General features: G+C 37.8%; 4 protein-coding genes and 1 non-coding gene across 5 annotated transcripts; 2 read left to right on the top strand and 3 right to left on the bottom strand.

The window, feature by feature from the left end:
- Nucleotides 1-3,051: 3,051 nt before the first annotated feature.
- Nucleotides 3,052-5,597, bottom strand: LOC126668296 (uncharacterized). Its single transcript, XM_050361499.1, has 5 exons — nucleotides 5,575-5,597; nucleotides 4,538-5,527; nucleotides 4,191-4,455; nucleotides 3,549-4,061; nucleotides 3,052-3,171 (listed from the first exon to the last, which is right to left on the bottom strand). Exons 1-5 carry the CDS (start codon nucleotides 5,595-5,597, stop codon nucleotides 3,052-3,054), a joined length of 1,911 nt encoding a protein of 636 aa, XP_050217456.1.
- A 3,906-nt stretch (nucleotides 5,598-9,503) lies between these two features.
- LOC126668295 (uncharacterized) lies at nucleotides 9,504-10,898 on the bottom strand. The gene has a single exon (XM_050361498.1). It carries the CDS (start codon nucleotides 10,896-10,898, stop codon nucleotides 9,504-9,506), a length of 1,395 nt encoding a protein of 464 aa, XP_050217455.1.
- Nucleotides 10,899-22,238: 11,340 nt separating this feature from the next.
- LOC126668294 (uncharacterized) lies at nucleotides 22,239-22,724 on the top strand. Its single transcript, XM_050361496.1, has one exon. It carries the CDS (start codon nucleotides 22,239-22,241, stop codon nucleotides 22,722-22,724), a length of 486 nt encoding a protein of 161 aa, XP_050217453.1.
- Nucleotides 22,725-36,069: 13,345 nt separating this feature from the next.
- On the top strand, nucleotides 36,070-36,171 carry LOC126670832 (small nucleolar RNA R71). The gene has a single exon (XR_007638827.1). It is a non-coding gene; the product is annotated as a small nucleolar RNA R71 (small nucleolar RNA).
- A 12,158-nt stretch (nucleotides 36,172-48,329) lies between these two features.
- LOC126667617 (phosphoenolpyruvate carboxylase, housekeeping isozyme) lies at nucleotides 48,330-54,896 on the bottom strand. The gene is made up of 11 exons (XM_050360623.2): nucleotides 54,793-54,896; nucleotides 54,348-54,525; nucleotides 53,549-53,940; nucleotides 53,350-53,434; nucleotides 52,963-53,185; nucleotides 52,770-52,873; nucleotides 52,057-52,144; nucleotides 51,297-51,451; nucleotides 49,926-50,924; nucleotides 49,448-49,834; nucleotides 48,330-48,895 (listed from the first exon to the last, which is right to left on the bottom strand). The coding sequence occupies exons 2-11, from the start codon at nucleotides 54,513-54,515 to the stop codon at nucleotides 48,599-48,601; spliced, it is 2,898 nt and encodes a 965-aa protein (XP_050216580.1). The 5' UTR covers nucleotides 54,516-54,525; nucleotides 54,793-54,896; the 3' UTR covers nucleotides 48,330-48,598.
- Between the last annotated feature and the right edge of the window lie 17,193 nt (nucleotides 54,897-72,089).

Below are 72,089 nucleotides of genomic sequence, written 5' to 3'. Positions count from 1 at the left end.
TTTCCTAGGAATTGATACTTGTTTTTCCTTCTGCGTTTATGTAATGTTTGAGAGTTTATTTCGTTTCCCAGAATTCATTGTTTTTCATGTTTCGTGGCCTTTGCTCACTGTGATTTTATTATTTTTGTTGTTCCTGTGTGGTTTTGTTTGGGGTCTGGATTTCCAGATTTGGAAATTCAGGGTTGTGTCCTTTGTTTGGGGAGTGAATCTCCAGAAATCTGGAGATTCCGTTTGATGTTCTTCATGTTCTGATGATTTCACCCTCTAGGAATCCTTTGTTGATCCACGATTTTTGTTTTTCTTTTGTTCACTTTGTTTATTTAGTGAGACTTGCCTCATCCGAGCTTGTTTTCTTGTTCTTAGGTATGTCGGGTGAATCATCAGAACGTGAGGAGGGGAGGGGTTACGACGATGATGATCAAGGGACGGCTGAGGCGTCTGTCGAATTTCACGTAGTTCGGTCTAGCCGAGCTAATTTCTTGGAGGCGGAGGAGGCGGGGACCTCCCGACCTCGAGTCTCGAAGAAAGCAAAGGGAAAAAGCACAACCGCGGATGTCGGTGGCCAGCCCGATGACCGGGACATTAAAGTGTCATGGTGCACCGCTGGTTTTTTGGATGCTGCGCGGGCAACTTTTGGTATCCCGGAGGAGTATCAACTATCCGTAATCCCGGAGGGGAAAAGATTAAACGACGCGCCTCCTAAGGATACGATCATGCTGACCTTGGAGCAGAACAAACGGTTAAGTAATTACTTTGAAGTGCCGCTGTCTCAGATCCATCCGAACGGAGTTCGGCATTATTCTTGCTTCTTGCGGTTGTGTCAGCAGAACGGTGTGGTGGATTCTATGCGACTTTTTTGTTGTTTGTATCTTATGTCGCTAAAAGACCGGAATCATTTCGCGTACATCCGGTCTCGAGGGGAGAGGAAGGAGGTAGCGGGAGGTTTGGTTACTGGGATAACTGACTCCTTGAGGGACTTCAAAGAGGATTACTTCCAGATCACCCATCCGACTGCCTTTGAGGGGATGGTGACTACTTGGCGGGACAAGTGTTATAAACCGGACAAGTGGTTCCATGTCCCTGCCCCTTTGGAATCGGCCGATATTGTCAAGCTCCGGGATGCAGCTCCCGCGGGGGACAAAGCTCATGCTGATGATCTTTGTCCCAAGATGTTTTTCGAATATTGGAAGAGCTCGGCTCCTGGTGCCTGTTTTCTTTGTTGTTTTTTTTTGTTTTAACTTGCTTGTCTTTATTTTGACCGTTATTGGTTGTTTTCTGCAGTGAATAGCATTGATGTGGCCAAGCTTGCTGGTAAGAAACGCAAAAGACCGGTGAGCCGAGCTACTACCCCGGCACCTGCTCCTACTGCTAAAACTCCCGCAGCTCCCGCAGCTCCCGCAGCTCCCGGCATGTCGAGGCCCGAGGTTGCGGAGAACGCTGTCCCCGAGGTGGGCCTGAACCCCGTGCCTCTTCGGGTTCAGTTGCCGGGTGGGATAGAGATTCCCCCTACCGCGGAGCCCGTGGGGACCATCCCCTTTGTAAACTTAGATTCAACCGAGACCGTAGATGGTCCGGTCCAGAAAAAAGCTGATCCCCGAGGGGTTGCTCCTGGGGCGACTGGCCCGAGCTCTATAGCCCCCCGTGCTTCCCTGGCTGATCTGCCGGATGTATCTTCAGACTCTAGCACGGCGGCCTCGGGTCCACAGACGATAACTCGGGCTAGCTTCGCCGAGTGGGTAAGTCGTCACAATGATGGTGCCCGAGCTACCTTGAACGAGCTTCCTATTGCAGGTGATGTGGCCCGGGTAACCACTTTGCCTATCGACTTGGCCCACTATAAAACTCACAAGCCGGAGGATTTATTGGCTGTTGTCTCCTCTCTCTGTCTCCAGGTATTTTTACATTTTACTTAGTAATTTTTCGTGTTGTGTTTTTTGCCCTGTACTTATAGAGTATTTGATTTCTGATTTCAGGCAGCTCAAGTATCCTACTTGGCAGACCAGAATGCCAATAAGAATGAGGTCGACCTTTTGCTGGCCAAGAACCTTCTTCTGTCTGAGCAGGCTAAGGTTCGAAATGCTGAGAAAAGAGCTACTGAGGCTGAACAAAAGGCTTCTGCCGGGGCGAACTTAGTTGCCAAGTTGGAGAAGCAACTCAAAGACTCCGAGGATCGGAGGTCGGAGGATTTGGAGATGCTAGAAAAGTTGAGGAGCGACGTCGGTCATCTGGAGACTGAGAAATCTGCTGAGAAGGAGGATTTCTCGAAGCAGCTTGCTGATGTTACCCGTCGCAACGACCTGGCTTCCAAGGGACTCCGGGATTCTGTGGAAGATCTTAAGAAGAAGTTGGCGGGAGCTGTCGATCGAGTCGAGAAAGCCGAGGCCCAAGTTGCCGAGAGTGCCACCCGAGAGGAGGACTTGTATGAAGATTTTCGCAGGATGCTGCACGTCGGCGAGATTCAAGTTGGCGAGTTTGTGAGGGGCCGGTTTGGGGCTGACACCGACGTGTCTGATTTTAAACTGGATGTCTTTGAGCTACACCGCCGGGCTAAAGAGTTGCCCGAGGATTATGATATGCCGGCAGACATTGAGGATTACCTGGCTGACAATCAGGATCTGGGTCCTAATTAGATCTGTAAATTTGAACAGTTTGTCTTTGTTTTTACAATTTGTAACTTTTGAATGCTGAGCTCCGGGCTCTTTTTTTTTTGCAAGGCTTGAACATTTTCCCTAGTTGTTATATATAACCCGTTTTTTGCTTGTCGGCATGCCTATGTTTTCTTGTTATGTCAGTGTTGTTTCTTTGAGTGAATTTCTGCCCTGTTTTGTATCTTTGAAGATTTTGTCTATGTATGTGATAACATGTTTTCGTGACCAACTCGGTTCGGTTTCCGAGCTGGTTTTGGTAGTGTGAATTTTCTAGTTTTCTTCATGGATTCTTGACTCAGATTTGGGAGAAAAATGCTAGTATAGGTTCTTTGTTATTCCGTGATCAAGTTAAGACAAGTTGGTCGGTGTTAGTAATCTGCGGACTCTCGATAGCTCGGGGTTATCATTGCTCGGGATTACGAATGGTCCGTAGGTGGCACTTGGCCTGTTGATGGCGCGTAGCCCGCTGGTGGCACATAGCCCGTAGATGGTGGCAAATAGCTCGTGGATGGCACATAGCCCGCTGGTGGCACATAGCCCGTAGATGGCACATAGCCCGTGGATGGCACATAGCCCGCTGGTGGCACATAGCCCGTAGATGGCACATAGCTCGTGGATGGCATATAGCCCGCTGGTGGCATATAGCCCGCTGGTGGCACATAGCCCGTGGATGACACATAGCCCGTGGATTTTTTACCGAGTAGATTGCTCGGGTTTTGAAAGAAGGACATGAATTCTTTTTAATCTTTTTTATTCATTGAGGGAAAAAACTTATGTTTGAGTTTTACAAAAGCCTAACTCAAACATAAGTGAAAAAACCCCTAGGTACCTCAAAATAAAAACGAGTGGCTACTGATAGTATTTCCGAAGAACCTGGGAGTTCCACGTTCTCGGGAGCACTCTGCCCGACATGTGTGCTATCTTGTAAGCTCCTACTCGTCCGACCTCTGTGACCCGATATGGGCCTTCCCAGTTGGGTTCGAGCTTTCCCACACCAGCATTACCCTTAGCAATATCTGCCCGTCGCAAGACCAGATCTCCAACTTGAAAACTCAGAGGTTTGACTCTCTTGTTATGATACTTAGCCATTCTTTGCTTGTATGCTTCGATTCTCAGCGCTGCCTGCTCTCTTCGTTCCTCCAACAGGTCTAGGCATAACTTCTGCTCTTCCTCGTTCTTGGCCTCATCAAAGAACTGGACTCTCAGGGTTGGCATCCCGATCTCCACTGGTATCATTGCCTCACACCCGTATGTTAGAGAAAACGGGGTGTCTCCTGTCCCGGCCCTCGGAGTAGTTCGGTAAGCCCAGATGACCTTAGGTAGCTCTTCCAGCCATTGCTTATCATACTGTCCCAGCCTGGCCTTAAGCCCTTTTAGAATTGTTCGGTTGGTTACCTCGGTCATCCCATTGCTCTGCGGATGAACAACCGAAGTGAAGCGCAAGTCGATGTGCAAGTCGTTGCAAAACTCTTTAAAAGCTCGGCAGTTGAATTGCTTCCCGTTGTCAGTTACCAACGCTCAGGGTATCCCGAATCGACATACAATTTGCCTCCAGAAGAAATCCTGAATCCGAGCTTCCGTGATGGTGCTCACCGCTTCTACCTCGATCCACTTCGTAAAGTGATCTACTGCCACTATCAAGAACTTTTTCTGCCCCGTGGTTGGCGTGAAAGGTCCCAGGATGTCGATCCCCCATGTTGCAAATGGCCAAGGACTGGTGATAGGACACTGCTCTGTGGTTGGAGCATGTCGGATGTTCTGATGCCTCTGACAGTTCTCACACTTTTTTACTATCTCCTCTGCCTGCCTGACCATCAGGGGCCAGTATTATCCTTGCAAAACTGCTTTCTTTGCCAACATGCGAGGAGCTATGTGTGCCCCACAGATACCTTCGTGTATTTCCCTCAGAACATATTCCCCCTCCTCTACTGTTAGGCATCTCGACCACGGGTGGGTGAATGACTTCCTGTACAAGACTCCGTCGAGGAAAGCGTAGTACAGGGCTTGTCGCAAGATTTTTGTATTCTTTGTCTCTGTTCTGTGGCAGAGTTCCGTCCATCAGGTAGTGGGCTATGCCTTGCATCCAATTTTCCAAAGGCTGAGTCAGAAAGATGGTTTCGTGGTTGTCGATGCTGGAATGCTTTTGAACAGAGAAATGGACCCCCGGTATCTTTTCATTCACTGTTGCTGCTTTGGCCAGTACGTCGGCTTCTTGATTTTCCAAATGGGGAACTTGTTCTATCACCCATTTTCCTCCGAGCTCCTGAATCTTGTTCAATAAGAACTTGACTCTGTCAACGTATCTTCTCATTTCTGGATCCCGAGCTTCGAAAGTACCCAGGATCTGACAAACGACCAACTGAGAATCGCTCTTTATCGTTACATGCTCGGCTTTGACCACGTTTACCATTCTCAATCCGATCAACAGAGCCTCGTATTCCGCGGCATTGTCGGATGCCGGGAAATCGAATCTCACCGAGCTTCGGAGTGTAACTCCGTGAGGGCCTTTCAAGACTACGCCTGCCCCAGATCCTTCCAGATTTGATGCCCCATCGACTTCTAAGACCCACTGTAGAAGTTGTTCATCAGCCTCCTCAGGTTGGTCACTCGCTGTGGTCTCGGCTATGAAATCAGCCAACACTTGCGCTTTCAGAGCCGGTCTCGGTTCATACCGGATGTCGTATCCTCCCAACTGGACCGACCAGCTGACCAGCCATCCTGACATTTCTGGCCTCTGCAACGCCTTTCTCAGAGGTTGGTTCGTCCGTACTACGATGATGTGGGCTTCGAAATATCTCCTTAGTTTTTCCGCTGCCACTTTCAATGCCAAAGCAAATTTCTCAATTTTTGGATATCTGACCTCCGGGTCTTTCAGGACCCTGCTGAGATAGTCAACTGGGGTCTGCAGACCTTTATCTTCCTTCACCAAGACTGCCGCTGCTGTCTCATCATTCACCGAGAGATACAGGTATAAGATTTTGTCACGACCCAAATTATTGAGCCGAGACCGGCGCTAGGGAATGGGAGTGGTAGCTCCGAAACCCGTAGCAAGCCTAAAACTACTCTAACTTTTTCGCGGAAACGCAAACACAACTATCCTATAAACGTGTAATAAGAAAGACACGTTTACAATCATAACATAGCATCATATATAAACACATCATCGATACAATCATAGTGGGCATTTCACTTCCGTAACTGGTACGTACTAGCCCATCTATCGATCAATACAAAAACTGACAACCAAAAGACGTCACATCAAACAAACATTAAACACGTACACAACCTATAAGACCTAACTATACTAGGCTAAGACTCGTCACACGTATACTACTGCAGCACCAAGGGGTCTTGTACCCAGCACACCAAAGACGGTCTGTCTGATCCGACTCTATACACCTGGAAAACATCAATGTGAGGGGTCAGTATTTGGGGAAATACTGAGTGAGATAACACATTACTAAGGTATTATAGAAAATAACATCGCATTTAAAACAAAACACATATATACAAACATATTATACTTCAAGCATTTGATCCGATCGAAACCCTAGTCTCTTAGCATGCATACTGTACACCATCACAACATTTAACGATCGATCGATATGAGTCCGGGATAATTCCACCAGTCAACTCGCAGATACAGGCCCCGGGATAGTTCAACCAAGTAGGCCTTGTATCGCATGCACAAACAAGTATGATAAACAATCAATGCAATCTCTATCTATGACTTACCCGGACGCTGGTAATCACACAGCCTATTGACACCCAATAGGTAGCTTGTTTCCCCCGGATCATATACTAGTTTTCACAATCTATATATATTCGATAATACGATGCACAAATTCATTTCTATCGATAAAATACTATAGCATGCGATGTAGTTTAATATTATATTTATAATATAAAAACTATCTATTGCGTAATAATACTCAAAGTAAAGTTTAACTCACAACGATCGCTATTCCTTATATCCAAACGTAAGCTCCACACGTCATTCACTCTTTTAACTATTCCAGCTCGTCGATCTCGTACCTCGTCGATGTATCCACTTCCTATTCAAATCATACGTACGTTTAATTCATAAACGTAGGCTTAATATCAAAACTCTAAGTTATAAACTTAGGTTAATACGATCGTATTCCCAATACGACTCTTAGCTTTGGTCGTGTTCTGACACTTAGTCGAGATACTTGTTATATCTCTTTTTATTATATCGGAGTCCTCAATCGTTTTTAAGATCTAATATTAAAAAATATCAAAATCCCATTTCCTTAAGACTAAAAGTCCATTTTAGTTCCTCGGGCAAAAAGTCAACTTTGGTCCCCGCGGACCCACTGTGCGCTCGCACAGGGTGATGTGCGTCCGCACACCATGGGTGTGCGTCCGCACACCATCACTGGTGTGCGTCCGCACACCGCTGGTGTGCGTTCGCACACCATCACAGGTGTGCGTTCGCACACCACGGGTGTGCGATCGCACACCACGTGCGACCTGAACGCAGCCCCTGGAAACGTCGTTTCCGGGCTTTCCGTCGTGCTATCTTCCGCCATACACGTATAAAACCTCATTTCCTTCAAAACCCGCAACTTCGTTTTTCCAAAAACGTTAAAAACGATCCAAAATCATTAAATTCCTAATTATAATCAAAACGGCTATATACTCGAATTTTCCACCAAATTATCAGATTATTACCTTAAAACGATGCTTGATATCGATAGAGAATTCGATTCTAAAGAAATTGCCGCTTGAATCACTTGAATCGGACGTCGAACGGCGAAACGGCGGCGAAACGACGGTGATCGTCATTTTCTCTCTTCTCTGGATCATTCCTTCTGATCCTTTCCTCATTTCCTTATGCTTAAGGAATTCTTATATATATCTTGGTTAATGTACTCTTTTAATCCTTCATTTCTTTAACTTAAACCATTTCTCTTTTAAACTTTCAATTTTAACTAAACGGTTATTTATTCATTTAAACTCGAATATCTACGTATTATTTATATCCCAATAAATAATACTACTCCAAATATAACTATTCTCGTCGATAATCTTCCGATTGCTATTCTCGAGGCTAAATTGGTTAATTTGCACTTTGATCCTTGAATTCTTCAAAACTGACAATTTAGCCCAAAATGAATCCGCGTCCAAATTTTAAAAGGTCTCCGATTGACCTGAAACTTTTACCACCAATAATATAAAACATTTCGCGGACCTTGGCGAAATAATTCCATTTTCGGACTTAACTGGTTAAATTACCACTTTAGTCCCTGAACTCTAGTTTGTGACTTTTCTTGATATTTTTTCTTATTTTCTTATTCCAATCCATAAACAATTACGTCCTACTCCATATTATCCTTTTCTTTTATATCCAATATCTTTATTTCTGTAACTCCGGTCCTTCTCTACCGGACACGTTGCACTAAACTGCACCTGAACTTACAGGGTATTACAGATTTCTCCTGGCTCGGGTCTACCTAGCACTGGGGGTGTGCTAAGGTAAACCTTCAGCTCTTCAAAAGCTGTATTGCACTCCTCTGTCCACTTGAAATTCTTTGTATTCTTCAGGATTTTGAAAAATGGCAAACATCGTTTGGCCGAACAACTCATGAACCTTCCCAGTGCCGTGACTCTTCCATTCAACTTTTGCACTTCTCTTACCGAGCTTGGGGCTTTCATGTTCATTACTGCCTCGATTTTCTCCGGGTTCGCCTCGATGCCTTTCTCCGAGATGAGGTGCCCAAGAAATTTCCCAGACCGGACTGCAAAGACACACTTCTCCGGGTTCAGCTTGAGGTTGAAACCCTTCAGCTTTTCAAAAGTTTCTGCCAGGTCCCCTGCGTGATACTCAATACCTCTGGATTTCACGACTACGTCGTCTACATAAACCTCGACGTTCTTGCCCAGTTGATCTTTGAAGACGTGATTCATGAGTCTTTGATAGGTTGCCCCGACATTTTTCAAACCGAAAGGCATCTTCTTGTAGCAATATGTCCCCAGATCCGTGGTGAATGCTGTCTTTTCTTCATCGTCTTTGTTCATCGGGATCTGGTGATATCCCTGCGAGGCATCTAAGAATGCATAGACTGCGAATCCACACGTTGCGTCCACCAGTTGGTCAATGTTCGGCAGAGGGAAACTGTCTTTCGGGCAGGCATTGTTTAGATCAGTGAAATCTATACAAAGCCTCCATCTACTGTTAGACTTCTTGATCAAGACCACATTGGCCAGCCACTCAGGATAATCCACTTTCCTGATGAACCCGGCTTTCAAAAGCTTCTCAACTTCGTCTCGGATAGCAATCTGTTTCTCTAGAGAGAAAGTTCTTTTCTTTTGCTTGACAGGCTTGCACTTAGCATCCACGTTTAACTTGTGCGAGATTATCTTCGGGTCTACCCCCCCCCCCCCCCCCCCGATGTCCTCTGGCTTGTTGGTAAACTCCTCCACATACTGTTTTATCCGAGCTATGATAGCTTCCCGGTGCTCGGTTGGCCAATCTACCCCCAGCTTCATACACATCTCGGATCCCTCTGTAAGTTCGATCGTTTCTAAGTTTTCACGGGGTTTCTGAGCCTTTTTCTCTCAGAGGAGCAGCTCCGGTGTATTGATGTTCATTGTTTCCACCGTGCTGCCCATAGTTGCCATGTAACACTGTCTAGACAGGGTTTGATTTCCCCTAACAGTTATGACCTCGTTTCCCACTGGGATTTTCATCATTAAGTAACGAATACTAGTCACTGCACCTGTGCTATACAACATAGGTCTACCAAGAATACCATTATATGCTAGAAGCATGTCAACTATCATGAAAAGTGAACGTACCTTCCGTGTTGGTTCCGCCAGAATGCCCTCTGTTCAATCCTCCTGGGGTATCTCGATTCCGAGTTCCAAGTCTAGCTCAACCATGCCTTCTGCGATGACCGGAGCTCCTCCCAGCCCCAGGAGGGGAATGTTCACTGGTTTAAGATCATTCTTGGATCCTCCCATCGTCAAAAAGACTGACAGAGTCAATAAGTTAACTGAGCTACCATCGTCGACCAGCAATCGTTTTACCCATTTCGATCCGATGATAGCAGAGACAATCAATGCGTCCTCATGAGGAAATTCTACTCCTTTCGCATCCTCTGGCCCGAAAACAATGTTAGGCCATGGCGATCCAGTAGACACTGACATGACCATCTTTTTATTTTTCTTTCTGCGTCTCCGACCATACTCGGATTCCAAAGTTCCTCCCGAGATTGTGTTGATCACCCCTGTGACTTGTATTTTCTTTGATGGGGATTGGGCTTCACGGCTCCCCCCGGGTTCCGACCTGACCGAATTGACCTTTGTATTTCCTCGGTCATGGCCCTCCTTGGCCACCACGAAATGTTGTAATCGCCCCTGGAAAACCAGCTTGTCTATCTCACTCCGCAAACGCCCACATTCCTCTGTTTCATGACCATAGCCATCATGGAATTCACAGAACTTGGATCGGTCTCCATCCTTTACCAGCCTCGGGGGATAACGAATCTCTTCATTATTGTGCTTGATCCAAGATAGAATCTGATCACTCGGGGTGTTAAGTTGTACATATTGTGTGGGTATCCCTGCTCGGTCCACGTATCCTTCCGTTCCTCCCCCAATACTGAAACTCGGCTTCGTACCAGGCCCCGTGCTAGGCGGACTGGGTTGAGCATTGAACGGCTTGTTGCCCCTGTACCCCGAAGTCTCATTCAGAGGTCGGTACCGATCTTGGCTACGGTTAGATCCCTGAGTCATCTGCGCTTTATTGGGAACCGGGCTAGTCATCCCATAAGCCTTCCTTTGTCTCTCCTCATCCAGGTTGATATAATTCCAAGCCCTGTCCATCAACTCCGTGTAAGTATCAACCGGGTTGGTGATCAGGCTATCTCGGAAGACTTGCATGCTGGTGTTGTCTTTCATAGCGTCAATGGCCGTATCATCGTTCAAATATTCTATCATGATAGCCTCAGCATTGAACCGAGCAGTGTAAGTTTTCAAACTTTCTCCCTGCTTTTGAAAACATTTCTTCAAATCACTGGATCTTTTTGTTCGTTCGATGCTCGGAGCAAAGTGAGTTTTAAAGGCCATAGCGAGCTCCCTGAAGCTAGTAATAGAGCCCTCCTTGAGGTTCTGGTACCATTTTTGCGCGGCATCACTTAGCGTTGAAGGGAACACCTTGCACACCGTGGCGTCTGAGACACTTTGGACTCCCATGGCAACCTGAAAGCAACTTAAATGAGTCATCGGGTCGGATTTACCGTTATATCTATCAATGGGCGGATATTTAAACTTATCTGGGAATGGGTCATCCCATATAGCCTTTGACAAGGGGCTAGCAATGCCACAGGTAGTGAAAGGTCGAGATTCTGCCTTGTGCCCTTTATGCTTATCCAGCTCGGGCTGGACAATACGAGTGACTTCATCACATAGAGTTTTCTGATGCTGTGACGCTGCACCCGAGCTGTGAACATTTTCAGCCCCGTTTCTCCTGACCGGTGGAACTTCTGCTCACGCGGTCCACAGAGGATCTGCCTCCGGGTGTGGGTCTCCCCTTCCCAAGCCAGCGTCTCCGCGCTGTGTCCCCGGTGGTAGATTATCATCTTGCACCCCCTCCCTACGAGGAGGAGGAGGATCATTCCGACCTTCGTCTCTCGGAAAAAGGGCGATCGTGCCGACCTTCGTCTCTCGGCAGATTAGTATCACGGTGATCTTCGCCTCTTGGCGCCTGGTGCTCTGTTGGACCCCTAGGTCTTGGTCGTGGGTGATCGTTCCAACCTTCGTCTCTCGGAGGACGACCATCCCGAAACTCAACAGCTCGGGGTGGAGGGGCCACGGGGGTTGCTGTGGGGTTGTAACCTGGGTAATACTAGGACATGACTGCGAAATGCATCTGCTGGGCCTGATGCAGTTGGCGAGCCATGTATTCTAAATATTCTTGAGCTTGTAAGACCGCCGGAGGTATATCTTGCCCAGAAGTTGTTCCTGTTCCCGTAGTCACCAGCGTAGCGTCCACCGGAAAGTTGAGTTGAGTGGGAGACAAGGTATTGTGGAGGAAACTCTGAGGCACGGTAGTTCCTGGGGTAGATAAGTTGGTGTGGCTTGCATCTGAAGCAAAAGGGTTTGCCCTAGGATAGTTTTCCAATCCATACAGAGGCGCAAAACCGGCTCCACTACCGGAAGCTCTGGATCCTCCAACCTGAGCATTCGCCGGAGGAGTTAAGCCAGTGATCACAGAGGTCCGACCACTAGCAGAAACTCCCCCAACCAAGTTAGTATCGGCAACCATAGTTCCCAGAGGGTCTACCCTTTCCAAAGCAGGATCATCAGCCATTGTTTCTTGTCAAGATCTGATCAGCAACGTTGAAAGAACAAGAACAGAACAGGGGATATCACACGGATTCCCACAGACGGCACCAAGTGATAAATCACCAAACTGGATCCGAGCTTTATCAACCTGCACACCACAAGCAGACAGAGGTCAGAAGGAACTCCGGTGGGGGGTCACCGGACGTTCACTCCGACGCTCAAGTAAGGTTTTGAGGTAGAGAAAGAAGAAGAAAGGAAAAGGAGTATTCAGAGAGTAGAGAAGAGAAAGTTACCTAGGGTTTGTCCTTAAACCCTCTATTTATAGTTAGGGTTTAAGGACAAACCTGCCTTGCTGGCAGGCTGTGAGCCATGCGGTCCCAAAATTCAGTTATGCCGACGTGGCAGAATATCCCTGCGGGAGGCGCGGTTTGTTAGGTGCGTCAGAGGGAACATTCCTCACGTACCTGTCAGAAGATCTTCTGTGGTCCCAGGATTTGGTACACGAGCGTGTGCTCTTGGGCAGGACCTCGGAGCCCGGTCGGACCTTGAAGCTCGGATAACTTGGGGACCAAGTTATCATGGTTCTGGTATTTGAGAATATCTTGAAGCTCGGGTTGCATGATCCGATCTTTCGGGTCTATGAACCCGGAGCTCGGCCCGGGTCTGAGTCGAATATAACTCGGAGCCCGGATAGAATCCTTGGTTTGACCTTATCGGACATGAATGTCTCGGATGATGTTCGGATGCCCATCGATCCGATGACCCCCCAAGTCGTGTGATCTATGATTCTGAGAAGGTCGGACGTTATTATCAGGTCGGTGAAATGCTTGACTTAGGGATGTTCGTTCCTGGCGAGGTTGCTTCGCCCCTACTAGATGTGCTACGTTATCAGTATTATTCTGTTTTTCAGATCTGGGCCTTCTGACTGGCTTTGGTGTTCTTCCGGGGTTAGGATACCCTATGCTGAGATTCTGGGACTTCTCTCGTACTTTGACGCAGAGTCAGGGAGCTGAGTGCAGAGGCCGACTGAACGAGCTGGCATGGACTGATGTGAGTATCGAACTCTATTTTTGAACTACTCTGGGTATCTTTTGCAGTACTGACCATCGTTCTACTGATTGCAGGTGGATGCTTCCTGGAACACTCCTCCTGGAGTTCGTTGGCCTCAGTGGGTACATGGTGCTGTAGCAAGATCGGGATTGTGTTATCTGATGCATGGCCCGAGTTGTAGGTCCTGGTTTCTAGGGGGAGCGCGTTCTCCATTGGTGGGGTGGCCCACGTGTTCGTATGGTCCCGGTTGGACCTCCTTCGTCGATGCTGTGTGGCAGGGATGTGGTATCGCCTGCGCTTTGAGTGGATCTGAGGGGCTATCCTGCTACTGATTTGGTATCTATTCCTCAGCTGAGCTATTTGGATGATTTCGCGAGGCATCGTCTTTTGGGAAGGCTTCCGTTGGACGAAGTACCCGTTGTTCAGGTTCGGCAGGCGGCTGTGAGGCCACAGGTGTGTGTCATTCATCTGGTTTTTTCTGTTTCTGAGTTTTTCCTTCTTCCTAAGTTCTCTCTTCGGTGTTCTCTCAGGGAGGTGCTAGACGTGGGTCTCGTTCGGTCCGTGCTAGGGTAGACGGTCCGGGGTCTCCCAGTTGGGTCCCATGTGGTAGGCAAGCTGGTGCTAATGACATAATCTCTGGTTCTTTGAGTCAGATGCCGGAGAGATCTGCACGTTACGGCGGCGTGCGTGGGCCTGTGCAGGACTCTGTTCCTTTGTGTTACATGACGCATTCTTTCGCGCCTGCTGACTGTACCCATGTGAGTATTTCCTGTTTCTGTTCTTTTGTTCCGAGGGTCTGTTTCCCCTATTAGACTGAGCGTCTTCTATTGGTTTTCAGGTACCGGTGTCTAACGTGGCTCAACTGGCCGATGCTGCTTACTACTGGCGCGATCGCTTGTGCACTGTTTCTGCACAGATGAGGGTAAAAACAAATATGATATATTTCTATCCTATATGTATGCATATATGCAATCCTATAGCTCTACCTGCTCTATGGTTTCTTCTATAGTTGCGCATTGATGATCTGGAGGAGCAGGTGCGTCTGACAGGGCTGGGTCTGGCTGATAGTGACATCTCTCCTGGGTTCCCTGGCGGCGGAAATGGACTTCGTGCCGGTGATCGTGGGCGTGGAGCCCGTGGTAGGCGAGGATCTGACATCCGGGGTGGTCGTGGAGACTTCGCTTCGTCTTCTGGTGGCAAGCAGTCTGGGCGCTATTCTGGTGGCACGCCCTCTGGGAGCCGTTACGGAGACTCACAGACCTTAGAGCAGGATTTGGACTCTGATAGTTAGGCTTGTATTGTATGTTTGTTACGTTTTGAACGTTTTTCTTTTATTGATGATTGTGTAGGTTGTCACAATATTTTGTACATTCAGCGTTCTGGACGCTTTATTTCCATAGTCCTGTTTCTTTTTCCATGTTTGTGTTAGCCTTTTCTAGCCTTTCTATTTCTGCTTCTGGTTTCTGGTTGATGGGGACCTGATGCCCCTGGTTCTCTGACTAGTTTGGAGACTTGACGCCCCCGGTTTTCTGGCTGGCGGAGACTTGATGCCCCCGGTTCTGCTACTGATGGACACCTAATGCCCTCGGTTCTCTGGCTGGTGGAGGCCTGACGGCCCCGGTTCTTCTGCTGATGGAGAACTGATGCCCCCGGTTCTCTGGATGGTGGAGACCTGATGCCCCCGGTTCTTCTGCTGGTGGAGGCCTGACGCCCCTGGTTCTCTGGCTGGTGGAGACCTGACGTCCCTTGTGTTTCTGAGTTTGATGCCCGTAGTTTCGGGGCGATGTAAGGCTAGCACCTGTGGTTTCTGGCTGATGGGAACCTTAAATCTCCCGAATCTCCGGATGAGGAATTCTTCTGTTCCTTTTGTGTGGTTGGGGGAAGTATTTTGCTTCTCTATCGAAGGACTTTGATGCCCCCCTACTATCAGATTTTTGTTTCTGGGTAGCGGAGGCATGTTGCCTGTTCTGTAATTCATCTAGAGGTAGAGGCTTATCGTCTGTTGATCCTTGCAGTTCTGGAGTTTTCTTTTGAGGGTACTGGCCTCAAGGTTGTCATTTCTGGAGCGTATTCCTGCGGATAGAGGTCTGGCGGCTGTCGTTTCTTGAGTTTCTGGAGCTGATTTCTGAAGGTAGCGGTCTAACGGTTGCTGCTTCTTGAGTTGCTGGAGCCCAATTTTCGCAAAATTGGCCCTATTTTCTGCTTGCTTGTAGAAGGGGCTCTGCTCCCTGCGTCGTACTTTGTGTTGCCCCCTCATTGGAGCGTTCAATTTTCTGGTCCGGGAATTTTTGGGTTGAGAGGTTGGAAACCCGTCTTGTCTCTTGGAGGAAGGCCCGACGCCTTTTCTTCATTCTTCTTGAGTAAGGGGCTAGAATCTCGTCTTGTTTTTGGCTAATTCTGATAATAGGGCCACATTGGCTATTCCATTGTGGAAAGCTTGGTGCTTGTTGTGAGGACTTTGATACCCCATCATTCTGGGATGAAGACTGTGATTCCCCATGTCATCTGGGATAAGGGTTCCGATGTCCCCCTTGAGATTTTGGGATTCTGTCTTAGGATTGCGGTGGCATGTCTGCATGAAGCCTATTGAGAGGACTATGACGTCCACTGTCATCCGGATTTCCTCCTCCGGGTAGTAGAGGCGTATTGCATGTTTGCGTCTTTCTAGTAGTAAAGAGACTTTGGAGTCTGCTCTAACGGCCTTGATGCCTCCTGCTATCCGGATGTTCTTCGTAGAACGGTAGAGGCATAGCGCCTAAGTTAAGTATGAGGCTTGTAGCCCGTGATTCTTTAGGTGTATCCTGCTTGTGGGAGCTTCTGGGCATGCTTGGAACGTCCAAATTTGCAAAAATTGGCCCCATTTTTTATTTTCCCGAGCTCGTTTGTTGTAGACTTGGTATTGCCCCCTCATTGAAACATTCAGTTTTTTCGTTAGGGGGGATTGGATGTTTCAATGAAGAGTCTTGCTCTTACTTCGCTCAAATCCGGCTCCTGTAATCTGGCTTTGGATAGATTGATCTATGATTTCCATGACAATTTATGCGCATTTCAACAATTACATGGCGCTACTGGGAAGTGTATTTGATTATTAGTATCATTTCATTATTTTCCATAGTCTCAAAGATTGTGCTTTTGAATTTATGTTCGTTTGTCTGTCCTTTCTAGGTACATGTGCTGGTCAATAATCATGGCATGCATGCTTGATAAGAGATCTATATCGCTAACTCATTGAATAACCGGTACAATTGAGATACATTCTGTTTCAAGGGGCCATACCACTATCGTCAATTAGTCCTTGCGGATTTTCTGGATAGACTATTTTTTATGAGCGTCTTATGCGGCTCGCAGGCGTCCAGAGGAGGTCTTATAGTGCACTCCTTCTTCCACTCTTTAGATCGTCCCGCTCTCGTAGATAGGTGGGCTGCTGCTTGGTGGTGGACTTCTTTGTTGGTGGTGATTCCTATCCGGGCTAGACGTCCGTTCTAACGTGTGCCTCTACTGTTGGACGCCTTTGAGTCGCGTAAGCCTTCCGGTTTGTGGCCAAATCTTTTTATGCCAAGAGACCTGTGAGAGATCTCTTGTTGGTACTACCCCGCAAGCCGCTATCCCTTTAAGATAGCTTTCCGGTTTTTCTCATGATTTAGGAGTAAAGTCTATTACGATAGAATTATCTCTAGAAGTTATTCACTTCTTTGTACCGGTTATTGAATGAGCTAACAACATAGCTCGATCTCATTAATGCATGCATATATGGCTATTGATAATAACATGTCCATCAAGTAAGACATCACATAAATGAGCATAATAGAATTCATCATTGACTCTGGAATTTTAATGAAAAGTTTGAAATAATCAAATGCATGGAAAGCATTGTAAATAGATCTCCTAGAGCCTAAGACTTGGGATTGGTCCCAGCATCTGTCTTGTTGGAGATGCGTTCGATCCGGGCGCTAGTTCCTCTTGCTTTTGATGCTTGGTCTCTTCTTGAGGTCGACGTGGGAAACTGAGTCTGTAGTTGAGGTTTCCCAAAAATTCTGCTGCTTATTCGTCTGTTTGGAAATGGTTGGAAGCCTTTGCTGTTCCATTCGATTGATCTGGAAAGCTAAGACCTCCGTCTCCCGCTTGGTTGTTCTAGGTAGTTGGGATCCATGTTGTCCCGTCTTTTTGTCCTGGATAGAATAAACCCTCGCCGCCTTGCTTCGCTATTGTAGGTTATCAAAACTCCCGCTGTTCCATTCGGTTGTTCTGGAAAGTTGAAATCTATGTTGTTTTATCTGGTTGAAACCTTTGCCGTTCCATTTGACTGTTCTGGGCTACTGATTCTAGAGTTGTGGAAGACTCATTCTAATTTTGTAGGAGGCAGGAAGCCTGATCTGACTTTGTAGGAGGCCGAAAGCCCGTTCTGACTCTGTAGAAGGCCGGAAGCCCGTTCTGATTCTATTGGAGGCCGGAAGCCTATTCTGACTTTGTAGGAGGCCGGAAGCCCATTATGTCTCTGTAAGATGCCGGAAGCCCGTTATGACGCTGCAGGAGGTCGTAAGCCCGTTCTGATTCTGTAGGAGGCCGGAAGCCCGTTCTGACTCTGTAGGAGGCGGGAAGCCCATTCTGATTCTGTAGGAGGCGGGAAGCCCGTTCTGACTGTGTAGGAGGCTGGAAGCCCGTTCTGACTCTGTAGAAGGCCGGAAGTCTGTTCTGGCTCTGTAGAAGGCTGGAAGCCCGTTCTAGTTCTATAGGGGGCCGGAAGTCCGTTCTCATTTTGTAGAAGGCCGAAAGCCCCTTTTGATTCTTTAGGAGGCCGGAAGCCTGCTCTAACTGCATTCTGGAATCATGGGAGGCCTGATAGAAACCTCATTATGCTGTCGGCTGTTTGGGTTGCTGCTTCTGGAATCATAGTAGAGCCGTTTTTCTGGTCCGTTGGATGCCTGGGTTGCCGACGTTCTGGGTCGTGGTAGAACCATTTTCTGGTGTGTTTGACTGATTGCTTGACATTCTGGATGTTGACTGGGTACTGGATAGAGCAGTCAGTAGCATGGCTGCAAGACAAGGGGTTAGTGAATGATGCATGTTGCTGCATCCACAAGGGGTTAGTATGATGGCATTTTATGATACTGGATGCATGAGATGCATGATATGTTATAAAATGCAGGGTTAGTTTTGAACACATAGCACGTAGCAAGTTTAGCACATAGAACAATTTGATATCACAGAGACACGTTGTTCCTTCCAACCTTATTTCTCCCACACACGCGTTCCGGGCGAGGTTTATTCTTAGGTGGTTTGGTCTGGACCCTCACATCGCAATGTAAGAGTCGGCGTTCCTGCAGAAAGAGCTATCTTCTAGCAATTCTAACGCAGATAGACAGTATTTGTTGATGTAATGATTCTAAATCCCTTTCTGGAAGGAGTTTGAAAACACGTAGGGTGGACGTGGAAGTCCGTTTTGAAATCTAGAATTTGATTTAGCTTGGCGGCTGTATCTAGCGAAAGGAGTTTTCACAAGACTGGTTATTGGAGGCTTGATTAAGCGAAGGTGTATCACTTAATCAGATTCGTTTCTTTTTAGACCTGGCCTAACATGAAGTTTTTGAAAATCTGGTTTTGAAACTGGAAAATTTGTTAGGCCGGACCTAAGACTGAGATTGAAATAGTAGTTTTTGAAACATTTGATTTAGAATCATTACATTGACAGTCATGCCTCAAGTACAATCATTATATTAGGTTGATCCTAGAGGGTAGTTTCTAAGCTGGAATGCAAGTGGGCTGAGTCTTGGGTTTTGGTAGTAACCAGTTTAAGGCTCCCACGGACAGATATACCTTTGATAGGTCTCCTCAATCACGAGTGCAAGTGACCGAGGTATTGGGCTGTGAGTAATACTACTCTGCATAAGACGTTCTGGGCAGTGGAGTGCACAACCAGAGCGTGAGAGCGGCTATGAGTATCGGGGCTGGATAGGGACTCCTAGAGAGTAGGTGAGAAGAGAAATTTCTAATGCAATGCAACAAGTGCGAATATGTCTGGAAAGTAAAGCCGGTGATCGATAAGGCGCAAACCGTGCGGTTTAGGTCCATGGCAACCGTTTTTTAAAAAAATTATGAAAATGTTTTTATGTTTATGTTTTAAAAACAGTTGATTTTAATCCCCAGTGGAGTCGCCACTGTGAGCGGAGCAGGATTTGGGGGCCGCTCGCCCAAGGCTTATGGCTGACTTCTCGATCCGAAAATGGTTTGAAAAATGGAGTTGCCACCTAGTTCAACTAGGAAATGCCTTTTAACCGATTGGATAGCCTTACTCGCCTCCGGTAAGACTATCGTGCATCGGACCAAAGACAAGGGTTCGTGGACCTCCCCGAGTCTCATGTGCTTGGCTTATCTGTTACCGGCTTTATTTTCTGGACATATTCGTTTTATATCTCATCTCAACAGTATATGTAGTTCACAGGATATGAAAGATGTAAATAAACAAGTATGAAAGCAGTAAACACGTTTGACGCGCATATGACTCGATCTAGACTGGCATTTGAGGCAAGTAGCAGGTACTCCTAAGCAAACATCTAACCTTAGAGGTTTCTAGCAAATAGCATAAGTTTGGTTGGTCTGGATATTTTACATGCACAAAGCATAAAATCGGATGTATAAGTGTGATTGATTGATTTTATTAGGTGATCTTGAAAAACCTATACAACCGTTACTACTTTTTCATGTTAGTCCTACGATGTCTAAATGATGGGCTGGATTTGCATTAATAGGCCAATTTTGAGTGATTAGTCCTTTAACCGGTTATTACTGGATTTGGATGTTTTTGGATAGCAGTAAACAGTGCTAGCATGCTCCTGGGCAGTTGGATATACATACAAGGTTAGAGATACTTTTAGACCTCGTTGACTTTGAGTGCCTGGCACTCGCGCGGGTTTTGACCATCGGTCAGATTAGAATTGACCTTCGGTCAGATCACGAGAGTTGTGCCTCTCGTCGATCCGGTTCTAGTGGTTTAATCCGGAGTCGATTCTGAGTTCGGCTTAGCCCGGAATTGGCTCTGGAAGTTGCTGGTTCGCTGGGCCTCGGACTCGTGGGCCCGGTTGGCTGGGCAGATTACAATAGTGGGCTTCGAGGCTCTAAAACATCGGGTTAAGCCCATTTACTATTACAAACAGGTCCTACAACTAAAATAATATTTCTGGAATCAAACTGAGCCTAATTCAGAGTCCGGATGAGCCCGAAAACGCGTCTGGAAGTTTGGATCAAAGTCTGGAAGATCTGGGAAGCAATCCTGGGGGAGCTTAGGGAGGAAGAACACGGCGCCGGTTCATGGTGCCGGTGCCGGAAGTATGATGTGGCGGCGCCGCCGGCTTCAGCGGCGACGGCGGTTCGTCGGCAGTTTCTGGGTCGTTTTTGTTTTTATTCGTTCTCACTCGTTTTAACTCCATTTTTCATGCAAAAGTAGTCAAAACAGCATAAAATAGAACAAGGAATCCAAAAAACACATAATCGAAGTGTTTAAAGCTCATCTAAGCAAATTATTTTCTGGGCAGCAAATACGATTTTAGGGTTTTCATGGCAAAACTAGCTAAAATCTCCTAGAAACATGCATTCTAAGAGTTTTAAATTGATTGTTTTCTGGTTTTGAACATTAAAAACAAATAATTACAGTGATTAACATACAAATTCATGGAAAATCAAAGGAACAATATTGAGGGTCCTCAGAAATACCGTTCTGAGTCCTTGGCTCGTTTGTTGGCGAACTGGATGCGAAATCCAGCTTTGAATCTGTGTAGGGCTTGTGTTCTTGGAGAATCAAAGCGTATTAGGTGTTTCCAGGACTGGATTTTGTGTGTGTGTGTGTGTGTGTGATTTTCGGATTGCCTATTCTAGGGTGGTGGCCGAATTTTCTGTCTGTCTGTCTATGGTTTTTGTGCCACCTTTTGCTAGGCTGGCTTAAGGCTGTATTTATATTCTTTAATTAGGTCTAGGGTTAGCTTATGTGTATTTACAGGTTCGTCCTAGCTAGAGTTTGGTTAAGGGTTGAAGAAGTGTTAAGTGATAAGTCTAGATGTATTTATGATTAGGTTTTAATTATTTAATTAGGATTTTATTTATTTAATTCATATTTACACTTGGTGGCTAAGTAAAAAGGTTCTAAAAGTCTATTTTGGTGCGTAAACATATCAAAAAAGGCTACTAAGGTCCTATGGGTTTGGTCAGGATCAATTCCAGTCCGTCAAACTTGCAAATTGGCCCATAAACTTCTAAGATATGGCAATTAGTCCAATTTCTAGACTTAGATTACAATCTCTTTGGATTTTTATGGGCTATTCACGCCAAATTACGTTTTAATCCTCCAAGTTTACATCTGTGCACAGATTACGCATGCTTAGATTCCAGCAAGCAAATCAAAAGCTCGCCACCCAGATAGATTTCTCTGGAAATCATCATCGGACGCTTCAGTTCCTTATCACTTTTTACCTGTCCAAAAAATAGGTGTCTACACATGGTTATCCATTTTAAGAAGCTTTTGAAGTGGGAGGAAAGCTATTACAAATAAAAATCAAAAGTTCAGTGGATTGAGCCAGGGGACCAAAACACAAAGTTTTTTCATAAAAACCTCAAACAAAGACACTCTAGTAATAAGATCAACCACTTAAAAGTAGATAATGTGATTATTACTGACCATAATACCATTGCGAAGAACATTGTTCATTATTACAAAAGTTTACTTGGGAGCTGCAAAGAGAGAACCAAGAATGTTAGTAATCCTATTATGGCTAGTGGTAATGTTAGTAATCCTATTAAGACTGCAATGTTCAGCATTCATAGTGACAAGGCTCATGTCCTGATGGCTATAGTAGTCTGTTTTTCAAGAGGAGCTGGGGTATTATTGGGAAAGATATAAGTGAAGCTGTTATAGATTTTTTTGAGAATGGTATTCTGCTTAAACAGCTAAATGCAACCATTATCACCATTATTCCAAAAGTTGAAAATGCATAAGCCTTGACTCATTTTAGACCAATCTCATGCTGCAATGTGTTGTCCAAATGTATAACAAAGATCATCATCACTAGACTTAGTAGGTTTCTGGGATACCTAGTGGATAAAGCAAAGCTTGCTTTTGTTCTAGGAAGGAATATTGCAGATAACATCCTCCTAGCTCATGAGTTGGTCCATAATTATTATAGAAGTGTATGAAAGGGTGATTGTGATATGAAGATTAACATCAGGAAGGCATAGGCTTCTATGAGCTGGGACTACATTGAAGAAATCTTGCTAAGTCTTAGATTACCTGAGAAGTTCATTAAGTGGGTTATGACTTATGTGAGAACCCCTGTATACTCCATTATGATCAATGGCAATCCTGAGGGATTCTTCAAAGGTGCTTGTGGGATCAGACAGGGAGTCCCAATGTCCTCTTTGATGTTTGTTTTAGTGATGGAGTATCCCTCAAGATCTCTGAAGCAGGTGGAGGATAAGGAGTTTGACTTCCATTCAGGTTGCAAGAAGTTGAGGATTAATCACATGTGCTTTGCAGATGGTCTTTTCATCATCTGCAAGGCAAACCTGAAGAGTGTGAATATAATTGCTATTATTCTTGGGGATTTTCATAAAGCTTCTTGTCTTGGTGTCAACACCAATAAAAGCTGTGTCTACTTCTATGGGGTTAGCATAGAGAACAGGGATCAATTGTTGAATGTCTGGGATTCTCTGAAGGTGTCCTACCTATAAGATATCTTGGTGTTCCTATGGTTAGCAAGAGATTGACAAAGGAGGACTGCACCTCTCTAATTGATAAAATCACTAAAAGAGTCTCTCATTGGACAACTAAGCACCTAACATATGTTGGGAGGCTTCAGTTGATAAATTTTGTGCTTTTCAGTATGTAGGTCTTTTGGTGAATTACTTTTGTGCTCCCTGTTGATTTCATGAATGGAGTGGACAGAATCTACAACAATTTCTTGTGGAAAGGTTCTGCAGATTATAAGTATGGCACCCTGGTAGCTTAGACTGATGTTTACAAACTAAAGAGTGAAGGAGAACTGGGTGTTAAAAACATGAGACAGTGGAACAACTGTGCAATTATTAGACATGTGTGGGATCTCTTGGTGATGAAGGAATCCCTTTGGGCTACCTGGATAACAAAGAACAAGCTAAAGAAGTTGAGCTTATGGGGTATCACCAAACCCCTTGATGCCAGCTCGAATTGGAGGAATCTTATCAAGTTAAAACAGTCTATCAAAAGCGGTTTCAACTATGAGTTGGGGAAGGGCCATTGTTCATGACAATTTGATCCTGGGGTGTGTGGTGAGGCAATATGTGATGCTTACCTTGAAATCTCCTTGAGAGATGCTGATGTCCCTAAGAATGCCTGTGTGAAGGATTTTTGGAGGAGAGGAGTTTGGAATTTGCCTGAACCTATTGATGAGCAGGTTGTTTTGATGTGGAGTAGAATGCAGGAGAATTTTGCTATAAATGATGGAACAGAATATAAAATCTCTTGGAACTTTAGTAAATCTGGTAGTTTCACAATCAAATTTGCTTGGGAGCACTTGAGGACTAAACATCCTAAGTTGTCATGGTGGGAAGTCATATGGAGTCCAGGCTGTATCCTAAGGCACAGCTTCATAGCTTGGCTTGCCATCAAGAGAAGTCTAAAAACCAGGGAGAAGCTAAAGAGGTGGGGTTGCATTGAGAATGAGAACTGTGTTTTTTGCAAACAATGCTCCTGAATCAGTGGAGCATTTGTTCTTTGAGTGTCTTGAGTTAAATGTTGTTATTAAAGCTGTCATTAAAGCTTGTTTGATTAACATAGAATAGATAAATTGGAGAACAGAATGGTCCTGGTATGGTTAGAAGACAAATGGGAAGACCTTGTTAGCAAAAACCAGAAGATTAGCCTTCATGAGTTCCATATACAATGTTTGGAAAGGGATGAATCTCATTATCTTTGAGAAGGAGAGGATAACAGCTGCTGCTATCAAGTCCTGGATCAGAAACGATATGCTGCTGAAAATGTTTTCTAGGAGGAACAATTCTGAGATGTTTTTGAGATTATATCAGAACTAGATTAGTCTTGTATAGGCTTTGTTTTGCTCTGTTGATGGCCAGCTGTTCTGATAGCTTCGCTCTTGGTTGTAAATCATTTTTTAGCATTAATATATCTTTTGGGTGTAAATGGTTGAAATTCAAAGTTCAAGGATCATTTTAGTATTTTTTTCAAAATTTATAATTTTTTAGAAAGAAGGGCTGAACTGAGATCCAAGAATATTAATTGAGTACTTTGAATGATTTTAAAAAGAAAAAATATAACGAAGGTTGAAATTGTAAAGTTTTGAAAGTTTAGGGAGTTTTTGGTATTTTTACCAAAATCCTAAAATTTTAGCTGAAGGCGGCTGACTTGGTAATTTGTATGCACGATAATATTTGAACAATGTCAACGGATAAATAAAAAAATAGGAAAATGAAGAGATTGGATTTATGCGATTTTTAAGGTTTATATCGGTTCATGCTCTATTAAAGAAAATTTGTTGTTTTCAGTATTTCAATTAATGAAAAGTATTGTGAAATGTGTAAAGTGATTTCTACCGTTATGGAATAAAACCCAGGTTTGGAAAGGAAACCTCATTTACAGGATATGAAATTCGAAAATGAAAATGATATCATCGAGCATTGAGTGGTGCACTCGGCCGACGAAGTACGGGAAGATTTTACTTGAAATGAAAGGAAATGTATTTTTGAACTTGTTATTTTAAAAAACGTTTTATCGTGAAAAAATGTTTTTACTGAACTAAACTCAATAATTATTTCAAATAAGAAGAGGCGGCAAAGTCTATATTTCATTCTAGGGTTAAAATAGGAGTATATACGTTATGTACGAATTGTACGTAATTCGTTTGTGTTTGTTAGATTCGCTGTATTTCGAGGCATCAGGATCCGAACCTTTGTGAATCGTATTGCCGAGAGGTGGCGCATGAACTATGATGTAATAACCCAGAAATTAATAAGATACTAGATTGTGCCACATGTCCTAAATTACGAAATTTAGGTCAAGTAGGTCAGATATGAGAAGTAAGTTAAGAAACATAGTCGAAATGAGTTTGTTAAGCGGATGGCAAAATAATAATTTTTATTTGGAAATTATTATTCAATAAATTAATTATTAGTGGGACAAAAAAAAATATAATAAAGATAAAATATAAAATATAAATCTTGAGCTAATAAATTTCACGTCAACGTTCGTGAAATATAATAAAGAATTGATCAGAAAAGGTTTATCGAGATTGTTTTAAAAGTTAAGCACGACGGTTAATTGAGTGAGTTAAAGTATAATTAACCAAGTCAAAGTGGAACTTTAACCCTTGATGACATCATAAACTTAATGATTAAGGGATTTCATACTTCATTTTTGCTAAGATACCAAAACAAAAATCAAAACCGTCACTCTTCTTCTCACCATTGCCGAACCACCACCACCACACCTAGCTTCATCAATTCTTCACCAAATTTCATAATTTTTATTGCAAATCAATCATAAACTCAAAGGTAATCAAGGTGAGCTCATTAATTTATGGGTTGCTTGGTTAATTTTGGTGTATTGATGAAAAGAAAAGGCTAGGGTTTATAGGTTCTATGGTGTTTGTGCATATTTTATAGTTGTAGTGAGTTTGTGAGGTGCGTTTGAGAGTTGTGATGGTGAATTGTTGTATGTATGATTCGTAGGTACCGGAAGGGACTCCGGCCATCCATGCCCTGCTCGGAGATGTCACGACCCAAAATCTCGAGTCGCGACTGGCGCTAGGGAATGGGAATGATAGTTTTGAAACCCGTAGCAAGCCTTAAAAACGAGTATAATTTTTTTCGTAAAACCATCACAAAACATTTTGTTAAAAACTTTTCAAACTTTACGTATGCAAACGTAATTCCAAAATTCTTTAATCCATATCAACTTACACAAATCATAATCATAACCAATTTCATTCATAGGTAATTGGTGGAGAATTCAAACGGTTAAAATATAGTTTTATAAACTATGAAAATACATATACAATATATCAGAGTTTGCACAACATCTTTAAAACCGTTTGACCGACAATCCATACTATCTAGACTAGGACTCGACAACTGCAACACTACTGAGTGACTCATCTTCCTGTGTATACGGACTTTTGGAACAAGGGTAGAAGTCCATTTTGTCAAAGACAGAGCACCTGCAACATATAATGTTTGGGGGTCAGTTGTCACTGAGTGAGTTCGTTAGTTTATAGATGAGTAATACTTTAAGCATTCATGCATAACTAGCCACTTACATAACCGGATGAAACCCCTATGTTCGTTATGTTTTGACTCCCAACTTTTCTTATTCTGTATATATCCACATCACCTTTGTCCTTTCAAACCTTAGTTATTAGTCCCAAGTCACGAGATGGCTCAAGTGAGTTAACTGGGGAGATACAGATCCCGAGATGACTTTACCGAGTTAACCTTGTATCTCGATTAATGCAGTCCCGAGATAATTTTATCCTCACTGAGTTTAACTAGCATTAATCATTTCCTGATGCAGTCCCGAGATAGCTCTACTGAGTTAAACTAGCATCAGTCTTTACTTAAGGGAGTTTTTGTATGATTCCATAATTTGTTGGACACTGTTTGTACTCTATGTTATGACTGGTTTCATCGGATCTATATTGGTTACAAGACTTATAAAACATGCATTTTAATCAAAGAAATTCACTTCATAAATGATGATATGCATTTAGTAATAAATGCCATGTGATTCGTGTCAAACAATAGCATGTAAAGGAAGGCAATGTAAATACTTCAAATGTAAACATTCCACATAACAAACTCACTGCTTGCTATCCAAAATCTTCTATAACTATAACGCCCATCATGTTTCCCGAGCTCTTGTCTGCTAGTAGATTGCCTTGTCGAACCTAGGACATGTATCAAAAAAATCTCGAGTGATATTCAAATTTGATAGACAATTTAGACTCGAGACTAAATCGCGCACATTTAACCCTTTATGTTATCGCGTCTAACTCGTTACCTTTCTATTTACGCTTATCTAAGATAGTCTGATCCTTAATAAAACTTGACATTCTTAAAGTTGGGAATGTTGTATACGACTTTAGTCTAGGTCTCGGACTAAAACTATCACCCGAAAGTGTCGCAAACTAGCCTGGAAGTTAAAAACTTGGGCTGTCCTAAAATTCAGAACTGTTACACGTGACATAATATTCTGATTTATTTGAGCGACTTAGAGGTCGAATATGCAGAAATCTATACTTAGAAATATTTAAATAACACTCTCAAGTCTCTGTGCCAACAAATGAAACTTAATTCGGAGCTACACAGCCCGAGATATGGCCCTCGCAATATGACTGTTCTGCAGCTCAATTTCTGCAATATCGTCCAACTATTTCGCATACACTTGACTCGTAGCTTATAACATGTCGCGACTTAAGAGCCTATCAATATCACACCCTTTTACCAAACATATCCAGCCCTTATATACATCTTTGAACACTCACAAATCATGCATTTGACACAGCCAAACTCATTTAGGCACAAATCCTTACCATGGCCGAACCATAACCAACATATCAATCCAACGTTTCATTCAAAACTCTAACTCAATTTAATTTATATACAGCCCTAAACATTCAAGATCAAAGCATAAACTTCACCATTGATCTTCATATCACCACTTGGACTCAGGGGCCGAAACCCTCATGCCAATACATATTCAAAATCCAAGCAACACATAACCTATAACTCACTTAGTCAATTCATCAAACACAATCAAAGCATGTAATTTCCGAATGCCTACTCCAAATCACCATCCAATTCATCATTCCTGATCTACCAAAATTCTGAAATCCTTTACCTTGAGTGATGATCCATGGCCGAAGGCTCCAACTCCTAAATTCATCACCAAAATCTTCCATTAAAGCTCAATTGACACCTTAGAACATCAATCAACAAAATCCCCAAATTCAACCATGAAATCCATAAATTGCTTACCTTATCTTGTTTACTTTTACATTTGTGATTGATTGCTTCCATTTTCATGAAGTTTCATGAAGAATTGATGGAGCTTGGTGATCATGGGGGTGGGGGTTTGTTCGGCCTTTCTCTCTTTTTGGAGAAGGAGATGGTGTTTTCTCATGCTTTAAGGGAAATGAAATGATATTCCCTTTTAAGATCACTTAATGGCTAAAATCCCATTTTGGCTTAAAGTGGCCAAAGGTCCGCTTTAGCTCAAAACGGTTAATTTTCACTTAAACTCAAATCTTCAATTAATCGTCGTGCTTAATTTCCAATTCATTTCGGAAATCCTTTTCCGGTGAATTCTTATTATTATTTTGTAATACCCCAAAAGATTCTAATTATCTAATTGGACCACGTGTCCAGTTCTGGGTGGCCGGAGTGACGATATCGGAAGGATTTTTGAGAAATTAAAGTGAATACAAATCTAAGTAGGTCGATTTCGAGAAGTTAACGATGAAGTATTTAATATTATATCCTAGCTGGGAAAGTTGGAATTGGAATTAAAAGGAAAAATGTCAAGAAAAGTCTCAAAATGAAGTTCAGGGACTAAAGTGGTAATTTAGCCACTACGTCTCAAAAATGGAAATTTATAAGTTTTGACGGGAAAATATTAATATTGGGATTCGTATTGTTTATCGGATATAAATAATACGTATAAGTTATGATTAAAGAGTTAATTGATTTAGTTATGGACTAAATCGAATAAAAGAAAAGTTTAAAGGACGAATTGTATTAATTAAAGAAAACAAGGATTAAAGAGGCATTTTAGCCAATATATATAAGAAAGTGATATGAAAGAAAGGGATCAGAGGAGAGAAAAAGAAGAACCTAGAAAACCCTTAACATTTCACCGATCATCTTCGTCAAGCCACCGTTTCGCCGTTCGACGTCCGTTTCGGACGATTTTTGCGTTGATTTCTTTGGAATCTAAGCCTCTACCTCCCCCAAGCATCAAAAAAAGGTGAGTTACACGTTTTTACCACGAAAAATGAAAAATAGGGGGCTGTCTTGCAGTTTATATCGTATTTATATTGAGTTCGACGTTTTGGAGCGTTTAGGGTTGATTTCGAAGTGCAAAAGTGTGTATAATGTGTTTGAATGAATTGGTATGAGTTTTGGAGCTCCGGAAATGGTCCAGAGACGCCGGAAAACGTTGCACCTGATTGGTGCACGACGTGCAGCACTTCAGCACGTCGTGCTGGTGCGCGACGTGCGCCACAAGGGTGCACGACGTGCACCACAGGGGTTAACGACGTGCACCAGTGAAGGGCACGTCGTGCCCTTCATGAAAAATGAAGGGCACGATGTGCCAAGCTGGCACGACGTGCCCTACTTTGACGCCGATCTCCGGGGGACTACCGTGAGCGAAAAATGGCATCTGATAGCTTGATTTGGGTATGAAACTCAGTCAAATGTTTTGAAATGGATATAAAACATTATAGAAATGAATGTTAATGTGATAAGTATGAATTCAGTTAAGAAAGTTATATAATTCTCGAGTACGAGGAATAGTACTCGATAAGTCGTAAGTACGACTAAGGATCATCAAGTTTTTGAGCAAACTAGAAGTGGAATCCAATCAACTTAAACTTGGAACTTAAAAGTATTATACATATAAACATGAAAATCCACGTCTAACTATTAAACGTTTTATCAGACACGTCAGCGAGCAGGGGGGTCAGTAGAAGTGGATTCATACGAGCATATCATCATATCGACTTCATTATAGAGTGGATAGCGGTCACAGTGAGTTGCACTTTACTTTCGTGTATTATATATTAAAGTTATTTTATATATATATATATATATATATATATATATATATATACGTATATTGTTTATACGTATCGCATTATATATGATTTGATTAAATGTTATATGTTTCTATCAAGTATATATACGAAGAACTAGTATGTGATCCGAAGAAACTAGCTACCTATTGGGTATCAATAAGATGTGTGATCACCAGTATCGAGTCAGTCTAGTGTGTTTGCATATGATACATGATTGATATATACATGCATGATATGATATGACATGATATGATATGAATATGAATATGAATTTCGAAGTTGGACAATGAATTCGATACGAGTGAGCACTCGGCTACGGTGTAGTTTGGAGTCCCCGTGTCAGACCATTTGGATCTGTATGATATGAATATTTGAAAGTTGTGTCGCATGCTAGGATATTAGTTTCGAACGGGTCAAATACCTGTTTATATATATTAATTTATATTATTGTTTTCTTGAAATGTGATGCTATGTTTTTATATTAATGCCGTTGGTAAATTGCAAACTCACTCAGTATTTTCCCAAATACTGACCCCTCACTTTGATGTCTTTCAGGTGCTTAGCGTCTGGGCCTAGTTAGAAGTCAGTTTTGGGATCCGGAAGTCAGCTACGTATGTATAGTTCTTTGACTTCCGTAGAGTTGCAGTAGTGGTCCAGTGTTGACAGAGTCATAGCCTAAACAGCAGTATATTTTTGACTGTTCATATTACTTGTTGTCTTGTTTATATCTTTTCGTTAGGCTATGTACGGTATATGTTCACGGCACTAGATGCTAGTGATATGTTTGATACGCTAACTGGTGTATATAGTACCGCGAGGCCAGTTCGTACAGGGTACGGTAACTAGAGCCCGCGAAGTTTTGAACAGTTAGTGTAAATATTTGTATATGTTATATATGTATATTTGCTTCCGTTGTTTGATATTAGTTGTTTATTATTTGCGAAAATTGATAGTGGTTTTAGGCTTGCTACGGGTTGTGGAGCTACCACTCCCGTTCCCTAGCGCCGGTTGCGGCTCAATAATTTGGGTCATGACATATTTACGAATATTGTCGTGAAAATTATTAGCTCGGGACTTATATCTTATTCGTATATGAATTTCCTTAGTCTTTTACTTACTCCCGCTAATAATTGCTCCAACGAACAACAATTTCCAATTAAATTATTATTCCATGACCTTACTTGATAAACTTATCCCGGCTATATTTCTTAACTCGATTCTCACTTCCGACCTTCTTGTCCTGATTTTTTTAATTTCAGACATGTGGCACGTCTTAGTATCTTAATAGTATCATAACAATTTACGGGTTATTACATGTGAGCAGAGAATTCTACCGTGAGCAGAACTCAGCTCTGTTCGCACCGAACAGAGCTGTGCATTCCTAAAGGACTGCGTTGTCAGTCCCCAATCAACAAGGGGGAGAGCTTTTTGTCGATGGTTTCAGCCCGACGCACGATAATTTGAGTTCGAGTCTAAATGAGATAAGTATGACGATTTTGCGATAAAAGGTTGAAAAGTTTTAAGTTAGATTAAAACCATTGTAAAGATAGTTTTTAGATATGGAATTAATGAAAAGAATAAGGTTAAGTGGATAGGTAATGATGAGTTATTTGATACGAAAATCAAATAAACGATCAGAATTGAATACGAGGTTATTTTTCGACGAAATAAAATGCGTTTAAAAGTTAAAGTCAAAATTGTATATAAAGTTAGTTATTTGATAAGTAAATCAAATAACATTTGAAGTTAAGTTTTATATAATAAACCTACAGACGTAAAAGAAATAGAAATTTATTAGATCGATAAGTTTAAATAGAAATATAACAGGTTAGACGTGAATAAAACATGACGGGTTATGTGAATACGTTTATACCTCGAGTTTAAAATGTCAATAGAAATAGATTCTTACTCGAAAAATATTTGCATTTGTTCTAGATCCGGCAAGGCAACCTACTATCGGACAAAAAGCTCGGGGAGCTTGACGAAAGTTACTTGATCGAAGTTTTTGGGAATAGCAAGTTGTGAGATTATATCAATTTTACATTTGAATTATTAAAAGTGCATTTCTTTATACGGAAAATATTTATACGAATTGCATAGTGTTATTTATGAATGAAATGCTTTGTTTAAAATGCATACATCATTTCTTTGAAACTAGTATAAATCGGATGAGACAAGCTTTCCTATTGGGCGACAATATGAAATGTGTGATCACCAGCTAAGTTCAAGAAAATCTGCATTACTTCATTTCATCAGAATTCTAAAGGTGTCTTTCTTGATTACAAGAGACACGAGATTGAATTCGGTGGAATTATCTTAGGACGTGTGTCTAGGGAGTTAAACTCGGTGGAACTATCCCCGGACTTACCTCGATAAGTTAAACATGAGTAATGGTACGAGTTGAACTCGGTTAAACTATCCCGGGACTGTACCATATGGTTGTGGTTAAACTAGGTTTAACTATCTCGGTACAAAACCATCAGGAATATATTACTCGATAACTTTGAATAGAAGAGATGGTACGAGTTGAACTCGATTGAACTATCTCGGAACTGTACCATATGGTTGTGGTTGAACTCGGTGGAACTATCTCGAGACCAAACCATCACGATTAAGTCATAAGAAACTTGTTTATAACTCCAGTTTGATTTGGATTTATAAAGATATTATTTGGGAATTAGGGTTTCAATAGGAAGTTATATTCTGATGCATATGAATGATTGATTTATAAGCATGATTTTGAATGTTATAATTAGTACTACCTTGTAAACTTATGAACTCACTCAGTTTTAACTGACTCCGTCGATATAACTCTTTTTTAGGTGAATAGTCTTTTTGACGTAACGGATTTCTACCCTTGTTCTGGAAGTATGTGCTTTTAAGTATGTACATAAAGGAGGTTTCAGTCACTGTTGCAGCAGTAGCCAGGTCCTAGTGTATATATGGTTTGTCAAATGGTTTTAAATGTTTTTTGCCTATACTCTGATATATATAAGGCTGTAAAACTGCGCTTTAACCCTTTGTTTTGATGTAAAACGAGCTATGCTAGATATGTGATATCGCATAATAAGACCCAGGTTTCTATGTACAGTTTTCAGATTATGAAAAGACATTTGTAACGTAACGCTTTGAAATTTTTTTCTGAAAACGTTTCATGTATGAATATATGTTTGATTGTTGATTAGGTTGCGAAACGTTTACAGTGTTTTTAGGCTTGCTATCGGATCAACCACTCCAATTCCCTAACGCCGGTCTCGACCTAAGATTTTTGGTCGTGACATATGAGTTGTACTTTACTCTTAAATATTAATGCATATAATTTTTTTCTATATATGAACTGTTTGAAAAGTATATAGTATATATTTGAATGACCGACATAGTTCCGAGAAAACAAGCTTACCTATTGGGCGGCAATAGGATTGTTTGTACACCGGTAGTATCGATATTGGAAATGTGAATGCAATATAAATGAAAGTTGAATAAAGATAAGCGAAAGTCAGACTATAGTAGTTTGTACGTCCATGGTCATATATGACGGTAGTGGTTTGCGTATCCCCGGTTTGGATACTAAACGTCCGTGATACATATTTCCACAGCTATAACTAGTGTCTGTGGTTTGCATACCTACGGTCAACCCTTGGAATATAAGGTCATGTGTAAATGTTATTCAAGGAATTGGTTATGGAAGTTATCGTTAACTGAGGACTAGGGTTTTGTCTAGTTTCCACATTCGGTTATACATAATATTATTGTTTATAAATGTTTATTAGTATTATACAAACTCACCAGTTTTAACTGACGTTTTAAAGTTGAACTATTTTCAAAAACTTGTTCTCGATTGTGAAGTTCTCTTTCGAACTTGTTGTTCCCTGGAAAATATTTTGGAATCTTGAAGCTGTCCAAACCAACCAATATTTCCACTAGGATCATGGGAAAAAGATTAGATCATTCCTTGACTTGCTCCATAATGCTAGCAATTCTGATATCGGAAAACCCTCGAATCGAGCGTAGTAAAAACTGAGCATTAAGGCAAAAGCCAGTCATTCTCACCCAATCATAACCAGTCATATCCACACCTTGGCCTCTGATAATGGTAGCGGGAAAGCAGAGAAAATTTCCCATCATTAGTTCCTCTATTTAACCATGAAGCGAGTATTTTACTAGAAGAATAGTTCATAATGGGAAGCGCAATACCTTCAGTTGCACTATCGTTCTTCCCCAAAATTTCTTCAAATTCTTCAAAAAGTGGACAGACTTCCATATTATTGAACCTGAATATGTGAGTTTTTGGATTCCAGATGGAACTTATTCAATTTATTCCATTCATTTCCAGTCAATTATTCAAATAGCAGAATAATTATTTCTATGTTTCTTCTATTGTACTAATCTTCTTGAGTTTGTTCTTCTCTGCTTTTGTTCTGTGCTGCTTTTCATAAAGGTATTGATGAACCAATACTGATCACTAACTTGCTAATTGGTTATTTCAGCTCCGAGTTTGTCATATTCTTTGATATGCTTCTTCTCGGCTTCATCTTCCTCTTCATCTCCTCAATAGGATTGTTGTTGAAAGCAATGTTTGCTTTTCTAGCAGCAAACATTGGTTCATTATCTTGATCGGTGCCCGATTCATCCCAGGATCTTCCGAACTCGATGAACCATTTCTTGAGATCATCAGTCTGTTTCTTGACAAAATCTATGACTTCCCCCTTTAACTGGTTTATACAGGCTTGCACTGTGGCTGGTACCCCTTCAGGTGATTCTATCGATCTGGCTGAGTTGTCTCAACCAAAAGTTCTGTTAGAGGAATATTTTCTAAATGCGGAGTTGCTTAGCTGCTCTGTAATCCTTCTGCTATATGTATCGCGAAGGCCAGAGTCGTCGGCGACTTGGTAGGACTAGTCGGCTTGATCAATCTCCCTGGTTGTCTCTGCAAAAGAGCAGTCGGATGAACTTTCCTAGTGGCTGCATCCACAAGGGGCTAGTATATGATGCATGGCGTTCTGGATACATGAGATGGGTGATATGCATGCTTATGATATGCAAGGTTAGTTAACACGTAGCACGTAGCATATAGAATAGTTGATATCATAGAGACATGTTGTTTCTCCCAAATTCCTCCCGCTTACGGTTCCGAACGAGGTTTATTCCTAGGAGTTTTGTCCTGGACTTTGACATCTTAAATTCTATGGTCGACGTGCACCTGTAATCTCTCTTCTAGCAGTCCTAAAATAAACAAGTGGCATAATCAATATAAGAATTGTATGTCCCCTTAATTGGAAGGTTGTTGGCAATTTTACTCGCCAACTCGTAGTAAATCCGGAATTCGGATGTCGATCCCACGAGGATGAGAGGTTTAATGAGAATGAAATATGATTTTGAAATTCAATTCGGAAAGCAAACAACGATTGGATAGAGGATTTGGAATTTGAACAATTAAAACATTAACTAAAGTAAACACAATTACTAAACAATTTAACTAGCAAAAAGCAATAAGCACGCGATTGAATGATTAAGATAAACTATGGATAACGAGCTTGAGGGTTGATACTACGATTAACCAATTATTATCAAGGGGTCGGACTATGGCTTCTAAACGCGAACCGAGTTTTTTCTAAATCGCAACTCCCGCTCTCTCGAGCCTCAAAGAGTTACAAAACCACAACTAACTAAGCTTAACCTACTCTCGTAGCACTAAACATAATTAGAGGCAATTAGCAATTAAACACAACTCATAGGCCACCTAATTACTAACCCACTCTCATGGTGTTACTAATTAAGCATCTAATTAATTAATTCCAATTAATAAACCCTCTCTCAAGGTGAAAATTAATCTAGCAACAAATACTAGGTGATCAATCTAGAATAGGCATTAAGCAATTAATTAGAACACACAAGCCAAACCCTAACCCAATCTAGCAATTATTTCAACCATCATATCAACCCCCAAACAAGGGGTTTAGCCAATCATGCTAAACATCATATTAACTACTAAATAAAGAGAAATAAAAGATAAGAAATACTTACTTAGAAGGATAAGATTCAAATTAGGCACTTGCATTCAAAAATAAATCTTGTTCTTGCAAAGCAATAAAAGCTTCCAAGCACCAATAATGGTGGAAACTATGGAGGCACAAAACCCTAAACTATTCTACTCCTAAAAGATGACTAAAAGTGTGTAGAGAATAATTGTTGTTGCATCATAAAAGATTTGAATCACATGCTCCTTGTTGAGCTTATGATGGGGGACACTTCTTTGTAAATCCTTGAAACGCTCCCATGCTTCATAGAGCGACTCCCCGTCGAATTGCACAAACTCGAGAATGTCTTTGGTTAGCATTGTTGTCTTGCCATGTGGAAAGTACTTATTAAGAAAAGCTTAAGCTAACTCCCGCCAAGTGTGGATCGATTCGGTGGGTAGAGATTGGAGCCACAAACTAGCTTTATCCCTCAAGGAGAATGGGAACATCCGGAGCTTGATTTGGTCCGCGGTTATCATATGAAGTTTGAACGTGTTAAGAACACCCAAGAATTTGGCTATATGTGCATTTGGATCCTCATGCTTCAACCCATAAAAAGCACAACGGTTCTCCAAGAGTTGGATAGTACTAGGCTTGATCTCAAAAGTCGCCGCTTCAACCAGCATAGCGAAACATCCGAACGTGGCGTTATCCACATCCGGCAAGAAGAACTCGCCCAAAGTTTGCCTCGGTTGATTTTGCACTTGCAGGTGCACTCGAGGGCGAACATCCCTTGGTCGCTCTTGTTGCCTTTGTTGATTCACATTCTCTAGTGGAGGAGGGGGGGGGATATTGTTGTTCCCCTTCGTCCACTAGAGGATTGAATCCTTCTTATACCTCATAATCATGCCCGTCACCTTCCATAACTAAAGGAATTCGGGCTCTTCTTCTCAAGCCTCTTTCGTAACTACCAAGATCCTCTTGGAAAGGTTCTAGTGGAAGATTGGCACGTCTTGTATTATGCATACGCAAAAGGAAATTTCCTACACAAACAAAAACAAGAGGACCGAGCGTAATTCACGAAAACACGCAAGAGGAACAACAACAAAAAAAAAGCAGAAAATGACGCTAACTCGACCGAATTTCAAAATACTTTCAATCAATTAAACACAACCTAGTCCCCGGCAACAGCGCCAAAAACTTGTTAGCAAAAAGCTAACTCGTAATAAAGTGGACTTTAAGTCCGGGTTGTCGAACCCACAAGGACTAGAGGTTTAAAGTGAACGAAGTTGATTGTGAAATTCAATTCGGGAAGCAATAGAAAGATTGGTTTTGATTTCGATTAAGAGGAACGCACAAACAAACTACTAATTAAACACGCTACTTAACTAAAACAATTAACTAAACAATCAACTAATTAACACGAGATTTAAACAAATAGGGTAAAACGCTTAGAGGTTGCTAGTCATGCCAAAGTAGTAACTAGGTAGTTCGGGTCAAGGTAAATGGATCTTAGGACGGGTCAAGCTATTCTACGGAACCATTTCTGCTCTCTCGAGCCGGAAGTGAACGAGTCGAATGTTGGTTAACAATAACGAAATCTAATCCTCTCGTGCTCTTAGATTTCGATAGAACTAATCAAGTCAACTAATCAAGCAAACTTCACAACTGAGATAATCCTAAATCACGCTAGTGCATCTAGGATTAAACCATGTACTCCTCTAGGTATAATCTAATTAGCTAGCTCTCGCTCTCCTAATTAAATCACAAATCATAGATTAAGAGATTACTTTAATCTAAGCACTAGGTCCAAGGAGCACAACCACCAACTCAATCCAAAACCCTAACCCTAATCACCTATCAAAACAACATGGCAATCATAACAATCCCTAAACAAAGGGTCTAGCCACTAACCATCATCATAACACAATTAATTAGACAATAACAAAGATTAAGCATAGAGTAAAGATTAAGTACCTTGGAATAATAAATGAACCTTAAAAGCATGAACTAGATAATGAAGCTTCAATAAACAAACTAAAACTTGTATTAAAGGATCTTTCCCAAAGTAGCAAAATCTGGAAGTAAACTTTAAGAACACAAAGAACTATGATGATCTATTACTAAAAGTAGTAAGAACAATAAGAACAATACTAATAATTTGAGAGAAAAGTTGTTGCTACAATAATGAAGGGGTGACTACTATTTTATATCACATCACATATGACCTAAAAAGGAGATAAAATGGTTCATATAGTGTTTACAAATGAGGAAATAGGAGACAACTCATAAAAGGATGCCTGTCCAAATAAGGAAACCATGTGTGAGTGTTGAGAAAATCCTAAGTCCTTCTTTTCTTCATGTCTCGAATCGAGACATTCAACTTAAGGGGTTGTCTCGATTCGAGACAAACTCGAGAAATGCTACTGCCTTGGCTTCCTTGATGTCTCGAATCAAGATGTTTCTTGAAGTGGGGTGTCTCGATCCGAGACACCCTCTGGGAAAGGGAAGAAGTTTTCGCTAGATTCCGACTTTCGCACTCGACTTCCGCTTTAGACGATTCTTCACTCTTTTGGCTTCAAAAATCCCTGAAATGCTCTTGATTCCCTGAAACATACACACACGCTATAAGGTGCCCATTATCATAGAAAAGCGAGGTGAAAACATACAAAAGCATACGGAATAACACTCTAATTATATGAGTATTTTACTTCTACCAAAGGTGTGCAAACATATAAAAGGTAGACCTGGCGGTCCCCTTGAAGGAATATCTGGAATGTAACTGAGCCTGGCAGCTGATCAAGTAAATGGAATTCACTTGACTAGACTGGATATTAGCGGTTGACCAAGTAAATGGACTTTACTTGATTGGATTTGGTATTTAGGTCTGGCCTAACATGGTGTTTTTTAAAATATGGTTTTGAAAACTGGATAAAAGTTGTTAGGCCTGACTTAAGACTGAGATTGATAACTGGAATTTTTGAAAATAGATTTAGAATCCTTACATTGACATCATGCCTCAAATATAAACATTATATTGGGTAATGCATTAGAGGGTAATGATTAAACTATAATGCATGTGCGTTGTCGATGGGTTTTCATAGTAACTGGTTCAAGGTCCCCTCAATTACGAGTACAAGCGAGCGAGGTACTGGGCTGTGAGTAATGCTACTTCACATAAGACTTTTTAGACGATTAAGTGCAACGCTAAAACATGAGATCGGCTATGAGCATTGGGGCTGGTATAAGGACTCTTAGAGAGTAAGATGGGAAGATAAAAATCTAATGCAATGAAGCAGTTGTAGATATGTCAGGCAAATAATTATGGTCGATAAAACGTAAGTCATGTGTTTGTGTCCATGGCAACTATTCTTTGAAAACATTTTTTAAAACGTTTTGAGTTCTAATTTAAAAAATAGTTTAATCATCCCTAGTGGAGTCGCCACTATGAGCGGAGCGGGGTTTGGGGCCGCTCACCCAGGCTTATGGATGACTCTAAATCTTAAAAGGTTTTAAAATAAATGGAGCCACCACCTAGATAAGCTACAAAAAGTCTTTTCCTACTGACTGGGTAATATCTCTCACGTTTATGGGTGAGACCATCTTACATCGAACCAAAACATCGGGTTCAATGGACACTACCAAAACTCTTATACTTGGATTATCGACCGTATCGTATTTTCATAACATATCCGGTTATCTCATTTTAATCATGCATACATTCCATAGGATATCGTACTGGAAATGTAAACATGCTTGGAAAGTGGTAAATCATGTGAGACGCGCATATGACTTGATTCAGACTGGCATGTGAGACATGTAGCATGTACTCCTAACAATCATCTAATCCAGGTGGTTCCTATCATGTAGAAGACATAGGTCGGTATTTAGTCATTTTTCATGCACAAAGCCTAAAATGAATGCCTAAATGAGATTGATTTCATTTTAAGTCATCTTGAATGCCTATACAATCACTATTAAATTTTCATGACAATCCTACGATTTCTGAAGCTGGACTTGTTGGATTAATGTTAAGTTAACGTGGTTAACTTCATTAGCTTGTTAATATTTGGATTTGAACATTCTTTGGAAAGCGTATAAACAATATAAACATACACAAGGGCAGTTGATATGCATACAAAGTTAGAAATATTTTTTAACCTTATAAGTGTGGAGTATTTGGCACTCGTTCGTGCAATCAGAATTTGGAATTGTTCAGAATACGGAAGTTCTTCTTCTCGTCAATACGGATCCACTGGTTCAAACCAAGGTCGCTTCCGATTTCAAACAAACCTGGAATGGCTTATGGAAGTTTCTAGTCTCTAGCGGGCTTGGGCTTCAAGGCCCGGTTTGCATGACAGATTACAAAATATGGATTTTAAGCCCGAAATATATTAGGTATGGCCCATTAGAATACCAAATATGATCCTACAGCTAATTACAGAACTGTGGGCTCAAACGGAGCCCAATTCCTAGTTCAAACTAACCCGAAAACATAAAAACAAGATCTGGATCGAGTTTGGAAGATCTGTGTAATATCCCGTAAAATTTTGAGGTTTAAGTTACGAGTTCCGGTAACATTTTAGTTGTCGACGTAATTAAATTTGTTTTATGAGTCGATTAGGAAATGGTTTAATTTTAAGTCCGGGTTTCGAAAATATATTTTTATTTAAAAAAAAAAGAATCCGGGTTGAGTTTTGGTCCAACCAGAATTGGTTGGACCAGGTCTCGTTGAACCAAGACCTGGTCTCGTACGGGAAATGCAGGTCTCGTACGAGACCTGCGTTTTTTGAGCAGGTCTCATTCGAGACCCACAGGTCTCGTACGAGACCTGTTCAAAAATACAGGTCTCGTTCGAGACCTGCTACGGATTGATAGGGGGGACGGTTTTGGCTCCTGATTTTCAGCGATCCTCTCGGTATTTCAAAACGTTTTGAAAACCAAAAGTGTTCACCACATATCCATCAAACCCTAGCCTCTTTTCCCCTTAAAATCGTCTTGAAATCTTTCTCCAATCTTGCTCTGAAGTTCAGTAAATTTTCGAGCTTCAATTCTGTTTTAATAGCAAAATCGACATCTCCGTTCATCATTGATATCTCTCTCGTTTCAGAACCAAATTCCCTTCCACTTGATCCCTGAGATTGTAGACTCAGTCCTCTATGATCCGACATCTTATTCTCGAAGAACGGTACGTAAACGAATCCATATCAATCGCCGCAGTTGTATCGTTTTAAGTTATTTTCAGTTTTGAATTTTAAACGATACCTTCGTATTTTAATTTGTTTGACAGCCGTTCGGAGGTCGAAATCAATTCCGTTTGTTTCCCGTGAAAGTAGACTCACGCATCTACGTTTCTACACCTTTCGTTTGTCAAACGGTACGTAAACGAACCCGTAGCGATCGATGCCGTTTCATCGTTTTACATGATAAAAATTGTGGGAAGTAAAATGGTTACTGCCGACGTCAAATTTCATTTTAGACTATTGTTGTGATTATATTAGGCTTAAGGGTTAGGGTATATTGTATAATGAAGTGTTAAACTCTGGATTTGTTTTACGGTTTCATTAATGATGGTTTGTTCGAGCTTCGTCTTCGGTTTTTCTAATCCTTGCTATACTATATTTTCAAGAATAAAATTTAGAATAACTTGAATTGATGCCTCTTTGATCTTGCTTGAAGTAGATCTTATTTTGTTCTTGGTTCATTAAGTTAGTTTGAATTATTGGAAATTGTTAGTAGTTTGGTTTGGTTTGCTACGTTTTCCTTGTTGCTGTGAGTATGGAGTTTGAGTTTTGAATGTTGTTGAGGAAGATGATGAGATGGCAGTAGGTAATTGGTTGTGTTTAATTCTTTTTGGCTAAAGGCCCTTTTTGATCATTGAATTCTTATGTTTAAAATCTTTTGATTCCTAAGCTTTTCTCTTAACTGTTTTAAATTGGTGTTTAGTTTAAATTACGAAATTGTTTCGACTTAATAATTTACGTTCTAAATAATATTATTATTTATAGTTTGGAATTATTTTGAGATTTAATATTTTTAAATTTAAATTAATATTAAATTGATTATGGATTATATATGATTTTATAATTGACTACATTAAGTGAGAATTTGGAGATTTCATTTAATTTTAAGTTTGTCAAAATTATTAATATTATTTTAAGACCTAAAAATAATATTCGTGTTAATTAAAATTAAATTAATAATTATCATTAATTATTATTTAATTGTTAAATTGATATTTTTGGCTTAGAATGCCTTTGGAATTAAATTTATATTTTTGCTTTATTTTGTTATTTAATTATTTGATATATTTACCGGTAATAATCAATTACTTGGTTTTCAAGCTATTGAGCTTTATTTTGATAACGATTACTATTTTAGTAAATATTAAATTATAAACTGTGGTTTATAACTCTGGTTTTATGGTTGGGTCGGGTTAGACTTGGGTCGCCCGACATGTGGGATTAGCCTGATAATTTTAAGAAACTCGGCTACCCCACTATTTGAGGAAAGGATTTTATTTATTAATTAAATATTATTTAATTAATATTTTGGGATGATTTTTAAATATGAACTCAATAGGCTTGATTTATTTACGGCATTATAATTTAAGTGAGACTGTGTTTCTCTGTGTTTCTATCTGGATTATTATTTGTGCTAGTCCTACGTGGTGTCTAGTATTCTTAGAGTTAGGGGTTGGAGCGATTTTAACGTATGATTTATTTTTAGACTCTTCGACTACTCGCGCTCCGGAGTCGAAACAGGGTTAGTTGTTTGCCAAGATCACGTGGATAAACAAGCAGTGAGTTTGTAGTGCTATTTACCGCTTTATTAAGTAACGCATCGTATTTTAATATTATAAATGTTTGTGAACTGTTTTTACGGATTATGGATCTGGATTGAAACGAGCTACTCGATAGGCTTGTATCGAGACTGTGTGCACCGGTAAGTACTCTGGGAAACGGCAGACTAAAGTCTTGCTTACGCTGGTATAAATATATATGACGAGGATTTGTTCCCGTCCACTCTGGGTTTATCGGTATGCTATGTCATACTTACGCTGGGATCATTTCAATACTGTTTTCCATAATCATAGTATATTAGTATAAAAATGTTTTGATTTAAGGGTTTTAAACTTAATAAATGTAAATAGTATTGCGAACTCATCTCATTATATCTGACCCGTTGTTTTCCCAAATTTTCCAGGTTTGTGATTTGAAAGCTGGTCCACTCCGATTCTTTTGATTCCTCAGAGGTTTTTATGTTATTAAACTAGTTTCTGTTTTCGAACTCTTAAACCGCAGTAGAACTAGTTTATATATTACATTTGTTATTGCATTGGGATTGTCGATTAGACCGATTATTTATTATTGGCATATTTACACTGGAATTATTATATTTAAGCCATGCTGTGGAATATTTCAGCTACTTAAGTTATTTATATTAGAACTGTATTATAAATTGCTAGACTTAGGTTGGAGTCTCGGTTGCCCCCGAGCAGTTTTCTGCAGGTTTAAATGTTTTTTTGATTTCCGCAAGGCTTGCTACGGGTTTTGGTACAACCATACCAATATCCTAGCACCGGTCACGATTCATGAAATTGGGTCGTGACAATCTGGGAGCGTCTAGAGCTAAAAAACAGTGGCGCCATCTAGAGTGGCGAGGGCGCCACTGGGAGTTGTGATGACACCACTATGGAGTGGCGGTGGCGCCATCATACCCATTTTGCGGGAGTTCGTAGTTTTGGTTCAGTTTCATGTAAAAACAACACAAAACAAACAGAAAAAAAAGAAAAAACATTCTAGAACGTTTTGGGATCGAAATATAAGGCTTAAACGGATAAAAAAATTCTAAATACATGTTTTTAGGTTGGTTTCATAGCAATCATGGCAAAACAACTAAGAACATGGCAACCATGGCGATTTGAACTCTACTATGCATTCTAAGCATGCGATTTGAACAGTTAAACATGGTAGAGACTAAAATTGGTAGAAGAAACCTTTAAGCATGTTTATAAATCAATTTCATGGAAATCATGATGAAAGATTAATAACATAGCAATTATGGCAAAAATATTGAAAAATAAGCTAACATGCATCCTAATGAAAAAATTTAACACAAATATGCAGAATTGACATATGAGCATGAAAAAGTGATAAAATATGAAATTGGGTCTTCAGAAATACCTTTATGAGTCCTTGGCTCATTATCTGACAATCCGGATGTAGAATTCAGCTTAGGATTGATGTGCAGCGGTGCATTCTTGACTGATTGAAGCGTCTTTAGCTTGTTTGATCGACTGGTTAGTGTGGTTCAGCCAAACTAAGGAAATCCTAAGGTTTGTGTATGATTTTATATGCATACTGATTCCTCCGGTTCGACCTCTAGCTAGGCTATGTTAGGGTCCTATTTATAGAGGTTTGGCTAGACCTAGTACTACCTAGAGTCTAAGTTTGGTTCCGAGTCTACAATTGAGTGTTAGAGGTGCATAGAGAGTGTGCAAGTGTGTGAATGGGTAAGTTTAGAGGATTATTTTAGAAAATTAAACAATTTAATTTGTATTTATCTATATATGCTATGCAAAAAGGGGTTATAAGGTAATTGTGTGCCTGTAAGTGTCAAAAAAGACTTATGGGACCTTAAGGTTTTGGGTATGGTAATTTAGTACGCCAAACTTGAAAATTGGCTCATAAACTTTTACGATATTGTACTTAGTCCAATTAGACTTAGATCACAATTTCTTCGGATTTTTATAAGCTATTCACAACTAATTATGTTTCTGTCCTTCAAGTTTGCAACTACGCATTGATCAAACCTGCTTGAATTCAAACAGGCATATCACAAACTCGTCATCTGGACGAGTTTTTATAGAAATCATCATTAAACGCTTCAGTCCCTTGTCACTTTTTTCTTGTCCAAAAAATAGGTATCTACACATGTATTATGTATAAGAGGTTGTATAAATTATATATCAATTGTCTATCAAAAACATCTAGAACACATCTTACATATGTCTCATAAATTAAATATATATGGACGAGAATGTATTTGAGCTATTTTTTTATATGTATTGTAGATGTATAAATTTTGTACCTGAACTGTATCTCCAACGCATTGATATATATATATATATATATATCAATGCGTTGGAGATACAGTTCAGGTACAAAATTTGTACATCTAAAACATGTGTTGCATTTTCTAAAAATATATAAATTATATATTAGTGATGTATCTGTAATGTATATCAAAGATATATCTATCATGTATAAATTATATATTAAAAATATATCTAACAAATACATCTAAGAAACATCTCAGACACGTCTCAAAAATTAATATATATTTAAAAATGAATATATTTTATCTGTTTTTTATATGTATTTTTGATGTATTTAAGATGTATCACACATATTTCAGAGATATATTTCGAAGACATTGAGGTATAACCATTGACGAGTCTGGTAGGCTAACGCGTCTGTCGTGATGATGCGTTTGGCGATCTACGCGCCTGACGTAAGCGACACATGTCGTTTTTTATTAGGAAGTACAAAATGTTAAAAAATAGTGGATTAGAAGAATCTAAACACTTAGCATTTTTGAAAATCTTAAGATTGTTTAGGATTTTTCTTTCCACCTTTCAAAACCTTGAATTTTAGTCTATTTCTCAATTTTTAGTTTCAATTATAGTCATTTGTTTAAGTTGGAAATGAAAAAAAAATTATTGCTTTATATTTGAATTTTTTTGAACAAATTTCTATAATTGAAACTGCAAACTGAAAAATAGGCCAAAATTAAAAACTTCGAAAGATGAGACTATAAATTAAAAAAAGTAAAAAAACTGAAATATTTTTGAATGAATAAAACCAAAAAGAATAATTATCAATACCAATTTTATAGGTAAGAACACAAAAAAAACGCGTTTTTTACACAAACAACCTACTTTTTTTAATATATTACTTTTATTCGGTGTCTATTTTGACATATTAAAACTACTGTACATGCTACAAATAATTACTTTTATACGGTTCCTATATAAGCTACCCTAATAGGATAAAAAATCACAATTTCATTATTTTCTCTCTCCTCTTTCTCCCTGCTCTCGTTCTCTCTCCTCATTTACAAGCGCTCAATTCACGATCAACGGCTCATCGTTCTTATCATCATCTCCGTCGTCATCTTCGCCAACGCTATCATCTCCTCTGCTCGTCGTCGTCATCTAGTTGATTTCAGATCTGCAGTTTATTCATTCTTCTTCTTCTTCTTCTTCTTTTTGATTTTCAGATCTACAATATTTTTTACTGTTTTTTCACCATTAAAATGTATAAAGATTATATTTAAAGAATATAATGCTAATTTCATGTTATGTAAAATAAATTTATGATTATATGGAATAATTTTTTGTTATTTCTGCATTTTTTTTTTGTGTTTGGTTGTATTTCTGTGTTTTTTTATTCTGCAGCTCGATTTGTTGATGATGGTTGATTGCTGAATTATTATAATGTTACAGTGTTGTTGAATTTATGTTGATTTTGTGTTGATAATCAGTTGGTATTACCTTGATTTTAACTTTGGAAGATTTCATTTTAAAAAAATATTGGCAAATTAGATAATTTTGTCCGTGAAATAAACTAAATAAAATAAAATTTATTTGAGACTAGATAATGATATGTTAGAATTATCATGTTGACATGTTGTTGATATTTTATTGATTGTCACAGTTTTTCAAAAAAAAAAATTTATTTTATTCTTTATGTTGATTCGTTGTTGATTTATTGTTGACATTATGTTGATAAGTATTTCAACTCTTTTTGATTTTCAATTTTATGTTGACATGTTGTTGATATACTGTTGATAACATGTTGATTTTTCAATCATTGAAAAAAAATAAAGTTAGTCTTAAATTGCTGTATTAATGGGCTATTGACATGTTTTTAATAATATGTTCATTGTTTTTGACTTAAATCAATCAATGTTCTCATTTTACAAACATCTGACTAAATTAACATTAATTGTTGATATCATGTTTACATTATGTTGATAACTTGTTAATATGAACACACTATCAATACTGTAACATTACAATAATTCAACATCTTTATTTGTCTTATTTCTCAATGCTAACATATCATTATCTAGTCTCACTTAAATTTTTATTTTTTAAGTTTATTTCACGGACATCATTATTTTATTTATCAATGTTAAAATCAATAAAATATCAACATAAAATCAACAATACTGAAACATTACAATAATTCATCAACTAACCATCATCAATAAATCGTGTTGCAGAATAAAAAACGCAGAAAAACATCAAAACACAGATTAACAGATTTTCATTCCATAAAATCATAAAATTATTTTATGTACATGAAAATTAGTATTACATTCTTTAAATATAATATTTACACATGTTTAATAAAAAATTATTGTTACTTAAAAACAGTTAACAAAAAAGTTTCTAGATCTGAAAGTAAAAAAGAAGAAGAAGAAAAACGATGAATCATTTTGCCTCGAAATCTGATCATATGCCTTTAAAAAACTTTTAAAGTCGTCAAAAACTTCTGATATTTATTCTTCATTCCGACAAAAACTCAGATTCAGATCTGAAAAAAAAAAACACGGAAACAGGAAAACGGCGGCGGCGTAGCGAGGATGAAGGCGGCAGCGGAGCGGCTTTGAAACTTGATGAAGGGCGGCGACCATGAAAAAGAATAAAGAGCAGGGGATGGAAGAATATGGAGGAAATAACTGTTAATTTGAGACACAAGAGGAAAGATCGTATAAAAGACATAATTATAAGATGTTAGGTTATGTTTATAAAATAAGATGGTGGAAAAAGTAAAAAAATGAGATGGGATGTATAAAAATAAAGTCTAGCCCAATTCCGGTATTTTATATAAAAAGCCGAAAAAAAACTCATGATACAATACTTGAATTAATATTCGAACTAATCTTGTTAGTTCAGATTACGTTTTATTTAATTCTATTCTTTTATACTCTAAAATTCTATTCATAAAAAAATACTCAAATCCATTTTATAATGGAAAAAATACATCATTTATCGTCTTTTAAAAATTATTTATAAAATAATATAAACGTTTTAAAATTACAATTCATATTTGACCGCTTAAAGTCAAAAATATTAAATTAGTTTTGTTTATAAAAATATTCTATTAAAAAAAACACCAAAAATGCTAAAAATACACCACTGTAGTCTAGTGACAGGTAGTAATGCTCCTCACTGTTTGGTGTTTTTATAATCCAATATATTAATAAATTTTTTTTTTTTCAGTATCTCAAAAGATTATTTGTCTGTGCCAATATTTTTATATATTTTTTTCAGTCATGTAAAAACCCCTTTAATAATTAGACTTTAGGATTAATTATTTAAATTATTTTATCTAGTAATTCATCTAATATAAACATTTAAAATATAAAATTACAAAATAATTTTTTTAAGTTAACCAGACATTGTTGTATTTATTTATATGTAAAGTTCGCAAAATTCATTTAAACGAATATACCATGCATTTAACTTAAAACACCTTAGAAAGTTTATTATTAATAATCAAACATTACAAGCAGAGCTCTATTACAGTTCAGTTTTTGCATGGCTAAAAGCCTAAAACAGATACTGCTGGCCCTTAAAACTGTATTAAAGTACACACAACTGGAAAAAAAATTGACCAAGTTCTTAACCTTAAAATGGATAAATTAAAGGTCATCCGCACCAATTGCATTTAGCTATGGTATATGAAAAGACCAGTAAGAAGAAAATAGAAAACAGAATGCACAGGCTTTAACCGGTGTTCTGCATTCCGGCGGCAATACCCTTCATGGTTAAGATGAGGGTATCCTCCATACCAGGGGCGTAATCACTTTTCGGGTTTAGTTTCACGAGTTCATCTTTCGGGTCGCTTGATTCCATAATTTCTTTGGAAAGATGTGGCCGCAATTTCACATTGTAATTTGGATCACGAACGCGTTTTAGAGTGTAGGCCTGGCAAACATTGAGGGTTGTGATGTATGAATCACGCAACCGTAGTCTTTGTTTCAAGTAAGGATCTCCTTCAAGAAGATCCTTGTGTCCTGCAATCTGCATTACAAAATTAAATAAAAAAAGAAATTAGATTGATTTGTTTGTTTGACTTCAAATTATAAAGACCCGCGTATTACCAACAAATGCAACAGTATGGAATTAGACCTTCTCTAAATATATATTCCTACTCAGGACACAGAATACTTGGTCATATTGATCTCATTGGTTCTCACCTATGTTTCCATTTCCGGAACGGATTATGGATCTTCAATTTGTATATTTATAACCTATTCTTGTAAAACTTATTATTCATTGTTTCTCATTTCAAATTTTTCAGTTCTCAACATTTCCGTTTCCGGATAAAATAGGCTCTAGACCAAGAAAGACTCCCACAAGACCCTATATTATGAATTGTTATATTGAATATAATGGTGAAGTTCAGTATTAAAAAGTAACCAAAACAGAGATAAGAAAAGTTCCTCATCATGTGGCTTCTCTTATTCTAGAAATATAGATCATTTAGACAAGAATGGCCGGCTAAGAGTTTCAATGTTGATTGCTTGTTTGACATATTTAAAAGTATTAATGGTTATTGCAGCAATAATTTACCTGGAGAAGAAGGCCCTTAGTTTCCTCATAGTTGGTCCTCAATTTCTCACCAAATGACCACAGATCCTGAGAAACAAGTAGTTTGTCAAACAAGGCAGCGATGCCGGGGTCTCCCTTGGCAAACACCATTTCAACCAAATCAATGGTGACCCTAAAGAAAGGCCATGCATTGTACATCTCTTGCAGCATATGGAGATTCCTCACATCCTTCTGAATGATATCTTTAAATGCTGCTCCAAAGCCTAGCCATACAGGCAGATGGAACCTAGTCTGTGTCCAGGCAAAGATCCATGGGATTGCACGGAGAGATTCGATACCTCCACTTGGCTTTCTCTTAGATGGACGACTTCCGATATTCATCCTTCCATATTCCAATTCTGGTGTGGCCTGCGGTCATTAGTAAAAGAGCATTACTTAGTACTTACTGCCAGTGATAACTAAAAATCAAAGTATAAAACAAGACGAGCAATCTACTTACAAGGCGGAAATATTCAACAAATCGTGGTTCTTGAAAGACAATAGAGCGGTACTCCTCTGTAGCAATGACCGCCATCTCATCCATCAGTTTACGCCATTCTGGTTTTGGGGAGACTGGAGGATGCATACCATGCTCTAGAGTGGCAGCTGTGAAACGCTGAAGTGTTCTAAAGCACAAATGTTCTTCCCCAAATGATTGCTCAATAACTTCACCTTGAACAGTGACACGAAGGGACCCATGAATTGTCTCTGGTGGCTGGGACAATATGGCAAGATGAGTGGGACCACCTCCTCTTCCGACAGTTCCTCCACGGCCGTGGAACATTGTAAGCTTTACACCAAATTGCTTGGCCACTTTTATGAGCTCTTCTTGAGCCTTGTATAACTGCCAAGCTGCAGAAAATCGTCCAGCATCTTTACCAGAATCTGAGTAACCAATCATGACTTCTTGCTTTCCATTAATACGTTCTCTGTACCAATCTATTGAGAAGAGTCTAGCCAGGGCAGCAGGAGCTGCCTCTAAATCGGCAAGCTTTTCAAACAGTGGAACAACTCTTAATGGCTGCTTCACATGGCATTCACGTTGCAGGAGCTCAACAGCAAGCACATCAGATGGTGCAGTTGCCATAGAGATAATATATGCGCCAAAACTATCTGCAGGGAGTTCGGCTATGACATGAAAAGTATCCAACACATCAGCAACTTCATCACTTTGGGGAAGATCAGGACCAAACAATGGACGCTTCCCACTGAGTTCCGATAAAAGCCACTCCTGTCGTTGTTCTTCGGACCACTCTCTATAGGACCCAATCTCCAAATGCTTAGTAATGGCATCTACGACATCAGTGTGACGATCTGATTCTTGCCTAATGTCAAGCCTCACTAGCGAAAGTCCAAAGGTTGAAACTTGCCTCAAGAAATCAAGGAGGCTTCCATCAGCAATTGGCTGATCGCCACATGAGCATAGTGATCTATAACAAAGCTCAAGGGGTTCCAGGAACTGCATGAAAATGAAATCCCAATCAATCATATATCCAGTGACATAAAAACAAGCATTTCTATAGTTTTCTTTACATCTTAACAGAGCAAGAGAATTTTATAACAAAACATCACTTCCTTTAGGTCATGCTACTGTGCTAGGGATTAAATATTTTCATCTAAATTCGGCATCTAATGATGCACAATAAGGACAAATTAGACCCAAATCCAGGACTGATAAGCTATAGATAGAGTAGAATGTTCAAAGAAAATTCTCCATGTCCTAAATTTTTATTGTATGTCACTTAATTGCAAGTACACATGGTTAAAGTAATTACATCACCCCATTCCATAAATCAATATTCAAAAAAATTAATAATAGAGGTATCTATACCTGCTCGACATTGGTGAAAGTTGCCTCCTCAGGGATGTCTGAGTTCCCATGAGATAGCATTTGACGAGAGCGCTCACGAGTTTGGTACAGCTTATCCCTCAGGTCACCAAGAATTACACGATAGGGTTCATTTGGGGGAACTTGCTTCCAAAACTCTGCATGCAAACAAAGCAGAAATAAATTACATCAGTCCTTGAGATTGGCTAAACGATTGAGTTATAAACTGTTACAACTGCATTCATTAATATTGTATTGAGAAATTCGTCATGCTAGTTTATGACTTTGTATGCATGCTTTAACCAAAGCAATCTAATCTAAGAAAAAAGATATCACGTTATTTGACAGAACTACAATAATTATGAGAAAGTTTGCCAAGACTCAAATATGACAACAAAAGGAAAATAAAATTATTATATAGCTTGTTAAACTATCAACCGCCCTCTAGAAACTACTTTAGGAGCTAAAACTGTATACTGAAAATAACAAAGAAACCGACAACTTCAATTAATAGTAGCTTTGGCAAATTTGGCAAATTGATCTCCCAGAAGCATTGACAAAAAAAAACACTCCCAGAAGCATACTAAATGATTTTCCCATGTACTCTGAACAGTTTATTAAAAGTTATAATTCATGATCAAACAGTTTTTTGATACCTGTATACAAAAAAAAAATTGTCCAAGACATTTTAAAATAAATTCAAATCCAGATGGAAAAGTAATATTTAATTTCAGCAAACAAACTGGTAAGTTTCAAAATCTACCTATGTAGTGTTTTGCATCTCTCTTTGAGGATCTATGCAGTTCATCTGCACGAACACGAAGTTCATCACTGCAACGCCACATAGACAACTGCATGACAGAATAAGGTAATTATATCAGTAATAATGACATGGCCTAATGTCTTAAAAAACCCCGACCTTTTAGCCCCTTTTCAATCATACCCTGACGTTGGAAATTTGTCAATTTTACCCTATTTTGCATTTTTGTGTTTCAATTGTACCCTGAAAAATTAAATTAACGTCTTTTGCGTTTGGAAATTTGTTTAAAACATTCTCCATGTCTCGCATATATTGATTGTATATTTTTAAAATTTATTTAAATTTAGTTAAATTAATTAAGAATTTAAATTAGTGTTAATTTGATTATGGTTTTTAGTTAGTTTTTAAAAATAAAGGACTTATTTGTACTTTTTTGAATAAAAAAGAATTTAATTTCATGTTTATACTTAATTAATTGAATGATTTCATCATTTAAGTAAAAAAATTAACAAAAATTAAAATATTGGGGTACAATTGAAAACGGAAAATTAAAAAGTGGGTAAAATTGACAAATTTTCAACGTCGGGGTGAAATTGAAAAAAAGTTTAAAGGTGAGGGTTTTTTGAGTGATTAGGCCTAATGACATAAACTTAAAAGTAAAACAGTACAGTAAAATCTCCGAGGTAGAAATATTATCTGAAAAGAAATTTAGGTACCTCAAACATGAGATCCTCAATTTGGGAATAGTACAGGTTTGCTGCCATCATTCTAGCCAATAAGCAAACATCCCTTGTAACCTCAGGAGTTACCCTTGGATTACCTACATCAAATAACATGCATTTAAACAATTACAAAAGCAAATAAGAAAGGAATATGATAAATTGTAATATCTTCCATCACAAAGCATACCATCACGATCGCCACCCATCCAAGACGAGAATTGAATAAGTGGAGCATTATAAGGAACTCTTTCATTAATCCCTATGTTTTTCAGAGCAGTGTCAACACGACGTAAGAACTTTGGAACACCCTTCCAGATTGTCTCGTGAAAGTAGCTCATTCCAGCTCTCATCTCATCTTGCGGAGTAGGAGCAGTTCTTCGGATCTCGTCTGTACGAAAAGCAGCTTGAATCTACATGACCCAAAAACATGAAATATGACAGTTAATGAGTCAAATTGTTTTATTAGTACACGGAAGTATAAGAATATACATATAAATCGTAAACATCCTTCTTTAAGGAATATAAAGTGAAGTTTGAATGCTTGTAGAGAAACACATTTGACTTTGATATTCACCTCTCGTTGTAAAGCCTCGTCAAGCTCCTGCTTATCATCTGGAGTAATGTCTTTGGCATACAATTGCGCCAAGCAATTTCTTATCCTGATCAGTGAGGAAAAAAATTGAGGCAATGAGACTTTCATAATGCTCGAGATCATAGAAGTTTACACTCTCTTCAGACTTATTTTCAATAACAATAGGAATGCGGGAACAAACCTTGCATGTTTCTGAAGCAAAGATCTACGGACTGATTGAGTAGGATGAGCAGTTAAGACAAGATCTACAGTCTGATTCTTCAATGCATCAAAAACTTCTTCAGGAGACTTCTTTAGATCAGTAACAAGTCTCTTGAGAGTTTCTTCAATGTCCGACTCAGTGGTGGCATTGTTCTCATCAGCAAAATCTCCTTTTTTCAATTTGTTCCTTCGGCGATGGGCAATTTGAACTTCTTCAGCTAAGTTTGCCAAGTTAAGCATATGAGAGAAAGACTTTGCAATAACAATGGAGTCGCCCGGATCCAAACTGGTCAAGACGCTTCCAAGCTCCTCAAGTTTACGGGGATCATGCTTCCCTTCGTACTCAGCAGAAAGTTCATAGCATTCTTGAACCTAAATACATCAAAAATCTTTAGTTACAAATTTATTTATCAGATAAAAAGAAATCAACTTTGGCTTTTGAATCAAAATCAATGATCAATATAGTGCAGACCAATCACAAATTTCTCCAACATGAATTCCAAATCAATCAAACAGATGAAAAAAATAGCTAAACCACCAAAAGTGGAAGGAAATTCCGAATTCAAAAAGAAGCTAAATTGAATAATTTTCAGATCAAATTGATTGTTAGTGGTGCTCCTAAACAAACAAAAATATGATCTGGGTATCACTCAAAACGGATAATAAACTCATATTTAGACAAATCAAGGACAATAAATAGATGTTCGGAATCGTAGCGGATCCAGCCCTGAGTTCAGTAGTGCAAGTAAAATTACATAAAAAGAAAAGAAAAAGAATACCGTTTCCTTGAGATCCTCTCCATGCAAATCTTGAAGAATGTCAAGAAAGCGATCCAAGAGTAAAGCATCATACTCAACCAGTTTATCATCTTCACTAACTTTGGAAGGAACCAGTTGCCTGAGCTGAGCATCAATGGATGCCAGCTTCTCTAAATTCCTCGGCTGCATTCTTAGGTTTCTGTATACGAATCAAACATCAACAAAAACCAAAGATTTATATAAACACAAAAACAACCCAATAAGCAAAAATCACGGATTTGAATGAGGCAAGGCTATAATAATGATACGAATAAATAAGGGAATAAGAATAAAATAGAATAAAATCTGACGATGACCCACTAAAATTGAGCCTATGAAATCGTAGATTTTTATACAGAAAAGACACGTGTAATGCAGATTGTTGATGTTAACAAAAAGAGTGTCAAGTGATGATAATTGAGTAGACCTGAATCTGAGCGCAAGTGGGATTTGACAGTGATCAGAACAAAAGAAAAGGAGACAGGAAGATTAGAGATTGAGAGATGATGATACGGAGAAGCACCAAGTCTTTATATTTATAGACAGAGGAGAGCTCAAAAAGCAACTTGTATTTTCTTTTTTCTTTCAATAATTACAATATTGGTTCCTCAACTTTTTCCAAATTTTCGATTAAGTATCTCAACTCTTTTTTAGTTAAATCAGTTGCTAAACTTTAAATAATTCATCTCTTTTGACCCTATTATTATGTATTAAATTTGATTATTTTGATTTATAAATAGTAAAAACAATTAAAACTCAATTTCATAGGATATTATTAAGAGCAAATTACTATGACACCCCTCACGTTTGACATAATTCACAGTTTAGTCCTTCTTGTTTGAAAATTAAACTATATAGCCCCTCACTTTTGTTTTTGTCACGATTTAGTCCTTCCGTCCATTTTGGATGTTAGTCAACGAAGTCAACGAAACAGTATGGTCCCCCACTTTTGTTTTTCTCAACGATTTCACCCCTCACTTTTATTTTTGTCAACGATTTAGTCCCTCAGTTTTGATAATTAATTTACCCATAAGTCCTTTGACTTCGTTGACTAACACTAAAAATGGATGGAGGGACTAAAATGATGACGGAAGAAAAAATGAGGGACCATATAATTTAGTTTTCAAACATGAGGGATTAAAGTGTGAATTATGTCAAATGTGAGGGGTTTCATAGTAATTTGCTCTATTATTAAATATTGTCCCTAACTTACTAGGTACCACCTTCTTTTTTACCTATTTGTTCTTTTAATTAAAAAAATAAAAAATAAATGGACATTTATCAAAAACGTCTCCCCTCTAGGGAGATGTTTGTCTCCCCAAGGAGGAGAGACGTAATATGAAAACGTCCCAATTTTATTGAATAAGATAATTTTATAGAAAAGGTAAAAAGATATTTAGGTAAAAAAAAGGGAGGTATCTAATAATCTAGGGACGGTATCTAGAGCCGGCCATGGGCCGAGTCAGCCCGTGAACCGGCCCGGAACCGGTCAAATCCGGAACCGGACTAAAACTGGGCCAGAACCGTAGAAAGGGCGGTTTTGGGCCAGTTCCAAATTTGGTTAACCGTGAACCGGCGGTTCCGGGTCGGAACCGGCGGTTCAAAGGTCAAACTCGTTGATAAAAAATATATATTATATATTTAAATATATATTATATTTTTATCACATAATATGTTCATTTTTGCAATCTAATATATGTTATATTTGTTTTAGTTAAATTTTTGGTTAATATTTTATTTTCAAAAAAAAATCTTTATTTTTTTATAATACTATATCTGTGAGTTATTTTATTGTTAAATTACATTTTCTAGTAATTAAATTTCAATTTTATTTTTAATTTTTTTCTAAACCGTCCTAAACCGGAACCGGAACCGTCCAGTTCCGAACCATCATGGAACCGTCTCTTAAACGGTTCCGGGCCTGTTCCACTTTTTTTGAACCGCGGCCTGGCGGTTCCGAATCAAACCGCCGGATTATGGACCGTGGTCGCCTCTAACGGTATCTAGTAGTCCACATTTTATATAGTAAGAAATTAAATAAGATAATTTTATATAAATGGAATATCACATAATTGTGAAATTAGTAAGTTTTTATATCAAGGTTCGATATAAACTAATTTACTCCTTTTTCTAATTTTATTTATTATTATTTGCTTTTATCATTGTACAATTAGCCGTTGTACGCGGTGCTAAAGTATGAATTTGTAAAATTTAGAGTGCTTAATTATTTTTGCATAGCATCAATTTCCATAGAAATTTCGAAATTTCCATAGATGCGAATGATTTATGGATCCCGAACATTAGTTGGTACTTGCAGTCCCATATATAGATTCAATTTATTTAATTATTGAAAGAGAATTCAAATAATAAATTGATCGGAAGGTCTTCTAATTAAAACCAAACCATCCACTTTATTAAGGAGTTCTTTTGATATAATTTCAGTAATTTATTTTTTAAGTTTCAATTTGGATTTTATGGACATGAAAAGCTATGCCACTTATCAATTTCTTTAAACATATTTTTAATGAAAAGGTCACTATTAAATTCAGTCATATCATATGTCTTTTTCTTGATGCATCTATTACTACTTTTTAAAAGAAATTGTTTAACCCCGCATAATCTAAATTAATTTAAATCTTAAATGTTGTGGAGCATGACTTTTTGATAGAATAAAAATCTGACGGTGAAATAAAGTTGTATTGAATCCAATTCCAATTGCAATATTCATATTTTAATAGTATATGTTCTATAAATATTCAAATCAAATTTTACTTTTTTAACTTTAGACATATTTGTATTTTATTATACTAGTTTCGCATTACGTGCTATGCACGTGGCTCGTAACATAACTCGTCAATGTATATATTGGTAAATTTATTATAATTATATCAATTTTTTATTTATAATTAATATTAAATTAGTTAAGAATTTTTATAAAAGTAAATATAATATATTCGGTTATTAAATTTTTTCCATACTGAATTTATTTTTATTTTGGTTTTATAATAACCATAATTAAATAATTAACTTAATTTTATTAATAATATCTTTAAAAATAATAAGATAGAAATTTAAATAATAATATATTGGCCAAATACAATACTTTAATTTTGTAGTTCAATCAAACTAAAAGATAGGTATTCCTACTAATTTGGAGACAATTTAGTTATTTTTTACATATTAAAAACTAAATTAGAGATAATTTAGCCTAAAAACTAAATGGGAGATAATTTAACTACATATTCTAATATAAAACCTTTATTTACTAATAAACTGAAAAGGATTATTCAGTAAATTTGTCTGTCCCCCCTCCCACCACATCCGTGCTTTTATATATGACTAGTTTCGCATTACATGCTATGCACGTGGCTCGTAACGTAACTCGTCAATAAACGTATTAGTAAATTTATTATAATTATATCAATTTTTTATTTATAATTAATATTTTATTAGTTAAGAATTTTTATAGTAAATATAATATATTCGGTTATTAATTTTTTTCCATACTGAATTTATTCTACTTTTGATTTTATAATAACCATAATTAAATAATTAATTTTATTTTATTAATAATATTTTTAAAAATAATAAGATAGAAATTTAAATAATAATATATTGACCAAATACAATATTTTAATTTTGCAATTCAATCAAACTAAAAGATAGGTATTCCTACTAATTTGGAGACAATTTAGTTATTTTTTACATACTAAAAATTAAATATGAGATAATTTAGCTACCTATTCTAATTAGAACTTTAATTACATACTAAAAACGAAATTGGAGATAATTTAGCTACCTATTCTAATTAGGATTTTAATTACAATAGTGATTATTTAAATAACTAATTAGGTAATGACTATAAAACCTTTATTTAGTAGTAAATTGAAAAGGATTATTCAGTAAATTTGTCTGCCCCCATCCGTATTTTTATATATAGTATAGATATAGATATATAAATATATGGATATAGATGTAGGTAAACTGTTTTTTTTAAAATTAAAGATAGACTTATTTTATTTATTAGGAGGTTAGCGGCAGTTCATTATGATTATATACAACTTACTGTTGAGGGGTAGGTTGAACTCAGAATCTCAAAAAGTTATCTTAGCAGTTTTGCAATCAGGCCAATACTTTTAAACTGTAGGTAAACTATTAATTATAGTTTGAAATGTTAAAGGGTACAATTAGACTATAAAAACTAAATATGAGATTCGTTTGATTTGATGAAAATTACATTAATAAATTAGATTAATTGAACTATATTATATTTTAAAAATTTATATTTCAAAATTGAACTGAATTATTTGAATAATTGAATTTAAAAGAAAAAATTTAATCAAAATTGATAAAATTATAAAAGATGTAAGATAATATAATCTTAAAAATTAATAAAAATTAATTTGGTCAACCGAATTTAAAATCTAAAACCGAAGCTGAACTAATAATTACCACTGATTGAGCTAAAATAATAAGGAAAAAAAAGCTAAAATTTACAAATTTTCAACCATACTTTATTAAAAGAAATCCGCCTGAAAATCAAATTACTAGGAATTATTAAAACGACATCAGTTGATAGCGACGTGGAGAAGCCATTTGAGTCTTGCTTTCTAATTTGTCGTTTTGTTTTTTGCTTTTGTACTTCCGTCTCTTGTACGGTATGTAACGGAATATGCTGAAGATGGATCCTTTTCCATCTCATAATTGGAAAATTGTCAACCTAAACACTTATAAAAAAAGTGATGTTTACTAAAAGTACCTGATCTTTAATATATTTTACAATTTAAAAATATATCTTCTTATTTATGTTATATAATCGTTTTTTTTTTAATTTTTTATAATGTCATGCATAATATTAAAAAATTTCTACGAAAACAGACATGACAAATTGGCGCTGAACATTATTTTTCTCTAGATGATTATAGTGGTTTAATCCAACTTTTCAATAGTGTGTATTTTGTATACAAGCGTAAATTACAATAAAAAAATTGCGTGATATATAAAAATTACAATTATCTATTTATCTTATCTTATAATATATAGAAGCACAGATAGGGAATAGAGAACAAACACATTTATGATAATGTTTTTAATAATTAATATGTAAAATTAATTATTAATTTAATTATTTTAATTCAGCTCATAAAATATTTCATATTCCAATTAAAACTCTAATTTTTTCCTAATTCAATTAAAACACTAATTTTCTACATAGGTGATTAAACAATATGGACTATTTATATAATACTTGTGAGCGGAACGGGGTTTAGGGGCCGCTCGCCCAGACTTATGCCTGACTCATCTGAAATTGGTTTGAAAAATGGACTCACCACCTAATTCAACTAGGAAATGTCTTTTCTACCGACTAAATAACCTTACTCGCCTCTGGTAAAATTATCGTGTATAAACCAAAAGACCAGGTTCGTGGACCTTCCTAAGACTCATGTGCTTAACTTATCTGTTACCGGCTCTATTTACTTGACATATTCATTTTATTCTCAACTCAACATTCGATTGCAGTTCATAGGATATAATGCTAGAAATAAACAAGTCTGAAAACGTGTAAACAAATAGACTCCCATATAACTCGATCTGGACTGGTCATTCAAAGCAAGTAGCGGGCACTCCTAAGCATCCATCTAAACCTGACGGTTTCTAGCAAATAGCATAAGTTTGACTGGTCTGGATTGATTACATGCATAAAACCTAAAACCGGATGTCTAAATTTGATTGATTTTATTAGATGATCTTTAATGCCCTATAATTATTAATTTAATTACATCCATAATTTTATTAGATAATTTTATTAGATATTAAAATTTGTTTACAAAAATAGACATGACAAGTTGGTGTTGAACATTATTTTTCTTTGGATGATTATGGCGGTTTAATTGCAACTTTTCAATAGTGTGTATTTTTTATACGATAAAAAATTATGTGATGCTTAAAAATTAAAATCATCTATCTTATTTTATCTTACAATATATAAAAGTACGGATAGAGAATAGAGGATAGATACATTTAAGATAACATTTTTAGTAATTAATATGTAAAAATAATTATGAATTTAATTATTTTAATTCAACTCATAAAATATTTCATATTTCGATTAAAACTCTAATTTTTTTCTAATTTAATTAAAACTCTAACTTTCTAAATAGGTGATTAAACAATAGGGATTATTTATATAATACTTGTGAGCGGAGCGGGGTTCGGAGGCTGTTCGCCTAAGCTTATGGTTGACTTTTTAATCTAGAAATGATTTGAAAAATGGAGCTACCACCTAATTCAACTAGAAAATGCTTTTTCTACCGACTAGATAACCTTACTCGCTTCCGGCAAAATTATCGTGCATTGGACCAAAAGACCGGGTTCGTAGACCTCCCTGAGATTCATGTGCTTGGTTTATTTGTTACCAGCTTTATTTATTAGACATATTCATTTTATTCTCATCTCAACATTCGATAATGGTTCATAGGATATAATGTTGGAAATAAACAAGTCTGAAAACGTGTAAACAAATAGACTCGCATATGACTTGATCTGAACTAATCATGTAAAGCAATTAACAGGTACTCCTAAGCATACATCTAAACCTGGCGGTTTCTAGAAAATAGCATAAGTTCGGCTAGTCTAAATTAATTACATGCATAAAACCTAAAAACGGATGTTTATGTTTGATTGATTTTATTTGATGATCTTCAATGCCCTATAATTATTAATTTAATCTATGGTTTTATTAGATGATTTTATTAGATATTAAAACTGTTTACAAAAATAGACATGACAAGTTGGTGTTGAACATTAATTTTCTTTAGATGATTATGGCAGTTTAATCACAACTTTTCAATAGTGTGTATTTTCGTATACGATCGTAAGTTCCAATAAAAAAGATTATGTGATATGTAAAAGTTAAAATTAGCTATCTTATCTTATCTTATAATATATAAAAGCATAGATAGGGAACATAGGACATATATATTTATGATAATGTTTTTAATAATTAATATGTAAAATTAATTATTAATTTAATTATTTTAAATTAACTCGTAAAATATTTCATATTCCGATTAGAACTCTAATTTTTTTTTCTAATTTAATCAAAATTCTAACTTTCTAAATAGGTGATTAAACAATAGGAATTATTTATTTAATAGGTGTGAGCGGAGCGGGGTTCGGAGGCCGTTCGCCTAAACTTATGGCTGACTTTTTGATCTAGAAATGATTTGAAAAATGGAGTTGCCACCTAATTCAACTAGAAAATGTCTTTTCTACCGACTAGATAAACCTTACTCGCCTCCAGTAAAATTATTGTGCATTGGACCAAAAGACCGGATTCGTGGATTTCCCTGAGATTCATTGTCACGACCCAAATTATTGAGCCGAGACCTGCGCTAGGGAATGGGAGTGGTAGCTCCAAAACCCGTAGCAAGCCTAAAATAACTATAAAGTTTCTCAAATAAAAATATAATATCATATACAAAATAATTTCAGAAAACTCTTTTAAATAATATATTATAGACATTAAAATATTATATTAGAGTTTACATTCAAAATAAACTGTTTGAAATCAAATCACAAATTTTTGTACTGACACCTACTGACTACTCCAGCTCTAGGAACTCATACTCTGTGCAAGCTAATCAACTTCTGGCACAGCGAAGATGGTTTGTCTGATCCAACTCTGTCTACCTGAAAAACATCAGAGTGAGGGGGTCAGTATTTTGGGAAATACTGAGTGAGTTTGCAAATTATTTACAGTATTATTAAAATTATAACATCGCATACTCAAAATATAATTCATAAGTATTCATTTCATAACGATCATACTTAACATCATCCGTCTGACATCGATAGCGAAGCCAACCGATGTATCCTACATGTCTGACATCGATAGCGAAGCCAACCGATGTATCATAGATGCCTGACATCGATAGCAAAGCCAACCGATGTAACTGATACGCCTGACATCGATAGCAAAGCCAACCGATGTGTCTAATACGTCTGACATCGATAGCGAAGCCAACCGATGTATTTAATTTGAATCGCACGAACTAATCTCTCATATCTCATACAGACCATAGACATTACCACCAAGTTGATATATCAAAGCAATCAAACATAGCAACATCCCATACAAAACAAATCATATAAATGTGATGTATTTGACAAAAGTACTTATCATATATGAAATTAGCTTTTATAAATAATACGCGAAAGTAAGATGCAACTCACAGTGACCGCTATTCCTTATATCCGAACGTAAGCTCTAGGAGACTGGTCCGTCAATCCTCGTCGAGCTTCTTGGTTCGTCATACTCGTAGCTCGATAGTCCGTCACATCTATCATAGGATTCTATTGTCACAACATATACTTAGAGAATCCTATTCTTAAAAATTGCACTAGATACCTAACACGACAAAAGCACGAACATAACCGTCGTGCTCTAAACATATCTTTCTCTATAGATCTCTATTCATATTTTGATTACTCATCATGCAAATGTTCATTGCTATAATGTCTTATTAATATTCATTTTAAGATATTATTCAGAGTTGTACACCCGAATCATGTCATCGGAAGCCAATTTTCGCTCCCGGAAGTCCCCTGGAGGTCACGATCGAAGTAGGGCACGTCGTGCTAGCTTGGCACGTCGTGCCCCTCATTTTTCATGAAGGGCACGTCGTGCCCTTCCTTGTGCACGTCGTGCACCTCTAGTGGTGCACGTCGTGCACCCTTATGGCGCACGTCGCGCACCAGCACGTCGTGCACCAACGTGTGCGACGTTTTCCGGCATTCCTGGATCATTTTCGGAGCTCCAAAACTCCTAAAACTTGTACCAATTCATACCCACTTCATTTATACACAAAATCCATCAAGAATCCTAACAAAAACGATGAAAACGACTTGATTTCCGACGTATCGATTCAAACCTAACTTCTTACACAAAACAGCCTATAAAAACATCATTGCACCACCAATTACTGAAGTATTACCTTGATATGATGCTTAAGATCAGTATAGCATTCAATTCCGGAGATATCGCCGCAAAAATCGTCTGAAACGGACGCCGAACGGAGAAACCGTGAAGGAACGACGGTGAGAAACGATGAGATGAACGTAGCCTCTGGAATCTTCTCCTTTCATCTGATTTCATATCAGTTATATCTCATTCTTTATATAATATGGCTAAAGTTCCACTTAAATCCTTGTTTTATTCATTTGTTACAATTTTATCCTTTGAACTTTTCTTTTGTTCAATTTAGTCCATCGCTTAATCAATTAACACTTTAGTCATAACGTATACGTATTATTTATATCCAAATAAATAATACTAATCCAAAATTATTATTTTCCGACAATAATCTTCTAATTTCTATTCTCGAGACTAAATTGGCCAATTTACACTTTAGTCCTTAAACTTTGCAAAAAATGCAATTTAGCCCAAACGCATCCGCGTCCAAATTTTAAAAGGTCTCCGAATGACCCGAAATTTTTACCACTATTACTATGAAACATTTCGCGGACCTTGGCGAAATAATTACCCTTTTTGGGACTTGACTGGTTAAATTACCACTTTAGTCCCTGAACTCTAGTTTGAGACTTTTCTTGACATTTTTCCTTTTCATTCCAATTCCAACTTTAGAATTGAAATATAACATTAATTTCCGCATAATTACTTTAATTTCTTGGAAATTATTTCCGATATCGCCACCCTGGCGAATCAGAACTAGACACATGTTCCAGTTAAATACTTAAATATTTTGGGGTATTACATTCCCCCCCCCCCCCTTATAAAAATTCGTCCTCGAATTTTCATATTCTTCTTGACTTATCTTAATCTCTTTAATATCTTGAACTTTCTTCAGAGCAGGGATACCGTGTGCGTCTTACGACGCTGGTCAGCGCAAGAAATCGTCATTCCAATTTATGTACTTCTCGCACTTTGATGTCAATTATCACTGACATTCTTACTTTTGATTTCTTCTCTTTATTCTATAACACAATCTTTATGTTTTCCCTTTGTCTGATATTTAATACTACAAACTTTTAATTTAATACTTATATCCAATAATTGTTCGTTCTAGCGATACTTTATCACTAACAATGATAATCCTCGTCACTCGATATCTCCCTTTTATGACGACATTAGTCGTATTCATCTGTACTTACGATTCTCTGTTCTTGATTCTTTACTTTTGTTCAATACGTCTAATCCTATCATCATTCCCTTTCGAGTAATGTGAATACTCAATTAGCTCATGCTTCTTTACTTACGTAGTTTCTTTTGCATTGCTGTTGCTGTCATCCAATTGTTATCTGTCGTAGTGCTAGGAGCTTATCTCCCTTATCCGCTATTCTCTTTTATCTCGTTACTTGTCTTCTTGTATGAAGATTCTTCCATGAGGTGAATCCTCATGGCGTATCTTTATAAGTCTTTGCCTTTCTTGTAAAGCTTACTTAACCTTCTTCTTACATCTTGATATTTCACATACCTCTCTATTCGTTTACATATCCATTACTCTATTTTCTTTGAACATGATGTACTATTCTATGAAACTCCTTGTCTCTTCTTACCTTTCATCAATCTGTTTCATCAATCTAGTTTCCAATCAAATAGGATTCTCATATTGGTCGCTGACTTCTCATTGTAATAAGATAGCGCGTGACCAATACTCAGGTAAGCTTTCTTTGCTTTTAATCCTTAAGTGAAGATCTTAATCCTTTTCCAATGAAATACTTATCTCAGAATGTTCTCTGATGACGTCGTTACTTGCTTTATGTTTAATCTTTTATTTTTATTCCTTATCCTTTTCATTCTGTTTATGCTTTCTTTTCTCTATTGTCTTCTTGAATTTATTCGTCTTTTGACCTTCTAAGATACTTTTAGCACTTATCGTCATAATTCAACTTTTTCCTATCTATATTCTCTTTCCAATTCTCAATCTTAATTTGACTTTTAACTTCCAAATCATTTATCTTTACTATCACGTAGCGTTAAGCTTACTTCTCATTACTATCCGTAATCTTGCTATTTCACTTGTTATTCCTACTTTTGTCCATATTGTAGATGTGCTTCTTTATAACTTTCTTTGACTTCTTGTCATTAGTTAACTAATAGGATTAATAGTCTAAATACTATTATCCTATGGTATTCTTTGCTTTCCTTCTCAACGTATCTCAGACATCGTGTATTACTCGCTCTTAATATTCACAACATCAATCATTATAGAGAGTTGTGATCTTCTTTGTCTGAATTTCCCGATGTAGTGTGTTCTCAATCGTATATGTATCGTCTTATCGTATTTGTACTGCCATTATGGCCGTCTGTAAAGCCGATCACATGCTGGTAGCACCTCTATCGCATCTCGTATTTCTGGTATTTCTTGTTTCAGCACTCTGAACGTCGATCACCAATTAAACAATGGGTCGCAATTCTTTTGCCTGAATTATCGACGTAGTGCGCTTTCGATTACTTACATATTATACTGTTATACTTTTACTGACATCTTAACTGTCAGTGGATCCGATCCTATATCAATTTCATCTTTATTCTTCTTTGTTTCTATGTGTCCGCGGCTACATAAAGTTCCATTTCTCTAATCTCCTTATCAATTCTCCACATGACTTTTGTCTTTTTCATTACTTAACAACTCTTATCAGATCTCTTGCGACATACGCAAGTTGTTCGTACTTTCTCCATTCTTATTATCTTAACTGATTTCTTAGTGTCCTTTAATTTATCTTTGAATTCTTATACCTTATCATACATGTCATATACCTTTGGCATACTTTACTTTCATCTCCTATCTTCTGTCTCGATTTATCTAATATCACTTTCTTTAGTATGGCTCAGTTCTGATATTGAGTCTCTTCTTCACATCCTTTCATGTATCTCGATGCACGAATTCTAATCGCATATCAAGTACACTCGATACTATATAGCGCGTCTTAATCCTCCACGTACGTATCTATGTTTTTCCTTTGAAGGTCATTACTAACCTTCCATAACGATCACGTTACGCTTTGACTCTTTATAAGTCAAATCCAAAATTTAAGGTTCGCTACTTCATAATCAAAATCTTGAGGTGGAAGTTTCAACTCTCAATCCACCTATTACAGTACAAATTGTTTACGTCTCAATCTTTCTTATCGTATACTTCAATTATTCATTTTCATCATATCTTCTGATATAATTACTTTGATCTTTCCGATTATCCTTAATCGAGCTAATGGTAGAAAGAATTTCTCAAGTCAGGTCGCAAACTTAGTTCATATTCTTTGATCTATCATTACTCTAATTGCTTGTCGAAACAAAACATGGGTTGAACCTTTCATCGACATTTTGTTCGACAATACTGTTTGTTCTTCCTCCGCTCGACAAGTACGAGCATCTTATTTTATTTTTCCTAGAGGATCTAGCACACCTCTTGATCCGTCAAACTCTTTTAGTCTTAACTTATATATACTACTATCAAACCTCTATTGGTGTTCCTTTCTTCACGTTAATACTGTCTTTGTATCCATCGTCCTATTATTGGCACACAATTTCTTATATCAATTGCTTTTACGGCTAACTGATTCATAGCGACGTTGGGTTACTGTGGCACTCCCGATGCCTGCATATTCCCACTTTATCTTGCTAGGTCCTCATTGACCTTCATTTCGTTTCTGGACTTTACTGGCCAAATGAACTGGGTTGCATTCACTTTCACTACTTCGATCTTCTTCTCGCGCCCCTATAAACTGAACATTAATTTTTTTGGATGATTATGGTGGTTTAATCATAACTTTTTAATAGTGTGTACTTTTGTATACGAGCGTAAATTCCAATAAAAAAATTATGTGATGTGTAAAAATTAAAATTAGCTATCTTATCTTATCTTACAATATATAAAAACACAAATAGGGAATAGAGGACATATACATTTATAATAATATTTTTAATAATTAATATGTAAAATTAATTTTTAATTTAATTATTTTAATTCAACTCATAAAATATCTTATATTTCGAATAAAACTCTAGTTATTTTTTTCTAATTTATATAAAACTCTAACTTTCTAAATATGTGATCAAACAATAGAGATTATTTATATAATACCTGTGAGCAGAGCGGGATATGGGGGTCGCTCGCCTAGGCTTATGGCTGACTTTTTGATTTAGAAATGGTTTGAAAAATGGAGTCGCCACCTAATTTAACTAGGAAATGACTTTTCTACCGACTAGATACCCTTACTCGCCTCCGACAGAATTATCATGCATCCGACCAAAAGTTTGGGTTAGTGGACCTCCTAGAGACTCATGTGCTTGACTTATTTGTTACCGGCTTTATTTACCGGACATATTCATTTTATTCTCAACTCAACATTCGATAGTAGTTCATATGATATAATGCTGAAAATAAACAAGTCTGAAAACGTGTAAACAAATAGACTCGCATATGGCTCGATCTCGACTAGTCATCCAAAGCAAGTAGCAAGTACTGCTAAGTATACATATAAACCTGGCAGTTTTTAGCAAATACCTAAGTTTGGCTGGTCTTAATTGATTAAATGTATAAAGCCTAAAACTGGATGTTTAAGTTTGATTGATTTTATTGGATGATGTTGAATGCCCTATACAAGCATTACTACTATTTCATGGTAGTCCTGAGATGTCCAAGTGACCGGATGCAATTGATTTGATTAGCTAATTTAATGTGGTTAGTCCTTTGACCTGTTAATATCGATTTTAGCATGCTTTTGGAAAGCAGTAAACATTGTCGACTGGCCCATGTACAGTTGGTATACATACAAGTTTAGAAATACTTTTAAACCCCGTTAACTTTTTGAGTGCCCTACACTCACGCGGGTTTGACCGTTGGTGTGATTAGAACTGAGTCTCGGTCAGAATATAAAAGTTGTATGTCTCGTTTATACGGTTCTATCGGTTCAAACCGCGGTTAATTTCGAGTTTTGGTAAACCCAGAATATGGTCTGCAATTTGCTGGATTTGCAGGTCTCGGGCTCGTGGGCCTAGTTTGTACTTAATATTACCTCATTGGGCTCATGGGCCCGATTTACAGTGTGTCTGACCCATTACAGAACATAACATTAAAATAACATTAAATTCTCTATGTATGGGTTCAAACTGGGCCGAAGACGCGTTTGGAAGTCTATATCAGAGTTTGAAAAATTAGGGAAGCGATTCTTGAAAGCAGGGGAGGAAGAACACAATGCAGGTGTGACCGTGTCCGGAAGAACACAAAACCGATATTTAATATTGAATAATTTCATAAAACATCACCACCTTTATACAATTTTTTTATTTTCATCACATTTTTTAAAGGTTGTCATATATTGATTTTATTTTTTTTGCAAATCTACCATCGATGTGAAAATTCGGTGTCTTCCTCATCCAAAAGAAATGTCCTAATTTGCAAAAATACACTGAATTTTTACATCGATGATAGATTTGCAAAAAAATGAAAGGCGACATAAAAGAATTAATAAAAAAATAGGAATCAATTTAAAATTAAATTAAATTAGGTCCTTACTCGAGACGTATGTAAAATTAATTTAAAAAAAACTAAAGGAAACATAAAATAAATTAATAAAAAGTTAGAAATCAATTCAAAATTAAGTTTAAATGAGGTCCTTGCTCGAGACAAAATTAATTTTAAAAAAGTAAAGGCGACATAAAAGAAATTAATAAAAAAAATTAGAAATCTATGCAGACTTCCGTCTTATATGTATCCTATAGAAATTTAAGTAGCCAGATCAGATTCCTAAGCATATATAACATACTCAAGTTCGACGTTGATATATATTAGGATTGATGTACTTTTACACCTTTAAGTGCAATGTTATTATATTATTTACAAAATGAAGAATCATAGGTGATGGATACCAAATCCTATCATAAGTACAGTGGAGCCGAGTCGCACGAGATTCATCCTCTGAGACGATATCGAGCTCTCACCCAAAGGGCTAAGAGCCAGATAAAACCAGTAACTGAATCCTTGAGATTCGCCTCAACCAAAGGAGTAATCTGAATCACGAAGATAAAGGAAATCATCCCTGAAGATTCAGATAAAGCGCGTCGCCTGAGGGATTCTCCCAAGAATCAGATCCACAAAATATCTCTCCGATTTGGACAAAAACTCCAACTTAGGAAGGTAAGCTTATTCAGAAAGATATTCCTGAATAAGAAACCTCTTTCCTATTCAAGGTCAAACCCTACTAAATAGGAATCACTTTCCTTTTAAAAGTCCACAAGGTATACATTTGTCACGACCCGATTTCCGCTTAGAAACTCGTGTCGAGACCGGCACTAGGGAATGGGAATGGTTGTTCCGAAACCCGTAGCAAGCCTAGGAAAAACAGTAAAAACTTTTCGCGTTTTGAAAACATAAAAGGTCTCAATCTCTTTTCGTAATTAATTGAAAACCTTTAGGTAAACGTGCAATTAAAACCATGCAATCGCATTTCTGGACTCAGGGTAATACATGTATACTGCACACACCTTGACACAACCCTGTCCAAAAACAATGCCAGCGGTGCAAACCAGTTATCGCGTCAAGTAACTGGTTTAAGCATGCCACTTAATTAATCACAAAGCTTTTATCAAAACCAGGTTTCTTATAAACAACTGGCAAAAGCCCTTTTTATAAAAACATGCTTTTGTCCCAAAATGATACTAACAGTAGTTTCATATCAGAGTTTAAGCATTTACAATTGAACTACTGTTCGGAGCTAGAACTACTTTGCAGCTCTAGAGTGACCTTTATTTAGTTACAACTTCCAGAAAAAGAATTGGAAGTCTTGTCACGTCAAAATATCATTTACCTGTGAAAAGGGAAATCAACGGGAGTCAAATATGAGTGAATTCACATAGTTACTCAAGCATATTAATAAAAGCAGAAATCGCATGTAAACACACTTTGTGCAGCCAAATAACCGATCCAAATGAAACCCTAAGAGAAACCCCATTTGGTTAACTGTGATTAATGTCACAGTTCGTGCTCTCTTGTTTAACACAGGATGAAATGTGAACTCACGTTATCACAATCATCTTATCTCTGTGTAAGGTTTGCTGGGCCGTAAATTAAATTACTGGCTCCCCAGGATAACCTGTTAGGTCTTGGCCGCTTTGCAAGCATCTGGCCAAAGAACCCAACTAGTATGCAATGCAATGTTTTATTAATACCGGTGATCACACAGTTCTATTGTTGCCCAATAGATAGCACGTTCCAGTGGATCTATATATTGGTTTCAAATCGACTCTATGCAATGCAATTTCAAACACATTTTTAGTTATAAATGTTTTGGCATCAATATTCAAAAGTAAATATGCGAACTCACAAAACCGTTATCCACAAAACAGTTCTCGTTCACCCTCTACTCTCCTGGTCCGGTAGCTTGCTTGCTCGTCGGATTTAGTTAGAAAACAATTATTAAACACAATTGAAACAAGAATTCTAACTCTAAAGAGTAGACTCTCTATTGACATTACTAAACATATAACATATCTAGTCTATACTCATTTTTAATCTCAACTCATAGTCCTCTAGCTATTAATCACTTTGATTAATAGAGAACCTAATTAAAACATCTCTATGTTTTAATTAATTGAATGTCCTTTAAACGTATAGGTTTAAGGTTTAAAGTCCATTTCACTCATCCATAGTTCGACGATTACTTGCGTCGAAAGTTAGGGCAAAAAGCCCCAAAACACTCCCCCCTTCGAGCCATGGCAGCACGATCGTGAAACCCTGTGCACGATCGTGCTGCTTGGTGCACGTTCGTGCACCCAGGCTAGTGCACGATCGTACACTTAGTACACGATCGTGCACCATGACTGGTGCACGTTCGTGCACCATGGCTGGTGCACGTTCGTGCACCAGTCGTGCACAGCCCCGGGAAACTCAATTTCCCGGGCTTTCCGACGTGCTAAAACGCCACTTTTCGATCCTAAACACCTATACAAACACCAATCTATCCATTTCCGCTATCGGAACGTAAAATCATTACGTATTCGTTCGATTCGATACGGTAACCGTTATATATTCGAATATAATCCATTTTCTATATATCCAAATTCAAAATAACGGTTATAACTTTGATTATTAATGGATTACCGAAGAAATTTGAGATAGAAACGAGAAATCGGATCGAAATCGTCGAACCTACCGTCACTCGAAGTCGTCGCCGTTCTCTGAGCCTAAAACCTAAGTTTTTTTCCATTTCTGCTGCTATAAACATTTCATTGAAATGTTTATATATAGTTTGGTTAAATTCCAAACTAGCCCCTAGGTATTCACACGTTACTTTAACCCAAATTCTTAAATATTCGTCCGTAACTAAAACGAATAACGAACTCCAAATTTTATAAAATTTTAACCACGAATTCCATAATTCGTAATTAGAATAAAAACATAATTTTTATTCTAACGGGACTTATATTTTATCTTTAATAAATCATTAAAGATTTATTAGGGCTAAATTAGACCCACTTAATAAAATTTCTATCTCCAAATTCTATAAAATTTTAGGGGTAACTTTCTAATAATATTTCGTGAATATTGACTCCAAAAATATTCACACGGGACTTATAAATTATCCTATTTTAATTTATAAGCATTTCTTAATTCCCGTTAGTTAAAATATAAATATCCAAATTTTATATTTTAACTTCTATAACTATTTTATATTTCCGGAGATACTATAAATTAAATTTAT

The sequence above is a fragment of the Mercurialis annua genome, linkage group LG2 (genome assembly GCF_937616625.2).
Source record: "Mercurialis annua linkage group LG2, ddMerAnnu1.2, whole genome shotgun sequence".
NCBI lineage: Eukaryota > Viridiplantae > Streptophyta > Magnoliopsida > Malpighiales > Euphorbiaceae > Mercurialis > Mercurialis annua.
The sequence above is the reverse complement of the archived record's forward strand: the minus strand, read 5'-3'. Positions and strand labels throughout refer to the sequence as shown.

Bases quoted from the DNA above. Each gene is read 5' to 3' on its own strand.
- LOC126667617 (XM_050360623.2), bottom strand. From the start codon at position 54,515: ATGCAGCCGAGGAATTTAGAGAAGCTGGCATCCATTGATGCTCAGCTC. The intron at 49,835-49,925 runs GTAAGTAGATTG...TAATGACCGCAG, and splicing joins TTGTTGAATATTTCCGCCTT to GCCACACCAGAATTGGAATA. The intron at 48,896-49,447 runs GTAAATTATTGC...TTTGTAATGCAG, and splicing joins CTAAGGGCCTTCTTCTCCAG to ATTGCAGGACACAAGGATCT.
- LOC126668294 (XM_050361496.1), top strand. From the start codon at position 22,239: ATGAGCTGGGACTACATTGAAGAAATCTTGCTAAGTCTTAGATTACCT.
- LOC126668295 (XM_050361498.1), bottom strand. From the start codon at position 10,898: ATGACTCATTTAAGTTGCTTTCAGGTTGCCATGGGAGTCCAAAGTGTC.
- LOC126668296 (XM_050361499.1), bottom strand. From the start codon at position 5,597: ATGAGACAGCAGCGGCAGTCTTG. The intron at 5,528-5,574 runs GTGAAGGAAGAT...CTATCTCAGCAG, and splicing joins AGACAGCAGCGGCAGTCTTG to GGTCCTGAAAGACCCGGAGG. The intron at 3,172-3,548 runs GTGCTCCCGAGA...ATGTGCCACCAG, and splicing joins TAGCACACATGTCGGGCAGA to CGGGCTATGTGCCATCCACG.